The following is a 60,948-nucleotide window of genomic DNA, read 5'->3' as shown; positions in this document are numbered from 1 at the left end:
GGAAAGGTAAACTTAATGTTGAATGGTAATGAAGATAGCAAAATTCAGGTAAGAAAAGTTCTTTATATTCCTAAAATTGGCTCAAACCTCTTATCTGTCAGTGCTATGGTGAAAAATGGCTGCACAGTAAACTTCACCAATGACGGCTGTTATATTTACGACAGCGAAGGCAACCTTTTGTGTACAGGAACACATGAAAACAATTTGTTCATTTTGAATACACACCGAGAAGTTGTCTCCAACCTAACTTGTTCTGCTAACTTAAATGATGTTGTCCTGTGGCACAGACGCATGGGACATCTGAACTTTACAGATGTTAGCAAGCTGCCGGAGTGCGCCGAGGGAGTTGAACCGTTTCCTGAGAAAAGTAAGAGTCCTGTTACCTGTACTACCTGTCTCACGGGAAATCAAAAACTATTAGTTATGAAAGCAGAAGAATATGAATGGCCGTATTAGATTCATAATTGTTACATATTTGCCGTGACTAATTTTTAAAACGTGTTTTTCAATTAAAAGACACATCAAGATTGTTTACCTTTTTTCTAATGCTAAAAATAACGAACTATAGTAAGTACCATTACTTATTATTATTTATTACTATCACAGAAGTAGCCGAAAACACCTCGCGTGATTTGTGCACAACCCCTTATCTAGAGTCCTAAGCATCGACTTGAACAGACAAAGTGAGGAAAAATCTTTCCTCAGAGAACTGTCGTCGCCTACAAAGGGGCCTTGACCCCGCTCCAGATTTTCCCTGACGCACAGAATAAGCTGAATAAGTTAATAGTACTACAGTACAGACAGTGGCGTAGCTAGCATGGGTGGCACCCGGTGCGGAAATTGTGGGTGTCACCCCAAAATTCAATCAAAATTGTAAAATATATTTAAAAAGAGTAATAGTAATTTATGCTAAATAGCTCGGGATTTACTCCATCGCTTTCATTTTACATGATTTTACGAATTTTTATAGGTGGCACTACTGAGGTTCACGGTCGGGTGTCACCCCTAAATGGGTGACACACGGGGCGGACCGCCCCCGCCGCCCCCCCCCCCCCTAGCTACGCCACTGAGTACAGAAAGGACACTTCCTACAAAACCGAAGTTTGACAGCGATTCAGTGTCGGATCATGATATTCTGTACACCCTTTCTGTAATGGCACTATCCCTATTTAGGGTTGTCAAAATTCAAGTAATTATCTTATCTGTGGTCGTGCACGCAAAGGGACGTCAAGTTGTGTCAACCCTAATAATTGCTCGGAACAATGCTGAGCCGAGCAGAGTTTGCCAGCTCTATACTCTGTATCTTTAGGTATTTAAATAGAAGTAAACAAAATCTACCCTCAAATGACTCCTTAAGCCAGTTGAGGGTAGATGGAAACGTTACATGATCAAATAATGTATGTTAAAGTCAGGTCGTTCAGTGACTGATCCAGGCGGTTTTGTATTTGGTCGGTTAACCAATAAATGTTACTACTACCCGAAAATGTACAAATTGTTTGTTTACATTTTTTAATACCTAAGGGGTTGTGCACAAATCACGCGGGGTGTTTTCGGCTACTTTTTAACCCCCCTCCCCCTTGGTGATATTTGGTGAGGTGAGGGCTACCCCCCCTCCCCCCACACAACCTCACGTGTATTTTTTTGATGTTTTTTCATTCGACCTAATTTTAAGATATTTAGTATTATATATAGAAAATCTTGTTTATTTTTCTATTTTCGTTAAATAGACTCGCTATTTTGAAGTGCAGAGAGAAGATTTATGTTTAACGAAGCCGAGAAAAAGTATCTACTCATGTGGTAGGTTTTTTTTCTTAGTTTCGTTCACTGTAGAAAAATACACGTGAGGTTTCCTTATACCCCCCTCCCCCAACGTGATATTTCGTGATTTTTTCGTGACCCCCCTCCCCCTATCGAACCTCGCGTGATTTGTGCTCAAGCCCTAAAGATACAGACTATAAGTAGCCACCGTACACATCAAGCTATGTGAAAAAGACTATGAAACGTAATTTCCTTCCTTCCCATACAAAATAACCCTTTTTATTATGTATTCGTCACGATGGAAATACCCTGACCTTCGATACCTAACACTTGAAGCGGTTAATCAATAAGACTACCACGCGTCTCAGTAGTAATGTAGCATACTTACTCATAGCACTGAATAAATAATTAGAGATGCACCGGATATCCGGTTACTATCCGGTATCCGGCCTATCCGGCCATTATTTTACCATCCGGCCGGATACCAGATAGTGACCTACTATCCGGCCGGATACCGGATAGTAACATTGCTTGATTTCGGAGTAAACAAATTGCATTTAAGAAACAGACACGGACATAATCAACATGTTTATTATTTTAAAACAATTTAATCATTCCACTGACTTGCACGCGCACTCATTTCGAACCTAGAAATAATTCCGCGTGAACGTTTACTAGGAAACAGGTCAAACCTGCAGAATACGCACCTGAAAAACCGAAATGTAGGTATAGTTCCGCTGGCCGAATATTCGGCGGCCGGATACCGGATATTCAGCCGATGGTCAGGCCGAATATCCGGTATCCGGTATCCGGCCAAACAACTATCCGTTGCATCTCTATAAATAATAGTACTCCGTACAGAAAGGAAACTTTCTACAAAACCGAAGTTTGATAGCGGTTCAGGGTCGAAGCATGCCTTTTCTAATATGGCACTATCCCTTTCGGCTATTTAGGGCTGTCAAAATTCAAGTCATTATCTTATCTGTGGTCGTGCACTCAAAAGCACGTCAAGTGGTGCCAACCCTAATAATTGCTCGGAGCAATGCTGAGCCGAACAGAGCCGAGAATACCCGAAAGGAGGAGTGTCTCCCCCTGCTCATCTCATAGGTAAACCACGTCAAGGGGCTGTCAACACCCAATGACCTTGAAATTGACGTTACTTATCTCATTACCTAAAAATCCTAAAATGCAAAACGTAATTCAAGACCAAAAAAAGTAAGGCAATGTTGCCACTGCAATAATTTGTTTGTAAAATAGTAAATTCCTTTTGATAAATAACCACGCTAAGATAATTTATTTATTAGTAATTTTACTCCTACGATTTAAAAAAGTACTTTTATTTACTTATTTTTACATAAATACAAGACGCGGTAGTAAAAAGTGGCAACATTGTCTTACTTTTTCGGTCTTGAATTACGTTTTGCCGTATAGGTATTCGTGGAATACTGAGCGTTGCGAGGGGAGGGTAAGGCGCGAGCCGCGTAGGTTTGAAAAAACTTTGTTAAGTAAGTACCTTGTGAAACTCGCGATGCGCGAAGATTAGCCTATATTTTTGATGTTAGTTACTTCACAGATATATATAACTCCGTACTTATAAGATAAATAAAGTCTAAGAAAAAAACGTGCCTCGGAAATCAAGAAAAAGTCAATCTCGAATAGATGGCGCCATTACCTTTGGCCTATTCTCGGCTAGATGGCGTTGACGACACCGTTTGATATTTAACAATTTTAACACATATCAGTGAGAGAACATGGGTCAGTATGGAACAATAAAAATTAAAAATCATTCATCCGTAAACATATTTTGATTAATTTATACATTTTCAATTTTATTTTAAGTTTTAATCGTGTGTCGATAGATGGCAGTAAATGTACCGTGACTACAAAATTTACTTTGGCAATAGCCCTCTATAGGTACTATATATTCTCTTTGGTTGCATTAAACTTCATCATCATCATAAGACGTCCACTGCTGAACATAGGCCTCCATTAAACTTACTTTTATAATTTAACGAACCGGACTAAAATGTCGTTAATCCATAACCACACATTGCGAAAACTGACTAAAGGTCACAGGTGGATCATATTAATATTCTTTCGTAGCTATTTGAAAACTATTGGGAAACCTGCCTATATGAAACAATTTTTTACCACACCAGCTCGGAAAGTCTTACGTTGCACTTCAAAAACTGATAGCACAGTTGTATTTTATTCACATGTGAGGCAAAGTAGCAAACATTTGAGTTGTTTTCTTATGTTTGCTGGTAGAATTTGACTTTTACATGATGATTTTGGATGATAAATATTTTATAACATTCATTTGAATTTGATTTTGTTTGTTGTGTATACATATCACATGAGATTTACCTATTTTAGACTTTTTATCATCTTATCATAGCTTAGTAGCCAGCGATAATCGGCGCGATTCGGGAAATGAATTAGAGATTCTTTAGATATGAAATAGTAAACATATGTGACGTTCCACGGCAAAAGGTACCTTAGGGCCGCAATAATATTGGAGCGGCATTAATAATAGCGTAAGCGCCAAACGCCATAAGGTACCTTTAGCCGTGGAACGTCACATATCTTTACTATATCGTTTCTAGTTAATCTCTAATTCATTTCCCGAATCGTGCCGAATGTTTTGTTTTGGTGCTACGTCATCGTCAGTGAGGAGACACTCCTGACTTCGAGCAAACCCGGCTCCTATCGGCTCAGCATTGCTCCGAGCAATTATTAGGGTTGGCACAACTTGACGTCCTTTTGCGTGCACGACCACAGATAAGATAATAGCTTGAATTTTGACAACCCTAAATAGCCGAATGGGATAGTGCCATAAGTCCGAAAGGGATAGGTTGAGGAAATCATATGTATACATATCACAAATGAGATTTACCTGTTTTAGATTTTTTATCGTCTTATCATAGCTTTGTAGCCAGCGATAAATAAGTAATGTTTTGTTTTGGTGCTACTATTCGCGACTCACACCGCGGCCACGTGGAACATATCAATCAAATTGTCATACCAAGTTTATGTATTACATAAATACATTAAACAGTTCCGCCATAGATAAGGTGTACCCAATACACTCGTAATGCCCAATAGATGACACCCTGCTGTCACCTCTTTAACGATGACTTAAGAGCGCTCTTACAAGAAAAGTCGAAATAATGCAAAATTGATGATATTACTCGATGAAATTCAGGACTTTACGCTCATTATTATAAGCAATGTTATTTTAAGCAATTTAAATGTCAAACTTCTATGACATTGTGACGTATAAATAACACTTGCACTGTGTGTGCTATCAAATTTGTTGCAGACTTATCTTGGTCCAACTCTACTAGATTCTCATTATACGGGACCATCGACGCGATTGGGGAAATGATTTAGAGACTCACTACTAATTTTGGGGTTTGCCATAAGTCGCGCGTGGCGCTGTCTCCACCTAGCGGCCATATCTGTGCTGATCTTAACAGACGCGTTTTGTTAGAGAGTGAATCTTCTGTACCTAGTACTATTATTTATTCTGTGCTATTGCTATGACAGCTGTCGCCGTACCCAAGTTATTTTACTACTTATACTACGACCTACATAGAAAGTGAATGCCTCCACTTTTCACCCTACATCAAACTTATTATTGGCATATAGTTTTCAAACATTAGATTTCCAACTTTAATGTAATACTCATTAAGTCTATATTACAATAATTACGTTCACATTTTTGAGCGACGCGTTTTTATATGCCGACTTTCACCTGTAGTAAAAAATTGAACCTAATGCTTATAGCATTAAAGTTCACATTTCCCTTACCTATTTACTTATCACGTGTTGCGTCTCGCATTTTGACTAAATAATTATGTTTTATTGCGTAACAATATTGATGTATTACAAATATCTATTTTCAACCTTAAGTGGTCTCATTAGAGTTCATTTTGATAAATACTTTCATGCAGTTATTACATTTTGATTTACTGCATAAAGGGTCATTCCACCGTTTCGGGTGTTACACTTGAACTCATAAAATAAGGTTTTATTCGATATTGTAACAGGAACCAGGAAGTTATAACTATTGATTCATCTACTACTTTGATAATATTTTCTTTTCCTGTACACACATAATTAAAGTATAAGACCAATAACGAGAGAATCACTAAAAAGTAGCTGTTTCGGGCGTTACGCGAATTGGCCTATACCTTCTGACCATCAGTACCAAAATGCATATTTTAGCGAATTTTGTCAAGTAACCTCCAGTTTTATTTATGTCAAGTAATAATAGTTACTATAGTCTACTGAAACACTGAAGTAACACTTAGTATCACATTTTGTTTAATTTTAATAAAATAAATTACCTGTTTCGGGTGTTACTCATGGTTCGTTTCGGGTGTTACGAGTACGAAATTAAGACATATTTATACGAAATTACGGCTCATTTTATTGAAATTAGTGTCTTTTTAATGAATTCGATTAAAATCATAAGTAATAAATACTGAATTAGTATTAAATACATTAATCTTAACAATAAAAACTGTTTCTCGAAGATATCATAATTATTTTTCTTTCGATGCGATTTTTTTCGAAAATATTGACTTGATCAAAAAATGGTTGATGGTGACACCTATTCATTTTGAAAGATCTATCCAACGACACTCCACACCACAGGATTAAAGGAGAAAAAAATTAAAAAGTATTTTGTACTGGAGCTACCCTAAAAATTTTTTTTTTTGTAATTTTTGTATTACTACTTTGTTGCCATGATTGATTTTTGTATCCATGCCAAATTGCAGCTTTCTAGCACTAACCACCACGAAGAAAAGCCGGGGACGGACAGGCGGACAATCAACACGTTTCGGGTGTTACACAATTTCAAACTTTAAAACATACGACTAAAGCAGACGCTAAAACAATAATTATTACACATTTGAATAGGTTCACATTATAGCCTTTCTTTGGCAAAAAATGTTTGGCTATAGTTAATTACGGGAAAAGTTACACATACTTTTATCTCTTTTACGTTTCGGGTGTTACTTTGAGACCACAGTCTAGAATACTCTTCTAAAAACCAATTAATCCATGCTTTTTAATATTTTTAAAGACAAATTATAAAATTACGATATTTTACCTGAAATAACTGCAAGAAAGTTGTAACAGTTTACAGTTATTTTCTATTAAATTAGTCTTGCCAATATCGCTGTATAAATTTAGTTTTACGCGTATCATTTAAACGTCGCGATCAAGTACATAGAAAACATGTAAAAAATGTTTTTTTTTTCGGGTATTTTTTCTGACATGAAGGTTTGGTATGTTTTCTATGGAAATAAGTTAGTGTTGACTTCTTAAACCAATTTTCATTTTTGAACCCTTGGTAGCGTTTATTATGGAATGACCCTAAACGAAATGTCAAATTTATGTGCTGATTTGGGTTTGGGCTGAACTCAAGGTTTTTTATATCGCAGAAAAAAACATGTTATGTGGACACGGAACTACGTATTAGGTATATACATAAGTATGAAACATGTGATCTGATATTAACCATAATAAAGTAAGGTGTATTCGGGTAATACCGAATGTCGGATAATTCCGAAATTCACTTGAAAATCACCCTAAATTCCATCATAATAAAAGTCTCTTTTCGGAATTATCCGACAGTTTTCGACATTCGGAATTACCCGAGTAAACCTTACAGTCAAAATGAAACCATTTATTCCACTTTATGACTAAAATAATTAGCCTAAACTTCAATATGATAAAATGATTCCCCAAAATTAGAGTTAAAAAAAAACTGGGCATAAATATAAATAATATGGCAAAATAAACAATACAAACTAACGATATAACCTATACCTACGTACTTACACGTAATGAAAAATCCAAAAATACGAAAAATTCACAACACAACACCAATAAAGCACCTCCGGAAAGTTTAGAAAAAAGTTAAATTCAAAAAAGTAAACACTGCGGTAACACGACCGAATTCAAACGTCGCGGGAAACCAGCGGGGCCTGAGGCGGGAAGGGGCTACGCGATTCGGTCGGGTTATAATGACGAAAGACACAATCGTACGAGCGGCAGGTCAGAGACTGACTATGAAATAGAAAATGGCGGCCGGTGACGTAAAGGCTATTTGTACAATTAACGCCATGATAATACTATCTGCTTTAAGAAACGCGCTGATACTGTATTGATAAAGGCTAAAGTGTGTGCGATTTGAAGACTGCGAATAAATTAAATATTAAACAAACACTCGTACACACGCAGTTCACAAATAAAAATAATATATATGTTAAAAGAGGCATAGCTATACATATAAGTTTCAGTGTAACTCTCTGTACAATTTGTACCTACCAATATATATAGTTCGTTTTTTTTAGCATTAGAAAGAACTCCACAGAAGCAAGCGTGCAGTTTTTATCAGGCTCGTTATTTGTTAATAATTATTGAATTATCTAATGTAGCATGGTCAATACATATAATTTACTTCAAATTAATAACGCTAAAAGTGCCGGATTAGGAACCACAAGTTTACTTCTGCGAAGTTCTTTCTAATACTAAAAAAAACGGACTATAGATTAAGAAACTAGTATAAGTAACGAAACTGGGTCCTGTAACACAGGGTTTCCTAGATCAGAACACAGGGACGTGTATGTCGTTTTGGTACCAAAACTGATGCATGGAGTGAGCACTCTATTCTCACTATAGGTAGAGTAAGACCAAGAAAAGTATGCAGCGATTTTGATAGCCCATACACGCAAGTGTTATTTACACGTCATAATTTCATAGAAGTTTGACGTTTAAAATGACACTTGCACTGCGTGGGCTATCAAAATCGCTACAGACAGACAATTAACATCTGTATGTAATGAACATGATATTTTCGTTAAAATACAGGTTTATTTAATATACATACTTAAAAAAAACATAATTAAATACAAAACTTAAACTATATCTAAAAATAAATAAAACTAAACTTAAAATAAATGATTATAAAATATCCACCTGCGGCATGGTGCCGTAGATGCTGGCAGCATTTCCTCGCTGTATCGCAATACTTATTCTTTGCGCGAGGAAGCTGCCAGATCTACGGTCACCAGTGGCGTCAGCTAATCTTTTTGATAAGTCCTTAAAAAGGCTAGACGCGTTCGGACCCCACGGGCCAAGGGTCTCGACACCAAAAGGTACGAAATTGTATTCGGGGCCGAGACCCCTATATTTGGTCTTTTTTAATTTTTCGGCCGCCTGTGAACATGATTGCAATAAATAAATGAAATGAAATGAAACGACTTTTCACGGTCTAATTCTATTTCTCTATGCAAATGGTTAAACTGGTTAAAGCAATAAAAAAAAAATTAATTTTATTGTTATTTTATTTTCGTTTCATTACGTCACCAATTACCATTCGCGCTCGTCGGACCACTCATAATTCAGGTGCGGTGACCAAAGCCTAAAACAAAAGATCCAATCAGATGGGTCTCCCCAAATATATCGACGCGCATTCGGCAAAAGCCGATAGGAAAAAGCTTTATGTCCGCGCAATAAGAGCGAAGAAGCCGACGACGCGTCGCCCGGCGCCGGCCGATGCGAGCCGAGCCGAACGACGACTTATTCGCTCTTATTGCGCGGACATAAAGCTTTTTCCTATCGGCTTTTGCCGAATGCGCGTCGATATATTTGGGGAGACCCATAGAGTCCGACCAGCGAGTCGTGACACAAAATAAGTTTTTGGCAAAAATTTCACTTTTGGTACAAGCTTTTATCGCTGACTGTACTTTTCTTACGACAGACAACTAATATTCATTGAGACAATTCGAAAAACCCCTAACACAATTAGGTTGCGTTGTTTCATCACAGCCGCCGGCCACTCCAAGGGACGCATTTATGCGTTAGAGGGAGCAAGTGATATTGCTTTGCTATCTCATTCTACCGTGTATGTTGTGTTGGCCCAATACGTACAGTGGCCTATTTTATAAAGCTACAAGTTACAATTTACAAGCGGAAGTCTCGTTCTAAAACATAGGGTTAGAAAGAGACTTCCGCTTGTAAATTGTAACTTGTAGCTTTATAAAATGGGCCACAGGGGTCTATACTTCGTTTTTTTAGCATTAGAAATAAGGTAAACAATCTTGATGTGTCTTTTAATTGTAAAACACATTTTAAAAATAAGTTACGGCAAATATGTAACAATTATGAATCTAATACGATCATTTATATTCTTCTGCGTTCATAAGTGATAGTTACTGATTTTCAATTAAAAGACATGTAAAGATAGCTTACCTTCCTGCAAGTTCTTTCTAATGCTAAAAAAGACAAACTATAAAGTCGTACCAGGCGTGTCTCACTCCGCGATTTCGTCGCTTTGCTACAGGTAACTAAAAGTACATCCGTTCGGCCCCAATTTTGGGGTTTGCCATAAGCCGCGCGTGGCTCTGTGAGTCTGTGGCCACCTAGCGGCCATAATCTGTGCTGTTCGTAACAGACGCGTTTTGTTAGAGAGTGAGTCTTCTGTACTTAGTACTATTATTTATTCTGTGGTCGTACCTCAGCCGCTGCTGGGTCCTAGTGGTGGCTGGATAGCGTCCATGTTTCTTGAAATACTCCCTCGCAATCTGTATCTCCCTCTTCTTCTTTTCCATCTCCTGATCGAGCAGTTTGTGGACCTCTTCCACTTTCTGCGCGAGGTATGCTGAGGTCATAAAAACAAAAAAATTAGTGATATTGCTATCTCATTCTACCGCATGGCTGCGTCCCGTGGAGTGGCCGGCGCTGGCCCATCGTATAGAGGAGCCATGAAGTGGGACTGGGCGGGACGGGACATGTTTGCCGTATGCCGGATGACTTGTGGGCTAAAACAACAACCAATTGGGACCCACATCAAACCCGGGGTCGCGGCAAACCTCGACGGCGTTGGCGGGATGACCTTGGCGCCTTTGATAGGAACTGGTGGGAGACGGGTCAAGACCGGGATACGTGGAAAGGGAGGAGGGAGGCCTTTGCCCAGCAGTGGGACACTCTAGGCTAATATAAATAAATAAATAAATAAATTAAATTATATACAGTGTGTTTTCTGTAACAGGAGCAATAAATTAAACTGTAGGCTGTACTCCTCAAACTGACCAACATTTGCTCAGCAACTTTTGAAAATAACTCATGTTTTGATTTTTATTATACTTTAAATTTTATTTTAAGACGCAATGTATTGCAAATTTTGTTATGTTAAAAGCGTGACAAGTGAGGTCAAACATACCGATGTCAGCGTACATTGAAGGCAATATTTATTTTGTATGAAAAAGAGGAAGTCTAAAGGATTCATAATTTTTAAAAGTTGCTGAACAAATTTTGGTCAGTTTGAGGAGTACAGCCTTTAGTTTAATTTATTGCTCCTGTTACAGGAAAGCACCCTGTATAAGTAGGTATATAATATACTTGGTCAAGCAAATCTTGTCAGTAGAAAAAGGCGTGAAATTCAAATTTTCTATCGAAGGATAACCTTTCGCGCCTACATTTTATTAATTTACCGCCTTTTTCTACTGACAAGATTTGCTTGACCATCAATAATAACCTTTTGGTTTAAGGGTCTTCTCGGGTTTTCCGGTCCTTCCGCCCTTTTCTTTGTTATCCTCGGCTTTGTCTTCCTTAGGTCTGAAACAAAACGATTGTTCTTCTTGTACTTTCTATATATATATGTTGCAGTCAAAAGTGTGAACTGGTCAAAAGAACTTTTAACCAGAAATAGGTATGATTTTCATGTAAAACTACTTTTGACCAACATGCTCAGTCAAAAGCAGTTTTGCCTGTTTTTGTCTGTATTTACACTTTTGACTGCGACATATGTATGTATATTTGGTTAAGAAAATCTTTTTTTGAAAAGAAAAATCGCGGGTTAGCAACACTGTTCGAATAATTCTAAAATCGCGAGTCGTTTGTGTTTTATCTGTGGAATGTGGACGGAGTGTGACAGCCATCTTGTTTGTTAACATTCTGAAACGTTTCTATTTCAAGCGAAATATTGCTGTCGCCTTTATACTTAAATATATATATATAAGTCAAGGTGCCTGCCAGGGAAGTTGCGGATGCAGATGTTTTGACATCCGCGGATGCGGATGCGGATATTTAAAGCCTCACATCCGCGGATGCTGATGCGGATGTCAAGATTTGGTACTTAAAAAACGTCAAATATTACATTTTTAGCATTTTTTATTTAAAAAAAACCAAACGTTTAGTATTTGGGCAAGAATATAGGTGCGTTTCATTTAATAAACAGTACACAGAACAATAATCGATATAGGTCTGTGAAACAGTAACTTGGCCGACTTTTTGGGATATTAGACGATTTAGTTATAGGTAATGACGAATTTACCTAGCACTTACGCCGGCGGCGCCGCCGCTAATACGTTCCTGTTACCGACTTGGTCGACATCCGCATCAAGCGGATCTTCCGCATCGATTTTATGCGGATGCGGATGTTCCGCGGATGCGGATGCGGATGCGAATATGAACTTACATGTCAAACTTATTCCTCGGGTCGTAGGGCATAACCGAGTATTTCTTTGTGATCTCATTAAGCATATTGCACAGATGTTCGATGTCTCGGCTGTCCTGCTCTATCGAGTGCTGGAAGTGAGTCAGGTGCATCCGTGTTATGTGGTCCTTTCCATTTTTCCTGGTTACGTAATACCATAATGATTACTTGGGTCTATACAGGGTGTTTGGTACATCGTTTGCCAAATTAAAACGGCAGATATGTTGAGACATTTGCTATCTTCTCATGCCTAGAAAAACAAAATTGGCCATGGTTTTTTTTACTACTACGCAAGTAAAAATTTGAAATATACGAAAAACTGGCATAGTAGTGAAAAAAAAATAAAAATTTCTAGGCATGAGAAGATAGCAAATGACTCAACCTATCTGCCGTTTTAATTTGGCAAACGATGTACCTAACACCCTGTATAGTTTCCCAAATAGTTTTAAGTCATAATGTATTGTTTGTCCGAATTTTCGTTAGTCATAATTGCTTTTTCTCTGAAACGCGTAACTTTTCAGGATTGCCATAAAACAAACCTAACCTATCTATAGAATGACCTTACGAAATTCCTGAAAAGTTAACGGTTCCAGTTTTATGACTAACTATACGAGTATGTATAATATGACAAACAATTCATTATGACTTAAAACTTTATGGGAAACAAAGGGATTAATTTATTAATATTTAATTAATTGCTATAGTTCGTTTTTTTAGCATTAGAAATAAGGTAAACAATCTTGAAGTGTCTTATAATTGAAAAAAACATTTTAAAAATAAGTTGCGGCAAATATGTAACAATTATGAATCTAATACGATCAATTATATTCTTCCGCTTTCATAAGTAATAGTTTTTGAATTTTATAAAGCGTTTTTCAATTAAAAGACATGTCAAGATCGCTTACCTTCTTGCAAGTTCTTTCTAATGCTAAAAAAAACGAACTATAGGTACAGGGCTGCCAGATCGTAGAATAGGATACGAAATTCGTATAATCGATTTTATTCGTATCTATTACTGACGTATAGTTGGTCAATCGGTATAATTGGATAGGTACGAAGTAAAAACACCGATGTCAAACTACTGACAATGCTTCAAAAAAACAGTGTGCCAATACTGAAATACACGTCAATCCAAGTTCGAATATTGCTGGCATCTTTCTCTGTCACTCTTATTACGCCTTCATTGGAGTAAAAGAGTAAGATCCCCGCATTTTGGGGGCTTACCTCGAAAACAGTTTGCCGGTTTTGAAAAAAAAAATTAAAATTAATAGTTTTTTTTTTAATTTTGTACTCGTATAATGCAATCGAATTTCGTATAATTGCGGGCACTGGATCGTATAATCAAAATTTATGTACTGGCAACCCTGGCTAGGTAGATACCAGAAAAGTAGATTAGGTTTCTTTGATTAGATCCCCATGGAAAGAAATGAAATGAAATGAAATGACCTGAACTGAAAACTGAAATGAACTGCGACCGAAAAATTAGATTTAGGTTGGAATTAGGTTAGAATTAGGTTAGAATTAGGTTAGAATTAGGTTAGAATTTTGACCATCACAGAAAGAAACTACTGCTACAAAAAAGATTAGGTGTTGATAAAGATCATTGTCTCCGAGATATTTAATTGGTATCAAAGTTGAACAATATTCGGCCGTGGTTTTCTGGCCGTAACTTTTGTGTTTTAAAATTACAATTCTAGACACGTTTTTCGAGACGTCAAAGACAAACCCTGTAAGGTAGAAGTACTAGTGCTCGGGCACTTTATGTCAAAGTGACAAGGATTAAATTTGAATACGGAAAAATCTTCGCCGTTCAAATTTAACCGGGACTTTATTGGGACATAAAAATACAAATTCAACAATAATAAAACTAAACTTCATGCAATATAAAACTTGAAATAATCTTATAAATAAACTTATAAATAAAAAATGCTCCCCAGGTCGCTGTCATGTGTTATGGTGCCCAGTAGACTGGCAGCGTTACCTCGTTGGATGGCCAGACTTAGTCTCTGGCCAAAATAGCTGCCAGCCCTCTGGTCACCAGACGCATCTATTTAAGACGCTCGGAAATGTCTTTATATTAAAGATTTCGCACTGATATATTTACTTTGAAGCACTGGTGGCCAAGCGGTGCGAGCGTGCGATTTGCAATCTGGAGGTCGCGGGTTCAAACCCCGGCTCGTACCAATGAGTTTTTCGGAACTTATGTACGAAATATCATTTGATATTTACCAGTCGCCTTTCGGTGAAGGAAAACATCGTGAGGAAACCGGACTAATCCCAATTAAGGCCTAGTTTACCCTCTGGGTTGGAAGGTCAGATGGCAGTCGCTTTCGTAAAAGCTAGTGCCTACGTCAAATCATGGGATTAGTTGTCAAGCGGACCCCAGGCTCTCATGAGCCGTGGCGAAATGCCGGGATAACGCGAGGAAGAAGATATTACTTTGACATAAAGTGCCTATGTCGAATACTAGTGCAGTGTCGAGCACTAGTACTTCTACCTTATACGTTCTATTACTTACGTGTTTTTTCCCACTGAAATATTGATACGAGTCATACATAAACTTTAAAACAAAAAAACTGGCCAAGTGCGAGTCGGTCGCGCCCCAGGGTAGGTACGTAATCACCATAGAGGTACAATAACATAGAGATGACACGGGGGAGGGGCCAAACGACCGAGCGATATGCACTTATGGAAATTTCAGTAGGAGTAGCAGAGAAAGCGGTATTATTGCTTGTCCTTGTCACAGTCTCACTTTTTGTTAGTTCCCCACCAAAAATTTTGTATGGTTTATGGTGGGCAACAAATAACCCGACCGAATTACGTAGATTGCTTTTAGTATGTTGTCAGTAATGTTAAAACGTGTTTTTAATATTGTCGTTTTGCGTATGTTTAGTCCCTCACGGAGGCACGCGTATAGCTCATCTATTTAATACTAGGTCTATGGTAATCACATTTGGAGCATTCCACGGGCTGTCCCGTACAAACGCATTGTATTTGCTGTGTTGCGACTTTTTTCTCGGCATTTAAAGCAGGCGATTATTTTTCTGTGCATATTTTTGACCATTTGTCATAGAAAAGGCAACTCTTATACCTTTAAATCTTCAGAAACTTCGCGTTTGTACGGGACAACGGTAGACAATTTCATGGAATGCTCCATTTTTTTTAACAAAGTACGAGTATCATCATCATCATATCAGCCAGAGGATGTCCACTCCTGGACACAGGCCTCCCCCAAAGTGTGCTACAATGACCGGTCCCGCGCCACCCGCATCCAGCGGACTCGACGACACCGAATTTGTCGTTCAACTGACAGGCCGATATCGTCCGGCGGACTGGTAATCAGTGGGCACCTTTAAAACATAGTATAGGTTGTTTTCCATCGTATTAAGCCTCCTCCACACTCGTGCGCGAATCGCGGCGCGAAGCCGCGAACGCGAGTGTGGCGTCGATTTTCGCAGACAGAGAAATCGACTCCACACTCGCGTTCGCGGCTGCGCCCGCGATTCACGCGCATAGTCTGGAGGGGGCTTTAGGCGTGGCTCACTTCGCGATTTCGTCGCTTTGCTACAGGTAGCTAAAAGTACATCCGTTCGGCCCCAATTTTGGGGTTTGCCATAAGCCGCGCGTGGCGCTGTCGCCACCTAGCGGCCATATCTGTGCTGATCGTAACAGACGCGTTTTTTTAGAGTGAGTCTTCTGTACCTAGTACTATTATTTATTCTGTGGAAACGTTCGTATTTGTCATGCTACTTCAGTCAACCTCAGTACTTTTCGTGTCGAGACTGACTGAAATAGCATAACACGGTCGTACGTTTCCGTGAAAATACGATGGAAAATAATTATGCACTACATCTGTAGGTACGTACATTTTGAGTTGCAGTACTCATAAAGTTCCAACATGTTTTGATATTTTACCATTATGACATGAGTGATGTAGCCGACCTGTAAAAAGAAAATTACAAAAAATACCGGACAAGTGAGACTGGTAGTCGTCCACCGAGGTTTCCGTACTTTTTTAGTATTTGTTGTTATAGCGGCACCAGAAAATAGATCATCTGTGAAAATTTCAACTGTCTACGGTCGTGAGATACAGCCTGCTGACAGACGGACGGACGGACGGACAGCGGAGTCTTAGTAATCCCGTTTTACCCTTTGGGTACGGAACCCTAAAAAAGACAATAGATTTCGCGACGAACGGAAAGTCTTCAACAACTCTCAGATAACAGAGAATAAAAGTTCCGGTTAATCCGGTTATAATACCGGATTAACCGGAACTCTATTTACAACTCCTGCATTTAATATTAGTTTCGTCATTCGCGACAAACGCGACATCTAGTGTCGAGTAGCAGTGTTTTTCGCAGTTATCGTCTCTTACCCCCTTTCATAAAACTTTACGGGCCTGAGGGGTTACCGCGAAAACCGAAATTCGCAAATTGCGGGGATCTTTCTCTTTTACTCCAATGAAGGCGTAATTAGAGTCTTCTTCCTCGCGTTATCCCGGCATTTTGCCACGGCTCACATAGGAGCCTGGGGTCCGCTTAACAACTAATCCCATGATTTGACGTAGGCACTAGTTTTTACGAAAGCGACTGCCATCTGACCTTCCAACCCAGAGGGGAAACTAGGCCTTATTGGGATTAGTCCGGTTTCCTCACGATGTTTTCCTTCACCGAAAAGCGACTAGTAAATATCAAATGATATTTCGTACATAAGTTCCGAAAAACTCATTGGTACGAGCCAGGGTTTGAACCCGCGACCTCCGGATTGCAAGTCGCACGCTCTTACCGCCAGGCCACCAGCGCTTCGAAGGCGTAATTAGAGTGACAGAGAAAAATGCCCGCAATTTGCGAACTTCGATTTTCGCGGTTATAGCCCCTGATTTATAGTGCGATTTTTTTTAGCATTAGAAATAAGGTAGGTAAACAATCTTGATGTGTCTTTTAATCAAAAACACATTTTAAAAATAAGTTGTGGCAAATATGTAACAATTATAAATCTAATACGATCATTTATATTGATCTGCTTACATAAGTAATAGTTAGTGATTTTTAAAAAGCGTTTTTCAATTAAAAGACATGTCAAGATCGCTTACCTTCTTTCAAGTTCTTTCTAATGCTAAAAAAACGAACAAATTATTTTTTATCCGTTTCTTACAAATACATAAGTCAAAATGACAGATAAGGACAAACGATTATTATCTAATTGAGGTTTGAGGTATGAATAAGGGTGTTAGTCTATAAACAATATTACCTCAAACGCCAAATGCTTCGAATATATATCTCGCAAGTGATAGTATTTGCGAATACTTATACGTCTGAAAAAAAAACAATACGACATTCATTAATAAATTCGAGCAACACGGAAGGAGGCGGCATTCGCACTATTTCCCCTCTGCCTAGGTACAAGATCAACTGATCTATATATAGTTCGTTTTTTTTAGCATTAGAAAAAAGGTAAACAATCTTGATGTCTTTTAATTGAAACACTCATTTTAAAAATAAGTTACGGCAAATATGAATCTAATACAATCATTTATATTCTTTTGCTTTCATAAGTAATAGTTTTTGATTTTTAAAAAGCGTTTTTCAATTAAAAGACATGTCAAGATGGCTTACCTTCTTCAAAGTTCTTTCTATTGCTAAAAAAAACGAACTAATGAAACTAGTTGCGCTCAGATTTTTAACTATAACTAATGGTGTCTATGTGAGGAAAAGTAATCAAATGCAAATTTTGAGTTGTTTTCTTATGTTTGCTGGTCGTATTGACTTTTAAATGATGATATTGGATGATAAATATTCAATAACATTCATTTGTTTAGTTTAGTTTGATTTCGTTTGATATTTTACATTTAATATTTTGTTTCGAGTTGGTGTGGTGAAAAATTTTGTGTTTCACTCGGGGGCAAATTTTGTTTAACCCTCGTGCTTTGAAACCCTCGCAACGCTCAAGATTCCATTTTGGCATCTTTCGCTTGCTCGGGTATCAATATTAGCACGAGCGGTTAAACAACAACTTTGCCCCCTTGTAAAACAAATAACTATTGCCCAAGTCTCAGCTTCTTATGTTTGACAGTTTCCGACTTACGTCATTTTTAAGATTTATTAAAAATAATTATTATCTCACAAACTACTTCCAACAATATTTCTGAAATTCTTAGCCAATGTACTATAAATTAAGACTCACTTCTACAAAAATATATTAATAAGTACTATAATTAAAAAATAAATAATAAAAATAATAATGTACCCGTGAATGGGTTCCAGCAGGCGTTCTACATGACATCAAATCTCTCCAAACGGCCTCTACGTCTTCTTCCTCGCGTTATCCCGGCATTTCGCCACGGCTCATGAGAGCCTGGGGTCCGCTTGACAACTAATCCCATGATTTGACGTAGGCACTAGTTTTTACGAAAGCGACTGCCATCTGACCTTCCAACCCAGAGGGTAAACTAGGCCTTATTGGGATTAGTCCGGTTTCCTCACGATGTTTTCCTTCACCGAAAAGCGACTGGTAAATATCAAATGATATTTCGTACATAAGTTCCGAAAAACTCATTGGTACGAGCCGGGGTTTGAACCCGCGACCTCCAGATTGCAAGTCGCACGCTCTCACCGCTAGGCCACCAGCGCTTTTTTTCTCTCAAACGGCCTCTACGTGTTGGATCCATATCCCCACGCACGCCTTATAAATGACCGGGCTCGAAAGACCCGAGAGTTTTAAAACGGAGATAAAAATAATAAAAAGCGCTGGTGGCCTAGCGGTGAAAGCATGCAACTTGCAATCTGGAGATCGCGGGTTCAAACCCCGGCTCGTACCAATGAGTTTTTCGGAACTTATGTACGAAATATCATTTGATATTTATCAGTCGCTTTTCGGTGAAGGAAAACATCGTGAGGAAACCGGACTAATCACAATAAGGCCTAGTTTACCCTATGGGTTGGAAGGTCAGATGGCGGTCGCTTTTGTAAAAACTAGTGCGTACGTCAAATCATGGGATTAGTTGTCAAGCGGACCCCAGGCTCTCATGAGCCGTGGCGAAATGCCGGGATAACGCGAGGAAGAAGAAGAGAATTAAAAAATAATAATACTAATGACATCAAAGCTCTCCAAGGGCCTCTACGTGTTGGATCTATATCCCGACGCAAGCCTATCAAAAGACCGGGATGTGTAGGCCCGTGAAATCCAAAATGGAGTACAAATAATACAAAAAAAAAATCTTACCCACGTCGCCAGATGTATGAGAGGCAATAACATAAATTATAGATGATCTTGTTCCTCACGTCCCCATCATCTACGTCGCGTTTGTCGGTTACGCCAAAATTTTCCGTATACTTAGATTTCCTGGCAATGTCGTCGATTATCGACAGGTCGAAATGTTCGTACCCTGAAATGGTATAGGTCAGCGGTTCTCAAACTTTTTTGGTGACTGAACCCTTTTGGAAAGCGAAATATTTGACGGAACCCCAAATTATAAATTTTCGTTCGTCACTGTGGACAAGATATACTTATAGTATTGGATACCCCATACAGTGTATAGTGGACCTTCACCAATCTGTCTGACGGATGAAACTATGAAAATATGAAAGAAAATATGTTCCAGAACATAAATAAATAGGGTTGCCTAAAGAAATATGGTCAAGGCTATTTTTAATAAATTTTTGAAAAAAAATTTTTACCGCCAAATTTCACCGATTTGTCTGACGATCGAAATAAGTTTCAATGGAAAGTATACAACTTGTACAACATAAATCATCTAGGTTGCCTATCTTTTTCCGGTCACTATTATGTGGTTGCCGTGTTTAAAGAAGTGATTTTATATCGATATTTGCACTCATCTGTCTGACGCTTGAATTATACATCAAAATGATGGTAATTTTATTGCAAATACAATGGTATAGGGTTGCCTGCGAAAATCCGGTCACAGATAAGGGTTGCCAGGCTTTTAATTAAAATAAAAAGGGAAGACTTTTAGCGATAACTCATAGACGGCTGAACTCATCAAGTTTTATTTTATTTTATTTGATTGAGTTTTTTAAGCACTATTTTCATGATTTTTTTCATATTTTTTGGACAGATGTTTCAAAAGTTAGAAAGAAATATCTTTTTTTTTTCTTTCTAAACGATTATTTCTGAAATGATTCACTTTATCGAGAAATGTTGTTTAAAGACCCCTATTTATTTTAAAAGGCCTTTTTTTTTAACTATACTGTTGAAACTTGGTAAGTAGATGTCTTCTGTGAACCGCATTAAGATTTTCACACAGAAATAGAAAAAAAAACAATAAATTTTGGTGGTTCATCCGCGGATGTGAGGGTTCAAATATCCACATCCGCATCCGCGGATGTCAAAAAATCTGCATCCGCACCATCCCTGTGCAACATGGGTGCAACACCGTATTTCTTACAAAATCTTCCACGAAATTACGAGAGTGTATGGGACTTCAACTCAGGGAATTAACATACTTTTTGGCCACAAATTTGGATTACGTGTTTATTCCGACCAGAATGAGGAGCTCAAACTTTCAAGCTACCAACATATAAAAAAAAACCGGGCAAGTGCGAGTCGGACTCGCGCACGAAGGGTTCCGTACCGTGCAAAAACGGCAAAAAAAAACGGTCACCCATCCAAGGACTGACCCCGCCCGACGTTGCTTAACTTTGGTCAAAAATCACGTTTGTTGTATGGGAGCCCCACTTAAATCTTTATTGTATTCTGTTTTTAGTATTTGTTGTTATAGCGGCAACAGAAATACATCATCTGTGAAAATTTCAACTGTCTATAGCTACCACGGTTCGTGAGATACAGCCTGGAGACAGACGGACGGACGGACGGACGGACAGCGAGTCTTAGTAATAGGGTCCCGTTTTACCCTTTGGGTACGGAACCCTAAAAACTGATGAAAAAATCGTCAAAAAAAATTAAAAATTGCCCAAAACAGTGTATGGATATTTACGTACCTTTTTTGCTGTTTCGGGTATCCGTTATACCAGGCTTAGGCCCCTTAGGCCCCATAATAGGGCGCACAGGTTCATTAGGCCCCATACCAGGCCCTACTGGACCCGTACCAGGCCCTACTGGACCCGTACCAGGCCCTACTGGACCCGTACCAGGCCCTACTGGACCCGTACCAGGCCCCATAGGCCCAGTACCCATGGCAACATTCTCCTTCATGGAAAAGAAGGCTCCTGGCGACAGTCGGCGGTACACCTCATCATCTTCAGAAGGTGGGCCTCGGGTCGGAGTGGCCCTGGATTCCTCTTGCCCATCCGACGACGAGCAAAGAATTACTGAATATAATACAATACAATTAAATATGCAAGTTAGGGGCTGTCCATACATTACGTCATCGATTTGTGACGATTCTTGACACCCCCCCTAAAATCATCCAAAAATCATGCTTCGGATGATCCCGTTTCCTCCTACGTAATGCTACCATCATCCGATGTCCAGACCCCCCCCCCTAATTTGAAATGACGTAATTTATGAGTAGCCCCAAATGGGGCATTATCTATGAAAAGGGACCTTTTGTGTCGGGGGTTAAAACAAAACTGACTGACTTGGTGATGTCACTTTAACTTCATCAGTAACCGGAAATTTATTTAAATTATTTTATTCGCTGTACAGTCCAATAACAATTTTTTGGAACGATTTTTCACCACACCAGCTCGGAAAAGCTTACACGGCACTCCAATAACTGATAGCAAAGTTGCATTTTATTCACGTGTGAGGCAAAGTAATCAAATGCAAATTTTGAGTTGTTTTCTTATGTTTGCTCGTAGAATTGACTTTTAAATGATGATTTTGGATGATAAATATTGGTTGTTGTTGGTTGTTCACACATGTTGAATTTTATAAATAGGTACATCTAGTTAAATAGATAGAAAATGAGCAGTTTATCACAATAAAGTAATAAGTGAATCTATATTGACAGCGCTGCCATTACCTGCTCCTTCCAACCCCACGCTCCCCTACATAAAAAAAAAGAAATACAATTATAACTTACTTATACAAATTACGAAGAATAAAACAATTGTCCGCCTCATTCTGCTTCCTTTAAAAATAAGAAATATTTGTTAGCACATAAAATAATATAATACATAAATTCATTTAGACTTTTCCGATCAAGTAGGTATTATTTATTTAAGACGAGACGGAGAGATTTATTTGAGACGTCCCACGGGTAAATAGGTACCTTATGGCGGTTGGCGCTTACGCTATTATTAACGCCACTCCAATATTATTTCGGTGCTATGGGACGTAAGCGCCAGCCGCCATAAGGTACCTTTTGCCATGGAACGTCACATTTTTTTAGAGCACCGTACGAAACTTTGTTTACGGTGCTCTTATGGGATCACTTCGGTTTTGCAAATCAGTTAATTTTTACCATTAGAACCGCTGAAAGATAAAAAAATACTTAGTTGGAAATGAATCAAATACTTAATTACGTTTTTAATAACACCTTAAAATACATTGGGTTTTATAATTATTATTTGTGATTTTATTACTTAGGTATATCAATTATTTTTCCATTGGAATTGAAATTATAATTAAATGTTTATTACAAGCTTTTTATCACCTTGCAATGTAGGTACATTACATAGGTACCTATGTAACTATGTTTGTAGGTACATACCTACATACATACACACTTTTTGACATCCGCGGATGCGGTTGCGGATGTGATATTTAAAGGCTCACATCCGCGGATGCGGATGTCAAGATTAGGTACTTAGAAAACGTCAAATATTACATTTTTAGTAGCAATTTTTTTTAAATAAAGAACGAAACGTTAAGTATTTGAGCATGAATATAGGTGCGTTATATTTAAAGTAACTGGGCCGATTTTTGTCACTATTTCGTCTGATTTCGTCACTAGAAAATCGGTGGAAAACGACGAAATGCTAATTTTTGAAATACGAGCGATCGAAATTAGAAATCTATTGGTATTGACCACTCATTTCAATTCTATTAGTGGAATTTAAATGCCTAGTAGTGTAGGGTTGCCATAAGTGTGGGGGCTCAGACCGGGACATTTAACGAAAACCGGCCAAGTGCGAGTCGGACTCGCCTTCCAAGGGTTCCGTACATTACACAATTTTCAACAATTTACACATTTTGATGTGAAACGTGAGTGAAACGTTTAAAAAAGACCCGTAAGGGACGATCAAAAACTAAGTAATAAGTCCGACGCACGCTTGACTGCATATTTCTAATAGGTTTTTCTGTCATCTATAGGTAAGGAACTATTTAGTATTTTTTTTTTATTTTAGTAGTTTCGGAGATAAAGAGGGGAAGTGGTAATTTTTTGTCTATTTACTTAAATTACTTAATCTTAAAATTATTAATAAAATATATTTGAGATTCCCACAGCTCTATCACTTGATATATAACACCATATAGTTTGCAAAACTTTGCTTATTAAGTGTCTCATTTACCCCCCAATAAGTGCCCCCTATGTTTAAAATTAATTTTATTTACGTTACATGTCCGTCATCGGGTTATAGATTGACATAATATAGGTATGTGTACCAAATTTCAACTTGACTGTCACAAATAATGTAGGTACCTAAATGAAAACGCGAGCGAAGCGAGCGCGAAATTTTTTCGAGATAATAGTAGGTAGATTTTTAGGATTTCGTACTTCAAAAGGAAAAAAAACGGAGCCCAAATAGGATCACTTTGTTGACCGTCCGGCCATCTGTCTGTCTCAATGCCCCCTACTAAATAACTATGATTTATAAACCGGGACAATTTGCTTATGGGCCAGGACACCGGGACATCATGCTTCAAACCAGGACATGTCCCGGCGTACCGGGACGTATGGCAACCCTATAGTAGTGGAGTGGAGTCGATTTATGCGGATGCGGATGCAGATGCCGATGTTGAAAATATTGCGGAAGGTCCGCGGTTGCGGATGCGGATGCGAATATTCGCAACATCGCTGCTATTCCAATAGAAGAATAATTGTTTTAACAAATTGTTGTTAATCAATTTCATTTTACGATCAAAAATAATAATTATAAAACATAAAGTATTTTAATTAAAAGTGTTATAAAAATATGAATAAAAATTTTAATTGATTCCCAATTAAGTTACTTTTTTATCATAAAAGCTTTGAGATTGGTTCCAATGGGAAGAAATTTTTATTAATAGTAAAGGAAGAGAAATGAAGCCATCAGTCGTTTTTTTCTGTCTAATATGTATGTTTTATTTGTATTTCTTTAAATATTTAATTTTATTTAACTAGCATAATTTTATTATTGGGGTTTCTTGCTAGTTTGAAATTTGAATTTATATCATTGAGAGCCTATTTCTTTAGCTACTGTAGTAGCTATACTCTGTATCTTTAGATATACAGGGTGTTTGGCACATCGATTGCCATTTTAAAACGGCAGATAGGTTGAGTCATTTGCTATCTTCCCAGGCCTAGAAATTTTTAATTTTGCGGACGTTTTTTTTTCAGCTCTATGCCAGTTTTTCGTAAATTTCAAATTCTACTTGCGCAGTAGTAAAAAAAACATGGTCAATTTTTTTAGTGTTCCGTACAAAACTTTGTTTTTTCTAGGCATGAGCAGATAGCAAATGACTCAACCTATCTGCCGTTTTAATTTGGCAAACGATGTACCCTGTATAAGAAAGAGTAAACAAAATCTACCCTCAAATGGATTCTTAAGCCAGTTGAGGGTAGATGAAAACATTACATGATCAAATAATGTAGGTTAAAGTCAGGTCGTTTAGTGACAGATCCAGGCGGTTTTGTATTTGGTTGGTTAATCAATAAATGTATAATTACCCGTAAGTGCACAAATTATTTGTTCACTTTTATTTAAATACCTAAAGATACAGAGTATTAGAGGCATACGAACAGAGCGGCTACAGCGAAAACCGAAATTCGCAAATTGCGGGGATCTTTCTCTTTTACTCCAACGAAGGCGTAATTAGAGTGACAGAGAAAAATCCCCGCAATTTGCGAACTTCGATTTTCGCGGTTATAGTCCAGGGTGGGCGTGGAGGTCACGGTGTCGGTTCTAGAGGTTCTAGCAGGCGTGGCTCACTCCGCGATGTCGTCGCTTTGCTACAGGTAGCTAAAAGTACATCCGTTCCACACCAATTTTGGTGGCTAGCCATAAGCCGCGCGTGGCGCTGTCGCCACCTAGCGGCCATATCTGTCCTGATTCTAACAGACGCGTTAGAGAGCCTAGTACTATTATTATTTATTCTGTGGTTTGGTGCAAGCTCCCGCCAGTCGCTGCGAACAGCGTCGAGGTCATCCCGCGATCCCTTTTTTGGTCTGCCTCTGCCCCGGCTAGTCTGCGGTGTCCATTCAGTCACACGTAGGGTTACTAGATACAAATTTAGAATTTCCTGACAAAATTCCTGATATCCGAATATTTTTCCTGACATTCAAATAAATTTTTTTTCACGACGGGGGGGGGGGGGGGGATGTTTAGCCGTTAGAGATGGCCACCCGATTGAGCCGATAGCCGCGTTTTAATAATTAAAGTTTTATTCAAAAAAAATCCTGACATTTTCGTGTTCCGTCCCCATTCCTGACAAAAGGCCAAAATTCCTGACATTTCAGGAAAATTCCTGTCATCTGGTAACCCTAGTCACAGGGCGAACACGCCATCCTTAAAAATCATTTGTGTTTACATGTGTGCGCGGCACGTCTGTACACGCGTCATTGTGTATGTGTGGTAAGTCGCTTTACTAAGAGGACGCCAGAAGTCCGCCAGATTCATGTCGCGGCCAGTCGCGGGGCGAGGTAATGCGAGTCGGGGCGGGGCGGTGCGTGGCCGTTCTGTATGATAATACTATTACTTATTTTGTAATTAGTAGCCAGTTTACACCATTTTATTTGGGGAAATTCGGCTATACGTGTTGTTAAAACTGTGATTGTGTTGTACAAGGCAAGAACATTACAAATCGGATCCAGAAGCGGTATCATGGTCGCAATTTATCACTCGTCATGCCATTCGTCACTTTCGCACGTAAAATATTAGAACGTGACAGGAATTGTGACAAATGATAAAGAGCCACCATCTTAGCCCTACACGGAGTTGGAAAGAAAAAGTAAGCCATATCCATTTTACTTTTTCATTGTTGCTTTCTTATAGCAAATACAGGGTGTGTCTGACCATGGGGCTTTAAATCTAGGGCTCGATTCTACTCGCTAAACTGAGCTACTTTTATTATGGCACCAAACCCGAAATCCCGAAAAAATTTTAAAGGCCCACTAATTACTAGTTTGCCGGACAATATCATAATACTGTCAGTTAAACGCAAAATTTGACAGCTCCGAACAACTGACAGGCTGATATCGGCCGGCGAACTGGTAATCTGTGGGCACCTTAAAGGCCCACTGATTACTAATTCGCCGGACAATATCATAATACTGTCAGTTAAACGCAAAATTTGACAGCTCCGAACAACTGACAGGCCGATATCGGCCGGCGAACTGGTAATCTGTGGGCCCCTTAAAGGCCCACTGATTACTACTAGTAGTTCGCCGGACAATATCATAATACTGTCAGTTAAACGCAAAATTTGACCGCTCCGAACAACTGACAGGCCGATATCGGCCGGCGAACTGGTAATCTGTGCTGTGGCCCGCTTTATTTCTTTTTTTTAAGAAAATTTATAATTTATTTACATACAATATATATACAGTGGTAGGTGCTACTAAACGAAATTAATAACTAGCTAACATCATTTATTTACATACATACAATATATATACAGTGGTACAACTAAACGAAATTAATAACTAGCTTAAATCTAAAATAGGCCCCTGAGGCATTGTACCAACGATGCTGGCGGCACGGCATTTCCCCGCTGTATCGCAATGCTGATACGTTGTGCGAGGTAGCCGCCAGCCCTTCGGTCACCGGTCACATTTCTTATTACGTGTATATATATAATATGGTGTGATGAATGTGATGATACAAGAAAGTCGGAGCACATAATGGCTTACTTTTTCTTGATGCTCTACTTATATTTTATTTTATATATTTATTATTTTAACGCACCTTTTTTGTTTTCGTCGCGCGTTTTTTTTTTGCTACTGAGGTATTTATTAGCTTATTATTTCAGACACGGTTACAACGTTATATATCGAAGAGGAGCCGGCAGTACTGTATATGATATCGGCAACGATGGACGCATTGCAGCACACACATATAGAACTGTGGAAGTTGGCGCTGCAAAGGCAGATGCTCCGCGGTAACGCGCCGTATGAAATCGGCTTCCTTATCAGAACTAGCGAGGTACGTAGATTTATAGTATGTCCCCCTTATTCATGTATATGATATCGGCAATGATGGACACCCTGCAGCACACACATATAGAACTGTGGAAGCCGACGCCGTATGAGATAGGCTTCCTTATCAGAACTAGCGAGGTACGTAGATTTATCGTCTGTCCCCCTTGTTCATGTATGTATATGATATCGGCAACGATGGACACACTGCAGCACACACATATAGAACTGTGGAAGCTGACGCCGTACGAGATAGGCGTCCTTATCAGAACTAGCGAGGTACGTAGATTTCTAGTCTGTCCCTCTTATTCATGTATATGATATCGGCAACGATGGGCGTCAGCACACACATATAGAACTGTGGAAGCTGACGCCGTATGAGATAGGCTTCCTTATCAGAACTAGCGAGGTACGTAGATCGTCTGTCCCTCTTATTCATGTATATGATATCGGTAACGATGGACGCACTGCAGCACACACATATAGAACTGTGGAAGTTGGCGCTGCAAAGGCAGATGCTCATGAGATAGGCTTCCTTATCAGAACTAGCGTGAAACGTAGATTTATACTGCCGTATTCGAACTTAAAGATATTCATAAGAGACGACACGTACTAGATCCATTCTAGATACGTTATAGTTTAGATATCAACTAGTTCTCTTTTGCAGCGCGATTCGGGCAACCAATGTCACTTTTACGTTAGATAGAGTAAGATCTATTAGACGTGAATTGGATCTCTAAGTCATATCCTGTGGAAATCGTTAAAAAGTATCTCCAGAATCGTGCAAATGTCAAATTTGACAGGTCAGATCTTAAACATATCGTTATCGTATCTTGGTGGTGTCTAAAAGATATCTAATAGAGATCTATTTCAAAATCCGTAGTAAAAGTAGGCGCGAAGGGATATCGTCTCATAGAAAATTTGAATTTTGCGCCTTTTCCTACTGACAAGATTTGCTTGACCGGATATATAATCAGATTGGCGAAAAGCTGTCCCCGTCTGGACAGGCCTTAACATTGTCCCCAATTTTTTAGGGTTCCTTACCCAAAGGGTAAAACGGGACCCTATTACTAAGACTCCGCTGTCCGTCCGTCCGTCCGTCCGTCCGTCTGTCACCATGCAGTATCTCACGAACCGTGATAGCTAGACAGTAGAAATTTTCACAGATGATCTATTTCTGTTGCCGCTATAACAACAAATACTAATAATTTTTAAGAAAAAAAAACCGACTTCCATGGGGGCCGATGAAAGATTATTGTAGATGGTACACTATGTAGAAAAGTAGGTAAAACCACCCACTTTTCTACTAGCATTTCGCTTCTGTATAATGGCTCCTCTACAGGATGGGCCAACGCCGGCCACTCCAAGGGACGCAGCCATGCGGTAGAATGAGATAGCAATATCACTTGCTCCCTCTAACGCATAAATGCGTCCCTTGGAGTGGCCGGCGTTGGCCCATCGTGAAGAGGAGCCATGAGGGTCGTAGTTCTAGCCTAACCTAACCCACTCCTCAGATAGCAGTTCGGTTCTGTGCGGATCGCAGTTCGAACCTAATCAAACCCACTTTTCAAGTAGCATTTCGTTTCTGTAAGGCTCGCATTTCTAACCTAACCTAATCCTTGTTCGGTTCTGTGAGGATCGCAGTTCAAACCTAACCTAACCCACTTAATGGCGCATGCCGTGCGGTGTACGGGGGTTTAAGAGGGAGGGGCTAGTAAGATTGGCATCATCGTACTTTATACCTACATTAATTTTATGATAGGTAATCATAGTTGATTATTTAGTTAAGGTATCATAGTGGTTTTCTGGGTCAAGGTCCGGGTCCGAGTCCGGGTCCGGGTCCGAGTCTGGGTCCGAGTCCGGGTCCGAGTCCGGGTCCGAGTCCGGGTCCGAGTCCGGGTCCGAGTCCGGGTCCGTGTCCGGGTCCGCGACCGGGTCCGAGTCCGGATCCGAGTCCGGGTCCGAGTCCGGTTCCGAGTCCGGGTCCGAATCCGGATCCGAGTCCGGGTCCAAACCGGATCCGGGTCCGAACCGGATCCGGGTATGAGTCCGAGTCCGGGTCCCAGTCCAAGTCAAAATCGAAATTCGTAATCACCAAACGTGTACCATGCGTCATTGAAGAGTTCTGTTCTGGTCATCATCAGCAGTTCCACTTCATCAAATGCGACAGTTTTTAATGTAAATGCTTGATTTTATGATGAAAATACAAAAAAAATCTATACGTATGCCTTTAATATTTGAGGAGTTCCCTCGATTCCTTATGGATCCCATCATCAGAACTCGAGCTTGACAAAAATGTGGCTTAAAAACTTAACTTGCTTAACGAACATAACGAAAAGGAAAAATCGCCAAACGTGAACTATGCGTCGTTTAAGAGTTCTGTTCTGATCATCATCAGCAGTTCCACTTCATCAAATGCAACAGTTTTTAATGAAACTGCTTGATTCTTTTATGTAAATACAAAAATCTCTATACGCATGCCTTTAAGATTTGAGGAGATCCCTTGATTCCTCATGGATCCTATCATAAGAACTCGAGCTTGACAAAAATGTGGCTTAAAAACTTAACTTGCTTAACAAACATAACGACGAGGACAAATCGCCAACCGTGAACTATGCGTCGTTGAAGAGTTCTGTTCTGATCATCATCAGCAGTTCCACTTCATCAAATGCAACAGTTTTTAATGAAACTGCTTGATTCTTTTATGTAAATACAAAAATCTCTATACGCATGCCTTTAAGATTTGAGGAGATCCCTTGATTCCTCATGGATCCTATCATAAGAACTCGAGCTTGACAAAAATGTGGCTTAAAAACTTAACTTGCTTAACAAACATAACGACGAGGACAAATCGCCAACCGTGAACTATGCGTCGTTGAAGAGTTCCGTTCTGATCATCATCAGCAGTTCCACTTCATCAAATGTTACTTTTTTGGGTGTATATGCTTGATTTGTTGATAAAAACCCAAAAATCACTATATGTATGCCTTTAAGATTTGAGGAGTTCCCTCGATTCCTCATGGATCCCATCATCAGAACTGGGTTTTGACAAAAACGGGACCAATCTGTATGCATATACATTCAATCAAAAAAAGAATTTTCAAAATCGATCTAGTAATGACGGAGATATGGAGTAACAAACATAAAAAAAAAATAAAAAAAATAAAAAAAAACATACAACCGAATTGATAACCTCCTTCTTTGAGATTTGGAAGTCGGTTAAAAATAGAATAAAAGATTACTTCCATACAGCAAACGTGATTTTTGACCAAAGTTAAGCAACGTCGGGCATGGTCAGTGCCCATCGGTGACCGTTTTCTTTTTGCATTTTTTTCCGTTTTTTTTTTGCTTTATTGTACGGAACCCTTCGTGCGCGAGTCCGACTCGCACTTGCCCGGTTTTTATTTAAATCGTAGGAGTAAAATTACTAATAAATAAATTATCTTAGCGTGTTTAATTATCAAAAGGAATTTACTATTTCTTCATTTACTTTTTTTTTCTTCTTTCAGGAGCGCTACCGTAAGATGGTAGACTTATACAATTCAAGTGTATTGATGGCGCAGGGCCTACGCACTAGGGACCAGATTCTGCATCTGCAAAAGATCGAGAAGCTTCACTGGGACGTTATGTACCTAACCAACATGCTGCATGAGGTCGAGAAGAAATATAAAATTAAACGTAAGTACCTTTAAAAGGACAAGTGCGAGTCGGACTCGCCCACCGAGGGTTCCGTACTACTTTGTTATAGCGGCAACAGATATACATCATCTGTGAAAATTTCAACTGTTTAGCTATCACGGATTCACGGTTCGTGAGATACAGGCTGGTGACGGACGGACGGACAGCGGAGTCTTAGTAATAGGGTCCCGTTTTACCCTTTGGGTACGGAACCTTAAAAATCCTAACCTATAAGTAACCAAAAATTAGGAGATCCGTAGACGAACTAAAGTCACCGGCATAGCCCACCGGATTAACAAGCTGAAGTGGCAATGGGCAGGCCACATTGCACGCAGAGAAGATGACCGATGGGGTTGAAAAGTGCTCGATGGTCTAAGATTAGGTCGACCTTCAGCAATCTATCTGACGGATGAAACTATGAGAATATGAAAGAAAATATGTTCCAGAACATAAATAAATAGGGATGCCTAAAGAAATATGGTCAAGGCTATTTTTAATAAATTTTTGAAAAAAAAATTTGTTTCGGCAAATATCACCGATTTGTCTGACTAACGAAATAAGTTTCAATGGAAAGTATACAACTTGTAAAACATAAATCAACTAGGTTGCCTATCTTTTTCCAGTCACTATTATGTGGTTTCCATGTTTAAAGAGGTGTTCCGACACGCACTTGGCCGCTTTTTAATTTCTACTCTGTTTTTGGTCAAAATGTACCATTACGCAAGAAACGGCTAAAAATCACGTTTATCGGAGTTACCCGCTTAAATATTTATTTTATTCTGATTAAGAATTAATTCTTGAAACCCTATTTAGGGTTCCGTACCCAATGGGTAAAAACGGGACCCTATTACCGTAAAATGGGGTGAGTAGGGTTAAAATTGAAATTGAAACATCGATAAATTTTATTTTTACATATGAAAACTGAATGGTGTATATAATAAGTGTTCCGGACGTTTGTATTTTAGTTTTTATTTTATTTTGGGTAGTTCCATTTCATAACTTTGACGATAAAGAGGAAAACCCACTCACCCCGTAGTGCCTCGTATTTGGGGTGAGAAGGGTTATCATATAAAGGTAATTTTGAAAGATTGTTGGATCGATTTTTTTGATTTTGCGTATTACTTTAGCTCCATTTTAAATTGGAATACATTATTTTTGTAGCAGTAGCCTTAAAATCCCTTCTCACCCCCCTCTCAAAGCTTCTCTCCCCATTCATAACCCACCTCTCCCCGCGTAACCTACTCACCCCGTTTTACGGTACTGCATATATCGACCTAGACTCTATATACATACGTATATAGATAAACATATACTTATATACATAGGAAACACCCATGACAACAAGTCAGGAACATTTGTGTTCATCACACAAATAAATGCCCTTACCGGGATTCGAACCCGGGACCCGCTTCATAGGCACGGTCACCCACTAGACTAGGCCATCGGTCGTCCAAAAAAGTCGTTATTAAACAGTTAAAAGTTTTGTTTTCACCACACCAGCTCAGAAAGGCTTACTTTGCACTTCATAAACTGATCTTAGCAAAGTTGCATTTTATTCACATGTGAGGCAAAGTAATCAAATGCAAATTTTGAGTTGTTTTCTTATTTTTGCTGATAGAATTGACTTTTAAATGATGATTTTGGATAATAAATATTGAACAACATTCATTTGGATTTCATTTGTTTTGATTTTGTTTGATATTTTACATTTAATATTTGCTTCGGGTTGGTGTGGTGAAAAATTTTGTGTTTCACTCGGGGGCAAATTTTGTTTAACCCGTCGTGCTTTGAAACCCTCGCAACGCTCAAGATTCCATTTATCGAAGCACTCGCTACGCAATTTAGGAATCTTTCGCTTGCTCGGGTATCAATATTAACACGAGCGGTTAAACAACAGCTTTGCCCCCTTGTAAAACAAATAACTATAGCGGCGATGTGCACTGAGGAGGGGAAAAAATGTTAAATTCGAGACAGCGTAACGCGTAAGGCGCTTGCGTGACGTCATGTGTGACGGACAATGTCATTGTTAGGGTTCCGTACCCAAAGGGTAAAACGGGACCCTATTACTAAGACTTCGCTGTCCGTCCGTCCGTCTGTCTGTCACCAGGCTGTATCTCACGAACCGTGATAGCTACAGTTGAAATTTTCACAGATGATGTATTTCTGTTGCCGCTATAACAACAAATACTAAAAAAAGAATAAAATAAAGATTTTAGTGGGGCTCCCATACAGCAAACGTGATTTTTGACCAAAGTTAAGCAACGTCGGGCGTGGTCAGTACTTGGATGGGTGACCGACTTTTTTTTTGCATTTTTTTCCGTTTTTTTTTTCATTATGGTACGGAACCGACTCGCACTTGCCCGGTTTTTTATTTAAATGCCATCTAGTGAGTTTCCCTCAAACTGGTATTAATATGAGTGTAACAAATAACTGTTTTCAGCCCAAGTAATGGACAACCGGGAGTTTAAACCGTTCGGTGTCGAAACTGTCGAACCGACGACCACGGAGGCTCCGGACAAGGACTCCCAGTCAGCGGAGCCTCAGGCTTCGGGCGATTAAAACGCATACTCAATACCAACTGAATTTTATTCAATCTACCCTTGAAACTAGAGATACACCTAGGGTTGCCATACGTCCGGATTTGTCCGGATTTTGGTTTTAATTAATATGGATTTCCGCAAAGTAACGCCTGATTCTATTCACTATTTGTCCGGACATGTCAGGATTTTTGACCCTTTGTCCGGATTGCGGCCGGATAGGAACGACCTTATAAAAAAATGTTTAAATATATATTTATTACAAAGTTAACACAGTTTTCAATGTTTTCATGAATGAAAGGATACATAAAAGTATTAGTAAGTAATCAACGAAAACAATAATATTTATTTCAACGATACAGGCCGCGTAGCCAAGACGCCAATCGCTTACGCTTCGTAGCGATCGAAACGCAACTGTCACTGTCACACTAATATGGAAGAGTGATAGAGAGACATAATGCTTTTCGTTGTCGAAGCGATAGCGATTGTAACCTTGGCTAGGCCGGCAGTACACCGCAGAGAGCAGCGCGCCGCTGGGGCGTCGTTCAAGCTACGCCAAATCTCTGTTTCAAGAAATGTCCGGATTTTTAGGGTGATGTCAGGATTTTTATCAGGACATTTCATTCTTCCATATGGCAGCCTTAGATGCACCGGATATTCGATTACTATCCGGTATCCGGCCTATCTAGGGTTGCCAACTTTTTTTGGTGGAATATAGTATTTTCCAGAATAAGGCATCAAAAATATAGTACGTTTCAAAAAAAATATAGTAGGTACTTTTAGATAAAATACTAAACATGAATGTAATATACGTTTAATCGGAAATATAATATTTTAACGAACTATATATTTTGCCAAAAGTATATAGTAAAGAGAGCCAAAATGTAATACAATACTATATATATTACGGTTGGCAAACCTAGGCCTATCCGGCCATTATTTTACCATCCGGCGGGATACCGAATAGTGACCTACTATCCGGCCGGATACCGGATAGTAACATTGCTTGATTTCGGAGTAATCAAAATTGGAATAAGAAACAGTCATGGTTATCATCGTACTTACTACTTAAATAAAAAAATAAAAAACGAATCAGGTCTAAAGCTTAATGCGCACCTGAAAAACCGAAATGTAAGTATAGTTCCTGCGGCCGAATATTCGGCGGCCGGATACCGAATATTCGGCCGATGGTCAGGCCGAATATCCGGCCAAACTATCCATTGCATCTCTACTTGAAACTCTAGGTCCATGGGGTCCCAGCGCGCATAAGTTGTTCGCATAAATCGCAAAGCGTCTGGTTGACGTAATTGGTGACCGAAGAGCTGGCGGCTACGCATAACGTATCAGCATTGCGATACAGCGAGGAAATGCCGCCAGCATCCTTGGTACAATGCCTCAAGGGCCTATTTTAGATTTAAGCTAGTTATTAATTTCGTTTAGTGGGACCACTGTATAAAAATTTAGCCTTAATATCTAGTGTTATCTACCCGCTAGTTGCCATCAGATATATCGGAGCGGCCAAGGTGTTCACAATATCTGAACACGCACTCTAACAATAGAGGCGTGTTCCGTTATCGCGAACATACAAACACACAGACGCGGCGGGGGACTTTGTTTTATGAGTATTAAGGTGTAGTCATAGAATAAATAAAAGTACTAGGTACAGAAGACTCACTCTCTAACAATACGCGTCTGTTACAATCAGCACAGATATGGCCGGTAGGTGGCGACAGCGCCACGCGCGGCTTATGGCAAACCCCAAAATTGGGGTGGAACGGATGTACTTTTATGTAGCTACCTGTAGCAAAGCGACGAAATCGCAGAGTGAGCCACGCCTGGTGATGATTACAGCGAATTTAAGGAATCGCGTCGGAATTTAAAGCTGAAACAATGAAATCATATCGGGGTAGACCCGTTCGTAATTTCTGTATCTTTAGGTATTAGAGTAAACAAAATCCACCCTCAAATGGCTTCTTAACCCCTCGACCCTCGTATGCTTGAAAACGGATCCGTGTGTGTGAATTTAAATCTATAATACAAACTAAACAGTAATAAAACTAATTACCGGTAGCTTGGGCCCTGCCCCGCTGCTGGCGGCACCCTAGGTTAGGTTTTTCAATAAAACTAATTACCGGTAGCTTGGGCCTTGCCCCGCTGCTGGCGGCACCCTAGGTTAGGTTTTTTAATAAAACTAATTACCGGTAGCTTAGGCCTTGCCCCGCTGCTGGCGGCACCCTAGGTTAGGTTTTTTAATAAAACTAATTACCGGTAGCTTGGGCCTTGCCCCGCTGCTGGCGGCACCCTAGGTTAGGTTTTTTAATAAAACTAATTACCGGTAGCTTGGGCCTTGCCCCGTTGCTGGCGGCACCCTAGGTTAGGTTTTTTAATAAAACTAATTACCGGTAGCTTGGGCCTTGCCCCGCTGCTGGCGGCACCCTAGGTTAGGTTTTTTAATAAAACTAATTACCGGTAGCTTGGGCCTTGCCCCGCTGCTGGCGGCACCCTAGGTTAGGTTTTTTAATAAAACTAATTACCGGTAGCATGGGCCCCCGCTGCCGGCGGCACCCTAGGTTAGGTTTTTTATAATGTGTTTAATATGTATTTTTTATTGTTTTGTGTTTTTATATTTTACTTTTATATTTATATTATAAAAACCTAGCCTAAGAAGAATGGTGAATAAAGGAAAACTAATTAAGGTGGTTCGCCTAGGTTACTCAAAACTTAACTCTCGCTAGATGGCACCACTTCTGCAAAATTTCAGATTTTATTTTTTTGTGAAATGGTCTTGGTATTTGTATACTTAAAAGTATGTTTCGCGCACTCTTTAAGTAAATATTGAACTATTAAATAAAACATTGAATACTTCATTGTGCAAAAACCACCTTTTTAATTTGACGGAGTGTTGCTGTCACGCTTTTTCCTACTATTACTCACACATGCAAGCAGTGTTTCCGTGATCCTTGTAGTAGACAATTTCACACAACGTAAGTATGTTGCAATAGCGTAACGGTATGTTCGTGGAAATACGTGCAAGAGGATTGGGGTTCAAGACTGGTGCGAGTAGGTAATTTCTTTTTGTTTCTCCTTTGTGTTATCTTACCTTTAAACGAGCAATTATTAGATATATAATTATTTATTTATATATTTGGATGGTATCAGAAACGGCTCTAACGATTTCGATGAAATTTGCTATAAGGGGTTTGATCTCTTAGCTAGGTCTTTGAGAAAACGCGCATTTTTGAGTTTTTATGTTTTGTAAGCTTTGGTCGGTCTCCCAGATATTCAATCTCCGCTTGGCAACTAATCCCAGAATTGGCATGCGCACTAGTTTTTACGAAAGCGACTGCCCTGACCTTCCAACCCAGAGAGTAAACTTATTTGGATTAGTCCGGTTTCCTCACATTGTTTTCTTTCACCGAAAAATAGGTATCGGTGTATAAATAGGTAGGTATCAAATGCTATTTCAAAAATCATTGGTACGAGCCGGGGTTAGAACCCGCGACCTCCGAATTGCTTTCCGCTAGGCCAGCAGCGCTTCCCCCACATACTCAGTGTTATCAGGTTTTTCAAAATCAAAAACGATTACTTATGAAAGCAGAAGAATATAAATGATCGTATTAGATTTATAATTGTTACATATTTGCCGTAACTTATTTTTAAAATGTGTTTTTCAATTAAAAGACACGTCAAGATTGTTTACCTTATTTCTAATGCTAAAAAAAACAAACTATAGTAATAATTGTGTTTTTCATTTATAGACAAAATCCATTATTTTTAACCACAGGAAATTTTATACACTTCTTTTTAGGGTTTCGTACCCAAAGGGTAAAACGGGACCCTATTACTAAGACTTCGCTGTCCGGCCGTCCGTCCGTCCGTCTGTCTGTCACCAGGCTGTATCTCACGAACCGTAATAGCTAGACAGTTGAAATTTTCACAGATGATGTATTTCTGTTGCCGCTATAACAACAAATACTAAAAACAGAATAAAATAAAGATTTGAATGGGGCTCCCGTGATACAACAAACGTGATTTTTGACCAAAGTTAAGCAACGTCGGGAGTGGTCAGTACTTGGATGGGTGACCGTTTTTTTTTTTGCTTTTTTTGTTTTTTTTTTGCATTATGGCACGGAACCCTTCGTGCGCGAGTCCGACTCGCACTTGCCCGGTTTTTATTGCAGTGAGGATGTCCTGATTGTAAAAATCAGAGAGATTAGGAAGAGTATAATTTCTAATTATCTTTGTAAAAATTAAAGAATACGTGTAGCCTATACACACCGTGTATAATCGATTTATGATAATAAGAAAAATTAAATAAAAATAAAAAACAATACGAAATGTAGGTGTAACAAAAATACAAAAAGTTATGTTCCAGCATACAATGACTGGGGATCGAACCGGGAATCTTCCGTTTGCAAGCAAAAAAGCGACTGTTTGCATAACACGCCATGATAGTTCTTAGCTAAGCTGACGAACTTCTCGCTTAGGTCAATTAACTACCTGTCAAATATCAGTGTCAACAAAATTGCACTAAACATGACGGCACTCCAAATTCGAGCCGTGGTCAGCCCGGCAACGTCGGAAATGGTATGGCAACGTCGCAAATGTATCTGTACACGACATTTGTGACACACACATACGTAAAATTGATGAAAAGTTAACTATGATTTTTGCATGATTTCTGTATGAAACATTGTTTTCCTGTTAATTTCGCGCAAACGAATATTCGAAAGAAGATAAATGCGGAAATATTTGTGTACTAATACTGTGTAGTTACTTAATGAGATTTGATTGAATTTTGTATGAAAAGCGAACCACCTTAAACTACATGGAAATATAAAACTTGAAATAATCTTATAAATAAAAAATGCTCCCTAGGTCGCTATCATGTGTTGTTTTAAATGTCAAGGTCACTTTTTCAATGATAAAATTTGACAAGCAGACGAGGGGTAAGCCAGTTGAGGGTAGATGAAAACATTACATGATCAAATAATGTAGGTTAAAGTCAGGTCGTTCAGTGACTGATCCAAGCGGTTTTGTATTTGGTTGGTTAACCAATACCTAAATGTTATAACTACCCGAAAATTTGCAATTTGTTTGTTTTCTTTTATTTATATAGATAGGTACCTAAAGATACAGAGTATAAATATGAACATCGGCTCATATATTTAAACGAGCGATTCTTGTTTATTTATTTATATGTATATATATTTCGGGGATCTCGGAAACGGCTCTAACGATTTCGACGAAATTGCTGTATGGGGGTTTTCGGGGGCGATAAATCGATCTCTTACCTCTGGGAAAACGCGAATTTATTCGTTTTTAAATTATATTTCTGAGCAAAGCTCGGTCTCCCAGATATTACGCTACGTCTTACGTAGGCGAACAACGCGCGAACGCGGCGCGGCGCGGCGCGGCGAAAGCGGCCGCCGCCGCGCCGCGCCGCGCCGCGCCGCCTGACATTCGCGTGCAAATCGCGCCGCACCGCGTTCGCAACGAGATCGCTTACGTAGGACACTTCTATGGGCATCAAAGGATTGATTTCGCCGCGCCGCGCCGCGCCGCGTTCGCGCGTTGTTCGCCTACGTAAGACGTAGCGTTAGTTAATTAGTTGCTGTGTCGCAACGACCCGAAGTGGATCTTGGCCTCCGACACCGAAGACCGCCATGCTACTCTGTCCAAAGCCGTTTCTGTCCAGCCGACGACACCGAGTTCGCTAAGGTCTTTCTGCACTTCGTCTCTCCAGCGGTACCTAGGATATTAATAAATATCCCAGATATTAATGAATATTAATAATAATATACAAAAATTGTAGTATACTTAGTACTCTTAGTAGAGACTGTAGGGTAGCATGCACTTTGTTAATTTAGCTGTTAGTAGTGAATTCTTTAGCACCTAATGTAATCAATCAAAACTGGCAAACTAGAAAAAGTGCCATCCTGCGAGACAGGCATAGCCTAGTGCAGGTGTCACGGGCAATTTTCATATCTTGTAACAATTTTAGCAGTGTTAAACTAGAATAAGTTTACCTAACCTTGTTTAATCATGTTTCACTGTATCAATAAACTATTTAGATTTTTTTTTATATGTGTTTTGTCCAGTTGTTGTGTGCCAGTGTTTTGGATTGGACCCAGATGTCCAGAAGATCATGTCCGAGCTGAGCTGGGCCACCAAGCCCATGTTCCTGGATTACATCAGCGTCGCCAAGCCTGAGAGCTTAAACAAGTATGTTGTTTATTATATTTACTAGAGATGCACCGGATATCCGGTTACTATCCGGTATCCGGCCTATCCGGCCATTATTTTACTATCCGGCCGGATACCGGATAGTAACATTGCTTGATTTCGGAGTAAACAAATTGGATTTAAGAAACAGACACGGTCATAATCGTACTTGTGTATTATTTTAAAACAATTTAATCATTCCACTGACTTGCACGCGCACTCATTCGAACCTAGAAATGAGTCCGCGCGAACGTTTACTAGGAACAGGTCAAACCTGCAGAATGCGCACCTGAAACACCGAAATGTAGGTATAGTACCGCTGGCCGAATATTCGGCGGCCGGCCGGATACCGGATATTCGGCCTATGGTCAAGCCGTATATCCGGTAGGTGTAACGCCTGGCTAATAGCAATCATTCAATTCGCGCATTGCTTACTTCAATTATTAGGCAATTAATTAACTCTTTCATTTCCACCCCCCTTTGCATTCTCTTCAGGGATGATTTCCGACATAAAAACCATCCCATGTCCTTCCCCGGGACTCAAACTACTGATGAACAGACCGAATATCCGGTATCCGGCCAAACAACTATCCGTTGCATCTCTACTTTGTTTCAGTTTGACAGCATCGCTTCGACAACTATTCGGTGTGAGAAAGCCGAGGTCTGTTCCGGAGTTCCCGAGGGGTCTAGAAAGGAGTGGGTCCCTTGCAAAGATGAATGATGAACTCTTTAGGTAAGTAAGTAAATACCAGTGGCGGCGCGTCAAACATATATCCATAGACTAGGAATCCTCTAGACCGAGTTTAGAGCAATTATTTCATGCAACCGATGAGAAAAATGCGCGGTGCGCGGGACGAGGTGAGCGAAGTCCCGTGCCGTGATTGTTCCGTTCAAAGACAAAGACAATTCTAGTGTCCGACCGAAACATGTTTTTTTGCCGAAACCGAAACCGAAACCGAATGTTCGGCTTTGGCTCTAGTTTCGGCCGAAACCGAAACCGAAACCGAAACTTTTGTGGACTTGCTAAAATCGTTGAAAAAATGTCATAAAACCCCTTTTATACTCATATTATGGGGCTGTCAACACCCAATATCCTTGAGATCTTTTCCAGCAGTTTTTTAAGCTCAAGATAATTCTGCAAAGATTTTGATAACACACGCAGTGCAAGTGTTATTTTAAACGTCAAAACTTCTATGAAATTATGACGTATAAATAACATTTGCACTAGTTGCACTGCATATGCTATCAAAATCATTGCAGAATTTTCTTGGTCTAACTCTATTCATTCACCAGTCAAGTTAACATTTAGACACAGGGTCAACCAAAAAACCAACCAAAAACGCGAGCGCGAAATTTTTTGTTGACAATATCGCAAGGCCGGGTACCAATCTTCACCTGGGCCTAAAAGTCGGAAGTGCCCCAGTGAGGCGAACTTTCATGCGAAGTCAAAGCCGTGCTTCAGGCTTCAGGATAAGTAGTTGAGCACAGACTCCAACCAATGTCCATTGTATTAAAAAGCGAGACCGGAGGCCGAGCATGGCGCAGCGAGGCCAAAGGCTAAGCTGAAGTAGAGGACATGTGGAACACAAACCAATAGTAAATTGAGGTAAAATCACTCATTCACTCCGAAACAATTAGACAGTGTGTGCGTTATAAGTATTGACAGCATCTTAAGACTGCGACGACCGTCCAGTGGCGCCCTCATTAGTGGAATTCTGTTTTATAATAAATAAACCAGTTAATTTCCGTACCTATACATGAATCAGTATAATATGTAGGTAGGTATTAATATTGTTGTCCTACTTATTCCCCAACTTTTGGTCTTATTCCGAAGTACCATTTCGTAAGTTTCGGCCCGGCCGAAAGGTTCGGCCGTTTTTTGGCCGAAACCGAAACTACAGCCGAAACATGATTTTTTGGCCGAAACTGGCCGAAACCGAAACCGAAACCGAACCTTCGGTCGGACACTAACAATTTCACACAAAAACACTTTCGACTCGAACATGGAGTAAAATTACCGTATGCGTGGCAGAGGGGGTAGCGCGACTATGCTCAGTCTGGAGGATGTTTTGTCTGTGCATATATATCCATAGGCCATAGGCAAGCCGGTGTGCTAATTTGGCTTACATATTTCATTTACGACTCTGCTCAAACGTCCAAAAACAGGCAAGCCGGTGGGAATCTGCGTTTATGGACGCGCCCCCACTGGTAAATACACATTGCACCACAAAGAAAAATACAATAACAGATTTACAATGTAAATAATGGTAGCAACGGGCGGTCTTATCGCTGTGTTGTAAGGTAAAACCTGTAGGCCAAGCATGATTGGCGTGACAGTATCTCGCCGCGAGATAGACTACCCGTCTTTTTACAAGCTTTTATTTACTTTCACTTCACCTGACCGTTGTCTGTAATCAAATCTTGCAAGTTAAATTTGATCCACTTCCCGGTTTTCGATTGAGCTGAAATTTTGCATACATACGTAGGCTGTTCCATAAGTCTTGCAATGGAAGGAATCTAACAAGCTTTGACATGTATGAGTATGACTGAGCGTATATGGTTATCTGCCACTGATTACAAGTTCTTACATGATGTGTTTGTTGAGCCTGCCAGCAGTGATAGTTGGTAAATAGATCGAAACAATTGTGAAAAGGGTAACCGCGAGTACAGAGTGATTTTCTATTATAATTTCAAACGTGGATTATCTTACCAAGAGTGCGACGTACGTGCTTACGAGGAAATGTTCGGTGCCTTTGGTAAAGAGTGCCCTTCCCTTTCTACTGTATTCAGGTGGTACAAGGAATTTCGAATAGGAAACTATAATTTAGACGACGACGAAAGACCGGGCCGACCCTTTCCAAGCAGGACCCAAGAAAACATAGACGCTGTTAGAAAACTGATAAGAATTCATAGGCGAATTACGTGCAGGCAGATTGAGGAGATTCTCTACATTAGTGCATCAACACTTAATTCAATTTTACAAAAAGACCTAAAAGTTAAAAAGTTATGTTCTCTCTGGGTACCTCATCTGGGCAGTTGGCACTTCCACCATGATAACGCTCCTGCTCATCGTGCGATCAGAACTCGGGAGTTTTTGGAGCAATCGGGGCTTACTGAGCTGTACCATCCGTCTTATAGCCAACCGACCTTGCACCGTGCGATTTTGGTCTCTTCCCGCTGATCAAGAGCCAAGTAAGTAAGTAAAGTAAGTAAGTAAATACTCTTTATTGCACCACAAAGAAAAATAAAATAACAGATTTACAGTGTAAATAATGGTAGCAACAGGCGGTCTTATCGCTGTAAGCGATCTCTTCCAGACAACCTTGGGGTAGCAGGATATAAAGAATAGAAAACTTTTAAAAACAGGTAGTGCACGAAATAAGTTACAGGAATAAGAAGATTACACATTCGGTCATATACAATTATATAAATATGTACCAATAGGTACAAACAAATAGTTTAATATATATAAAACATACATATACATATATATAAACACATACAAAAATACAAACACAATATATATATATATATATATATATATATATATATAATATATACACAGGGGCACATTAAGGAAGAGATAAGTAATGATTCTTTAGAAGGTTTTTAAAGCTTTGGAGAGTTTTAGCACACCTAATGTCTAACGGCAGACTGTTCCACAGACGAACAGCTCGAAACGTAAAGGAGTCATTATAAAATTTCGTAGAAGAAGGAGGGGGAACAAGTTGATATTTCCGTGAAGGCCTGGCGGAGGAGAGATAACTAAAACGTTCTTTAAGGTATGAAGGAGTAGCGGGGTTGAAAAGAATGCTATAGAGAAGAGCTAAGATATGAGAATTACGTCGAAGACGTATAGGGAGCCACTTGAGCTGGGCACGAAAGTTGGAAATATGGTCAAATTTACGCAGGCCAAATATAAATCTGATACAAAGATTTATAAGGCGTTCAAGTTACCAATTAAAAGCCCCAATTAAAAGGACGACGGTTTGCGACTGATGACGAGCTTTTGAGTGCATGGGATCAAGCCAGCGCCACTGTCACAAAGGAGCGGTGGAAGATCATGTTTGATACATGGTTGGAACGCATGCATAAGGGCCATTTGCACCAGCCCACTAACCAGGGGTTAAGCGGTTAAACCGTTAACCCAATGTCAATTTGTACTGGTAACCATGGTAACTCCAGGTTTATCCGGTTAACCCGGGTTAGTGGAAAGGTGCAAGTGGTGCTTAGTGTATTAACAGTGATGGTTTTTATTTTGAAAAAGCTTAATAAGAAGTTACACTTTTGCAAGACTTATGGAACAACCTACGTACGTAAGTCGGGTGGCAATGCAATATTATGGTGTCATCGAGCTGATCTGATGATGGAGACCGGAGGTGGCCATAGGAGCTCTGTGATACAACAACGAAACCTAATTGTGTTTGGGGTTTTTAGAATTGTCTCGATGAGTATTAGTTGCCTGTGGAAAGAAAAGTACAGTCAGCGATAAAAGCTTGTACCAAAAATGAAATTTTTGCCAAAAACCTATTCTAACTGTATTAATTAAAGATGGGCGGGTAGTCATTTTTATTACTTACATCTCTGTTTAGCCCTATGGTTGACTGTTAGAGAATGCCTTTAGGCATTAAGTCCGCCCTTTGTACATTTTATTTGTATTTTGTGCAATAAAGTTTAAATAAATAGTCTATCTCGCGGCGAGATACTGTCGCGCCAATCATGTGCTAGCCCGGCTGTGAGGTAAAATAGGATTTGACTGTATTTAATAGTTATTTGTTTTATAAGGGGGCAAAGTTTTTGTTTACCCCTCGTGCTAATATTGATTTGACCCGAGCAGGCGAAAGATTCCAAAATTGTTACATACCTATTGCCCGTAACTTATTTTAAAAATGCGTTTTTCAATTAAAAGACACATATTCAAGACATTTTGTCTCACTCAGTGAGCAAAATCGCATTTTGCTCACTTAGTGAGACAGTATGAGTGAGCAAAATCGCATTTTGCTCACTGAGTGAGACAAAATGTCATTCAAGTGACTTTTATAGTCAAATGTCATTTCAACATGCGGGGTTTGATACAAGTTCGATATACTTGGGTTCTATTATCTCTGTCCCTCTAGGTATGTTCTCACTGCTTAGGGTGAAAAATTTTGTGTACTACACGAGATCAAAGTTATTTACATCTCGTGCGCTTTTGAATCCCTTACTACGCTCAAGATTCTAGAGATCTATTATAGAATCTTTCGCTTGCACGGGACTCAAAATAAGCACTCGAAGAAATATCAAACTTTGATCTCTTGTTGTACAAATAACTATTACCTTATTACCTTAAAAAAAACGAACTATAACCCCGGAGTGCAAACATCAACTTTGCTCATTGTTCCAGTTCCCCCACAAAGCACATTCGCAAAGCGCGCTCGCTCGCCATGACGCTCCTGAGAACCCGAGAGTTCAACGAATCCCTCTTCGGAATCAGCAAGGATGATGATGACGTCATGAAGATGAAGCTGTTCCGACTCATGTACGAGTCGGTGAAGGATAGCGACTTGAAGATCAAGAGGGCAGAGCTGGTGAAGGCGGATTACGAGAACTCCACGGCCTTTGATATAGGGTACTTATAATTTTTGATTATATTATATTATATTGATTTTTAGGGTTCCGTACCCAGAGGGTAAAACGGGACCCTATTACTAAGACTTCGCTGTCCGTCCGTCCGTCCGTCCGTCCGTCCGTCTGTCACCAGGCTGTATCTCACGAACCGTGATAGCTAGACAGTTGAAAATTTTCACAGATGATGTATTTCTGTTGCCGCTATAACAACAAATACTAAAAACAGAATAAAATAAAGATTTAAAAGGGGCTCCCATACAACAAACGTGATTTTTGACCAAAGTTAAGCAACGTCAGGAGTGGTCAGTACTTGGATGGGTGACCGTTTTTTTTTTTATTTTTTTGTTTCTTTTTTTGCATTATGGTACGGAACCCTTCGTGCGCGAGTCCGACTCGCACTTGCCCGGCTTTTTTATCTTTTAACAACAACAACAACAAATATTATAAGACATTTTTTACACGAATTGAGTAAGCTCAAGAAGGCTTGTGTTGTGGGTACTCAGACAACGATATATATAATATATAAATACTTAAATACATAGAAAACAAACATGACTCAGGAACAAATATCTGTATCATCATACAAATAAATGCCCTTACCAGGATTCGAACCCGGGACCATCGTGCATCGGCTTCACAGACAGGGTCACTCTACCCACTAGGCCAGACCAGACCGGTCGTCTTTTCTTAGGCCCACTTGCACCATCCCACTAACCCGGGGTTAACCGTCAACCCAGTGTCAAATTGTGCTGGTAACCATGTTAACGCCAGGTTTAACCGGTTAACCCCGGGTTAGAGGAATGGTGCAAGTGGGCCTTAGCGAAGCGCAGTTTGTTGCGCAGAGTGAGCAAAATAAAATTTTGCTCATTTCACATTGCGTAAAATTGAACCCACTCCCACTGCCATCACCACATTCACCACGTTTTATTTATAAATATAAATAAATAAATAAATATTAGGGGACATTTTACACAGATCAACCTAGCCCCAAACTAAGCAAAGCTTTTACTCTGGGTGCTAAGCGACGATATACATACTTATATAGATACATACATACATAGAAAACACCCATGACTCGGGAACAAATACTTGTGATCATCACACAAATAAATGCCCTTACCAGGATTCGAACCCAGGACCATCGGCTTCACAGACAGGGTCACTCCACAGTAGACCAGACCGGTCGATAGATTTATGATCTCCTGAGATGATGATGTTATGCTACGCGAGACCAAACTTATTTGCACCACAGGTCTCTCGAGTCCTTCGCTACGCTCAAGATTCGTAATACCGAGCAACTTTATTAAATGACTTAGCGGTAAGAGCGTGGGACTTGTAACGGCCTGTGGCCTATTTTATAAAGCTACAACTTACAATTTACAAGCGGAAGTCTCGCTCTATCACATAGGGTTAGAAAGAGACTTCCGCTTGTAAATTGTAACTTGTAGCTTTATAAAATAGGCCACTGATTTGATAGGACAATTTAATCAGATTGGCGATAAATTGTCGCCGTCTAGACAGACCTTATTAAGTGTTTTGTCAGTGGGGAGACACTCCCGACTTCGGTCGAACTCGGCTCCGTTCGGCTCAGCATTGCTCCGAGCAATTATTAAGGTTGGCACCACTTGACTTCCTTTTGCGTGCACGACCACAGATAAGGTAATCACTTGAATTTTGACAACCCTAAATAGCCGAAACGGATAGTGCCATATGTTAGAAAGGGATAGCATGATTCGACCCTGAACCGCTGTCAAACTTCGGGTTTGTAGGAAGTGTCCTGGGCCCCTATTCGACAAGCGACGTTTGACGTATCGTGTTGATCTCCCGTTGATGTGGGAAAAATCATAAGTTCTCGAATACGTACAATGTCAAAATTTGACATTAACAATCCACAGTTAGGGTGACAAGCAAACCAAACCGAACCACCCTTAGTTTAGAGTTGAGTTTTGGCTGTACCAAGTGATATTATCCACCGTTGATGGAATCAACACTCAGTATGCGATAAAATCAACTGTTGATTTGACGTGGATGCGAAATCTGACAGTTGCACATGTCGAATTTGGCCTCTGTCTGTACGGTAGTACTATTATTTCTTCTGTGGTTTGGTCGTCTAGATACGTGTTTGGTGACGCGTCAGATAAGCTAAACGTGATGATAGATATATCGAAGACCCTGAAGAGGATGTACGACGTATGGAGACCGGTGGAGCACGTCAACGCCTATGAACAGATCGCAAATCTGGCTATAGAGGTGAGCAAGGCTCGGAACCGGTTTTTTATGCATACTAAAAAATACCGGTATTTTTAAGTTCCTTTTCGTTCTTTGGTTTATTATTTAATTTTTAATGGGACAATCTAATAAGAAGTTGTTAACTAAATATATGATGCAGGCAGTCCTACGTAAAGAGCATAAAATAATTTAAAATATTGAGCTATTTCGGGTTTTACAAAAAACCGGTTCCGAGCCCTGGAGGTGAGAGATGTACTTAGTGGGAGACTAAAAAGTTTTTGGCAAAAATTTCATTTTTGGTACAAGCTTTTATCGCTGACTGTACTTTTCTCACGACAGACAACTAATACTCATCGAGACAATTCTAAAAACCCCTAAGGCTACGTTCACACGGCGTAATTTTTCTCGTATACCGTACACGAGATTTTATCGAATATCGTAGTGACAGCAAAATTTGTATGGTAACCTGAAAATCGTTCACACGGCGTCTATACGAGAAAATCTCGTTATCGAGACATATTTTTTACCGTATACCGTAGGGTAACACAATTAAGTTGCGTTGTTTCATCACAGAGTTCCTATGGCCACCTCCCGTCTCAGATCAGATCAGCTCGATGGATATTGCATTGTCATCCGATTTACACATGCATGCAAAATTTCAGCTCAATCGGAAACCGGGAAGCGGATCAAATTTAACTTGCAAGATTTGATTACACACAGACAGACAGACAGACAACGGTCAGGTGAAAGTAAAAGCTTGTAATAAAAAAGCTTTATTATTTAGGCCCCACCGTGTCCCACTGCTGGGCAAAGGCCTCCCCCTCTTCTTCCACTCGTCTCTGTTTGGTGCTATATCTCGCCAGCCTCTCAAGAAGGGAGTCCAAGTTATCCCGCCATCGCCGACGAGGCCTGCCGGCTCCCCGGTTAGACTCGTGGGGCTCCCACTCTGTGGTTAACTTGGCCCACAAGTCGTGCGGCATTCGGCAGACATGACCAGCCCAGTCCCATTTTAACTTAGCCGCTTTCCTAGCTACGTCAATTATTAAAAGCTTATTTTATTTATTTAAAACCATATTATTATGCAAGTAGCTACATTCCAGGGTATACAGGGTGGCTAAAAAATAAGTGCATTCCCGTTGCCAGGGAGGTTTTGGGATTATACTGAGCATCTTTTACTATGACCACGAAATCCCAGTAAAAATTTTAGTGGGGCTCCCATACAACCAACGTGATTTTCTAGCCGTTATTTGCGTAATGATACGGAACCCTTCGCGCGCGAGTCTGACTCGCACTTGTCCAGTTTTATTTTTTGCTTAGTTTTTTTTGCCTTTGCAGGTAACTCATCTAGCTGACATGGTCCGCACAATCGCCGGACCATCGACCACGACCACGAATCGCTTTTGATATGATATAAAATAAATTGATGATTCATGAAACGATGAAATATTACTTATTCTCGGGGTAGACCGGTCCGAGGCCGGGCCGGAGCTTCCGACGCTTCGTTTTTAGGGTTCCGTACCCAAAGGGTAAAACGGGACCCTGTTACTAAGACTTCTTTGTTATTTTCAAAATAACAACAACAAATTAAATATCAAATTAAATTAAATTCATAAGGTACCTTAAATAAGTAGTAAGTCGGCGGCATATCGTAAAATCGTAATCCTAGGCGTATCATGAAACGCCACCATTTCCTGATCTAATATTAACCCAGGCATATCACGATCTTCCTTATGAAAGAGACCGCAGATCCATCAGAGCAATGCATTCTTTGATATTCCTAGCTTCATAGCGGGCGCGTTGTAAAATAATTGATCGAGAAATCATATATTTTCAATGATTTTGTAAATGACTACAGTTATGACTACGGTTATTAGAAATCAATTATAGTATGTTTAATATTCTTTCTAATGGTATGCATCACCAATTGCAATTGATCAGTAACATAGAACCCGAAAAATAATGATCAGTTGAGGTCGGTCGCCCGCCATTTACGTGACGGAACAAAATTCATCTGTTATATAATATCATACAGCAATAAAACTTATGTTTTCGGAAAGCTAATGAAATTTTTCGTATATTTTATAATAACATTAATTGCGGTAAAGTTATAATTTATTGAGTTAGACGCATGTTTTGTCAGTAGGTACTTATGCCATCCATGCACGGTAAAAAATCATATATTTTAAATATTTTGTAAATGACTACAGTTATGACTACGGTTATTATAAAACAATAATTGCACGTTTAATACTCTTTCAAACGACATCTCACACGAACCGATCGGTCCCATAGGACTAAAGACGTGAACAAATATCAATGCTGGTTGGCCCCCCACTTTTTCCTTCCTTTTTTTCGAAACGTTCCCCATTTTATGGAGGGGGGGGGGGAGGCTCCATAAAATAAAAACCGGTCTATTCATATTCTGGAGGCCACGAGGAACACGTCCATACCAGTTTTAGGTATTTAGAAGAGATGTCGACGAAAATCGTGAAGGAGACGACTTTTGTTTAATTTGCCTATAGACTATAGGAATATCAGAATATCACACCTTGAGGTTTGCACAAAATGGCTGGTGTTCGCTAGGCAGATCATGAAATGTCGGCGTTTCATTATATTCCTAGGAATATCTCGATACGCCCGATTTTACGATGTCTATATGCAGGGCCGGATTAAGGATGTCGGGGCCCCTAGGCAGTGCGAAGCTCGGGGCCCCCTACAGTCAATTCTGCACACAGCACATTCAGTACAGGGAAATAAAAGTTTGCGTTTTTAATTTCAATCTTCAGGCGTCGGCCGAGCCGATCCTAATCGAACGATGTCTTTTTCGCTCTTATTGCGTGGACATAAAGCTTTATTCTATCGGTTTTTGCCGATTCCGCGTCGCGTCAAGTGTAGGGAGAGCCCTTTAGGTTTAAGGCCAATTCCCAGTGGAATACCAAAGATGAGAGCTTCAGCGTCACTTTCTTATCTGCCTCTAATGGCCAATTTTAAGCGAAGCTAAAAGCTAAGCTCACTAGTGCCGCAAAGTTGATTTTCTCAATAGTTAATATTTTGAGAGGCTGAACAGCCATTGGCCGACCATAAGCCTGCAATAATATTGATAGCACTCGCAGTGCAAGTGTTATGTTAAACGTCAAAACTTCTATGAAATTATGACGTATAAAATAACTCTTGCACTGCGTATGCTATCAAAATCATTGCAGACTTTTCTTAGTCTAGGTACCTCTATTAATTCATCAATCAAGCTAACAGATACAGAGTCAATTAAAGAATCAAAAATAAATGCGAGCGCAGCGAGCGCGAAAATTTTTCGAGGTTTCGTACTCCTCTTTTTCCTCCTCCAAAACTTAACCAATCGTAACCAAATTTGGAAATCTAAATGATTATGAAATTATCTGTGTCGGACCGTTTTGCTTTTTTGGCTAATTGATATCAGTTTTGAATACCACGCCCCTCATTGCGGCATAGTCAATTAGGCCATTTTGGCCATTTTTGAAGGGCTCTAGCGCCTTAAAATACAAAAATATCACAAAAAGCAAAACGGTCCGACACAGATACTGACAATATTAATCTGTGTTGAAAAAATCATTGCTCTAGCTTCAAAAACCACGGAGGAAAACGAGGAGTACGTTTGTATGGAGGAATGACCACTCCTGTTGGCTCATAACATATCATGTCGCGAATTTATGTGCGCAACGCCACTTACTTCCGAAAAAATGACCCTAGGAAGAAATGCTAAGGGCTCCTAATGTAAATTATGGATTGCAGAGAGCTGTGCCCCTGACGGCGTCAAAAATAAGGCCAAAATAGAAAAAAAAGCATCCATCTTCTGAAAATAAAGAGACGCTGGAATCGACTGACTTAAATGAATAAGACGAAGAAATCTTGATATTAAAAGGAATCTTTTATTAAATACAAATAAGAACAGAAATTTACAAACTTATAACTAGGTAAATATAAAAATTCAGGGTATTACATGCTATTATATAGGCCATAGGTACCCGGCTAAATGTACCTAACACGCTGCTGGCGTTTCCCCTTTGCACGGCTAGCGAAATACGCTGGATTAAAAATGCGCCAGACCTGGGGTCGCCGCTTTTGGCGTTGACCTAATTTTCTAATATTTTTTTAGCATCAGCACACCAAGGCCCGGAAGAAATTATCTGTGATTATTTTAAGTATTTTAACCCTACCCTAGGGATCGTTTTACCCATACATAGGTATAAAATGATCCTTTACTAGGCTATTAGTAGGTAAACATAATATAAATTAATAAACTACATGCAAAATATAAGAAATGAGTATGCAATTGCTTAGATCAGCAGTTCTCAAACTTTTTTGGTGACGGAACCCTTTCGGCAAGCGAAATATTTGACGGAACCCCAAATTAAAAATTTTCGTTCATCACTGTGGACCAGATACTATAGAAAAGCTAGTTTTTTTCTTATTATTACAAGTATATTTTCGCGGAACCCCAACAGAGGCTTTGCGGAACCCTAGGGTTCCCCGGAACACACTTTGATCTCTTTAACTTTGAATACAGTAAAGTTTTTCTCTTAAAGGCTTATGCACACCGACTCTCGTGACGTGGACCTGCGCGTGCGCTAAAATATTGGAGCTGCGCGCACACACACGTCACGCAAGCGGTGTGCCGTCTCTCATAAGGATCTGTATACTACAACGCCGCAAGTCACGCACACGCACCCGGTGCGCACAGGCCTTAAGGGGATCATTATACACGCATCTACTTTATGTACAGTCGACGTCAAAGATATGTTTACATTTTTCGCCTTATTGCAATTACTACAAAGAATTAAGGTGCAAAAGTGTAAAAATTTGACGTCAACTGTGTACAGAGACTGTAGTCTCCTGCAATAATATGTTACTCTTCGAAGGCCGCAAAATTATGGGACACGCTCTTAGGGCCCCTCCACATCTATACTGCAAAACGTAATTCAAGACCAAAAAAAAGTAAGAAATGTTGCCACTTTTTTACTAGCGCGTCTTGTATTTATGTACAAATAAATAAATAAAAGTACTTTTTTAAATAGTAGGAGTAAAATTACTAATGAATAAATTATCTTAGCGTGATTATTTATCAAAAGGAATTTACAATTTTACAAACAAATTATTGCAATGGCAACAATGTCTCACTTTTTTTGGTCTTGAATTACGTTTTACAGTATAGCGTCTTTCGAGCGTCGGCGTCTGTCGGCGTCTGGTCAGCGCTATGGAAAATGACGTCGCTGATGCGCAGTTGCGTCGACGTTGCGTCGAGCAGCGGCCATAGAGTTGTAGACGCCGACGCTCGAAAGACGCTAGATGTGGGGGGGCCCTTATGGCTCTACAAATAAGATCGTGTCAGATATTTTTGCGGCCTTCGTTGTGTACCACATTATTGCAGGTGACTGTACCTACCTCTTATCAAAATGTAACCATTTACGAATTTAATGCATTATACTTAACTATTAATAAGCATTAAAATGCAACATGAATAAATAATTGAAAACAAGAAATAAAGTACCTATCTATTAAAAAAACACTAAGTTTTTCCTACTCCCTAAACTCCATAATAAAACCGAAGCATAATAAGCTTAAAATATAAAAAAATACAATTAAAAAAGGCAGAATTCAAATTAATTATTATATTATTATTATTATATATTTTGTATTAGTATACCTAATTTTATTTTATTTTATTTGGTTATTAGTTTTTAGTTTTAGTTTAGTTTTATTTTATAGATATTATTAAAGTCAGTTTATTTTTATTTTTAATTTTTGTATCTACCTTATATTATAAATAAATATATGTACCTATCTCTAAAAAACTATATTAGGTATTTATATCATAATAATATAAGAGTTAATTTAAATTCTGCCTCTTAACTCTTATATTAACTAAATAGAAATGAAATTTCTAACACTGGGACTACTTTTACGTAAGTAAGCACAGGAATTATAAAAAAAAACCGGCCAAAAACCGGCCAATTAAGTGCGAGTCGGACTCGCGTTTCTAGGGTTCCGTACATAAGTCTGACTCACGCTTGACTGCACATTTCTAATAGGTTTTCCTGTCACCTTATAGGTTTAGAACTATTTTGTGTTTCGGAGACCCAGCAGTTTCGGAGATAAATGGTCATTTTTTGGATATTTTTTTAAATAACTTCGGTCCTATGTAACTATGTGGGTCAAACAGATCACTGTGTTACGTTCTTTCCTGTGGACATACACAAAGTTAAGGGCTATAAAGATTAATTTTCTTATTTAACCCTTATCCACGTAAAAAGGTCCTCCTTTTATTTACAGAACTATGATAAAATCATTACTTACATGCCCACAAGCTGTTAACTAGCGTGTTCGCGCGAACTGTACATTTTTCTCCCCTGTGGGCAATAGTTAACAGCTTGTGGGCATGTAAGTAATGATTTTATCATAGTTCTGTAAATAAAAGGAGGACCTTTTTACGTGGGTTAGGGTTAAATAAGAAAATTAACCTTTATAGCCCTTAACTTTGTGTATGTCCACAGGAAAGAACGTAACACAGTGATCTGTTTGACCCATGTATTTTAAAATTATAAAAAAAACATGTCCATCTTGGGGTCACTAATTTACATATGTGCATCAAATTTCAATTTATTTGGTCCAGTAGTTTCCGAGAAAATAGGCTGTGACAGACGGACAAACAGACAGACGCACGAGTGATGCTATAAGGGTTCCGTTTTTTCCTTTTGAGGTACACGGAACCCTAAAAACCCAACGCAATGAAATTGATGCTTTTGATAAAATATGTGTTCTAAAAGTCATCATCTTCCTCGCGTTGTTCCGGCATTTTGCCACGGCTCATGGGAGCCTGGGGTCCGCTTGGCAACTAATCTCAGGAATTGGCGTGGGCACTTAGTTATTACAAAGCGACTGGCATCTGACCTTCCAACCCAGAGGCAGGCGTGGCTCACTCCGCGATTTCGTCGCTTTGCTACAGGTAGCTAAAAGTACATCCGTTCGACCCCAATTTTGGGGTTTGCCATAAGCCGCGCGTGGCGCTGTCGCCACCTAGCGGCCATATCTGTGCTAATCGTGACAGACGCGTTTTGTTAGAGAGTGAGTCTTCTGTACCTAGTACTATTGTTTATTCTGTGCTATGACATTGATGCATCAAGACGGTTTGTTTACAGGTGACCTGCCGCGAAACGCGAAAATCGAAATTTCTTCATCTGCCTCTCTATCGATCGAATAAGCAGGAGTGATAGAGAGGCAGAAACCGAACTTTCTATTGTCGTGTTTCACGGTAGGCCATATGTAATATTGGCCTAGTGACGCCCTCTACTCAGAGTTACTTGGTAATACTCCCTACAGCGTGTCAGTGGTCAGTGGGGAGACACTCCTGACTTCGGGCAAACTCGGCTCCGCTCGGCTCAGCATTGCTCCGAGCAATTATTAAGGTTGGCACCACTTGACTTCCTTTTGCGTGCACGACCACAGATAAGATTATCACTTGAATTTTGACAACCCTAAATAGCCGTAAGGGATAGTGCCCTATATTAGAAAGGGATAGCATGATTCGACCCTGAACCGCTGTCAAACTTCGGGTTTGTAGGAAGTGTCCTTTCTGTACGGTAGCACAGAATAAATAATAGTACTACGTACAGAAGACTCACTCTCTAACAAAACGCGTCTGTCACGATCAGCACAGATATGGCCGCTAGGTGGCGACAGTGCCACGCGCGGCTTATGGCAAACCCCAAAATTGGGGTCGAACGGATATACTTTTAGCTACCTGTAGCAAAGCGACGAAATCGCGGAGTGAGCCACGCCTGACGGTAGTAGGAACTATTATTTCTTCTGTGACAGTGTGTGGGGCGCCGCTGACCGCCCCCGGAGCACCCGACAAGCCCGCGCTCCGGCAGAAGCCTGAGAGTAAAGACTGGATCCGCAAGGAGGTCGGCGCAGTCATCCAGATGACCTTGGAGTTTGTCAAAGGTCAACTCGCATTCATACTAGAGATGCACCGTATATCCGGTTACTATCCGGTATCCGGCCTATCCGGCCATTATTTTACTATCCGGCCGGTTACCGGATAGTGACCTACTATCCGGCCGGATACCGGATAGTAACATTGCTTGATTTCGGAGCAAACAAATTGGATTTAAGAAACAGACACGGTCATAATCGTACTTGTTTATTATTTTAAATCAATTTAATAATTCCACTGACTTGCACGCGCACTCATTTCGAACCTAGAAATGAGTCCGCTCGAACGTTCACTAGGAAACAGGTCAAATCTGCAGAATGCGCACCTGAAAAACCGAAATGTAGCTATAGTTCCGCTGGCCGAATATCCGGCAGCCGAATACCGGATATTCGGCTGATGGTCAGGCCGAATATCCGGTATCCGGCCAAACAACTATCCGTTGCATTTCTAATTCATACCCTCCTTAGTAGGGTTGCCATATGGAAGAATTAAATGTCCTGATAAAAATCCTGACATCACCCTCAAAATACTGACATTTCTTGTAACAGAGATTTGGCGTAGCTTGAACGATGTCGCGGCGCGCTGCGCTCTGCGGTGTCCTGTATCGTGGATCTACCTTTCCCTTTCCCTTCGCCCGACCCCGTAGCCTCCCCGGGCTTTTTTTATGAGGTCATTCCTAAAAATCCTGACACTTGAAAAGTCCGGCCGCAATCCGGACAAAGGGTCAAAAATCCTGACATGTCCGGACAAATCCTGATGGCTCCTCTACACGATGGGCCAACGCCGGCCACTCCAAGGGACGCATTAATGCGTTAGAGGGAGCAAGTGATATTGCTATCTCATTCTACCGCATGGCTGCGTCCCTTAGGTTGAGTGAACCAATGTACCCGGCTATTTTATTACAAGTAGAGATGCAACGGATAGTTGTTTGGCCGGATACCGGATATTCGGCCTGACCATAGGCTGAATATCCGGTATCCGGCCGACGAATATGCGGCCAGCGGAACTATACCTACATTTCGGTTTTACAGGTGCGTATTCTGCAAGTTTGATCTGTTTCCTATAACTAAGTACAGTAGAGTCCGGTTATAACGACACTCAAGGGACCGCTGATATTACGTCGTACTAACCGGACGTCGTACAAAACGAGCCGCCAATTTTAATATATTTTTTAATCAAAATAATTACATCATTTTGTATTTATCAATACTTATGCGACAATCAAAGAAATAAAACATTTTTTTTAAATATATATTTACGTTAGTATTACGTTTAGCAGAAGCCACTTTTCATCAAGGTACGCGTACTCACTCGTCATCCGCAAATTACTCGAATCCCGTAAAATAAAAAGTCGTAATTCTTGGGGATTTAATCAAGATGACGTTGTTTTATCACAGAGTTCCTGTGGCCACCTCCTGTGTCCATCGACAGATCGGCTCGAAGGTACCTACCAAAATATTGCATTGTCACCCAACTTACATAATTATATCTTATTTATCTTTTTTTTTTATTATGTGTGTGAAGTTTAAGCTCAATCGAATAATGGGAATTGTTTTATTTAGTTTGCAAGATTACGAAAAGTCGCATGACTATCTATTTCATCTTGCTCCCTATATGCAAAAGGGAGAGGAGAGTTGGGTGCGCGGGACGGAGAAAGCTTCTTACCAACAATTTATTTGTAAAAACTACGTCGCTTGTCGTTGTAACCGGACTTGACGGACGGATTTTGAATCAATTTCCGTCGTTAAAAGCGATCGGTCGTTATAAGCGGAGTCGTTATAAACGGTTGTGCTTTCATAGTAGCTTGTACTAAAACCAAACAAGTGCCTATACTTACGTCGCTATAAGCGGTTGGTTGTTATATGCGGAGTCGTACTAACCGGACTCTACTGTAGTTCGTTTTTTTAGCATTAGAAAGAACTTGCAAGAAGGTAAGCGATCTTGACATGTCTTTTAATTAAAAAACGCTTTTTAAAAATCAAAAACTATTACTTATGAAAGCAGAGGAATATAAATTATCGTATTAGATTCATAATTGTTACATATTTGCTGTAACTTATTTTTAAAATGTGTTTTTCAATTAAAAGACACATCAAGATTGTTAACCTTATTTCTAATGCTAAAAAAAGCGGCCAAGTGCGAGTCGGACTCGCCCATGAAGGGTTCCGTAACAGCAAGTAACATAATAAAATTGCGGTTTACGGTTTATGACGTATTAAAAAAAAACTACTTACCAAATCTTGTTCAAACCAATTTTCGTTGGAAGTTTGCATGGTAATGTACATCATATATTTGTTTTAGTTTTATAATACTCTTATTTTAGAAGTTACAGGGGGGGGGGGACACACATTTTACCACTTTGGAAGTGCCTCTCGCGCAAACTATTCAGTTTAGAAGAAAATGATATTAGAAACCTCAATATCATTTTTAAAGACCTATCCATAGATACCCCACACGTATGGGTTTGATGAAAAAAATTTTTTTGAGTTTCAGTTCTATGTATGCGGAACCCTAAAAATTTATTGTTTTTTTTTCTATTTTTGTATGAAAATCTTAATGCGGTTCACAGAATACATCTACTTACCAAGTTTCAACAGTATAGTGCTTATAGTTTCGGAACAAAGTGGCTGTGACATACGGACGGACAGACAGACAGACAGACAAACAGACAGACAGACAGACATGACGAATCTATAAGGGTTCCGTTTTTTGCCATTTGGCTACGGAACCCTAAAAACGAACTATAGGTTCGAAGTGAGTGCGCGTGCAAGTCGGTGGATTATGACAAGTACGATTATGATCAGGACTGTTTCTTAAATCCAATTACAGTGAAACCTGGATAAGTGAGATCTCAAGGGACGAGCAAATTTGTCTCACTTAAAGAGGTTTTCCACTTACCCAGGCTCCCAGTTAGCCAGGTACAGATAAATTTCTGTCTCATTTACAGAGGTTTCCATTAATAGAGATGAGAAGAGAGTATATTTCAGTTATAGAGGTGGTTAATAAGGTATTTAACCCTTATCTTGGCATCGTAACACTCGTGATACATGGAACTTAAAAAAATCTAGCAGGTTCACTTTATTACCTAACAGAATAATTCTGCCATCAATATGTCGAGCTACCCTCCTTACTTATAGAAAAAAATAATTGACACGAGTGTCATTGTAAATTAATTAGTAATAATCAACATGGCGCCGCGGAAACAATAGATTTCGGTTCGTACTGGAAGTTTTGCATTTATTTCTTATGTTAGTATATATTTTTCCATAATCTACATTTTGATATCTTTATTGTCTATTAGTGCATACATATTTACAATGCCTTCAAATTTAAAAACATTTAATACACAGAACCTTACATGAAACTGTTATGTATTATATTTGATACACTGCCAATAACTCAGAAATATACATATCGAAAGGATTGTATTACATTTAATACATTGCCAAGTTATCGTCAAAATAGTTTTACATGATTTTTTATTTTTTTTATATTTGTGGGGTTACAAAACATGCTTCAATTATTTAATATTAGTTGTCGTATTATTTATTTATTAAACTTTGTTTTTTTTAAAGTACTAGATGTTATTTAACTATATATTCGTACGCTGTAGCATTAGTGCTACGCCGTAGCCCGTAGCACGGAAAAATATGTGTATGGCAAAAAATGGTCCCAAAGTAAAGAAAATGTATTTTTTTTACTTTTAATTATTTGTTTACTTTTCATATTTTACTCAACTTTTTGTTGACGACTTTTTTGAAACTTTACGGGATCAAATTTTCCGCCCATGCGATCAGGTATTCGTAGATATAATTTATATTTACAGGTTTAATAGTCATCTGATGCTTTAGATTGCGTTTAATTAGCAGTAAATGCTAATTTCTGTTGCATTACATGTTTTATTTTTATTAAAATCTTCATTTTTCTTCTAAAAAGTAGGTAACTATTTTGTCGAGTTATTGGCATTGTATCAAATATGATACATATGATTTTCCGAAACTGGAAAATCCTGGATTTTTTTCCTTATTTTTTAATAGTCTAGTATGGTCAATAGGTGACAAAAAACTAAAAAAATGTTTATATTTAAGATATTTTGAGCCTTGCCAAGATAAGGGTTAATTTAGTTTTAAAGATATACTAAATTAATATCTTTAAAACTAAATAAGGTAAAATAATCCTTGACCCAAAATATGTTTTAAGCCTGTTTAAATATTTCTTGAATTTATTTTAAATGATTCTCCAATGGATAGATATATCAAAATTAAATTAAATTTGATACGGACTTCATTGCGTATTAGAAATTTAATAAATGAAAATTAATTTTTTCTTGTTACTTATCAAAATTTCAGCTTTCGTTTCGGTAGTTTTAGCTACTTAGATAAATTAACTAAATCAAAGTTTGAAGTTGTTTAGACACAATTAGGCAAATGCGGAATTTGTGGATAGACTAAAAGTTAGTAAGAATACGGAAATCGTTCAATGAAGTCCAAGTTAGAGAGGTCATAGATTGACGTTATCTCAGATACAGAAGTCAATTCCCTATAAAATTCTAAAAAATAATTAGGAAAATGTAATCTTATAAATATAGTCTCAGTAAAAGAGGTAAAATACACTCTCCGTCTCACTTATAGAGGTAAATGTGACTATAAAATCACAACAACGAATCCCAGTTAAAGAGGTTCGTTTTTTCTCAGTAACAGAGGTAATTCAGTGCTAAAGTGTCGGGACCGCACCATGAGTCCCAGCTATAGAGGTTTCTCACTTATCCAGGTCCCACTTAACCAGGTTTCACTGTAGTTTACTCCGAAATCAAGTAATTTTACTATCCAGTATCCGGCCGGATAATACGTCACTATCCGGTATCCGGCAGGATATTAAAATCATGGCCGGATATTAATACCGGATAGTAACCGAATATCCGGTGCATCTCTAATTGCAAGCTTTTATTTAGTTTCACGTGACCGTTGTCTGTCTGTCGGTCTGTAATCAAATCTTGCAAGTTAAATTTGACCCACTTCCCGGTTTCCGATTGTGCTGAAATTTGGCATGCATGTATAAATCGGATGACATTGCATTATATGGTACCATCGAGCTGATCTGATGATGGAGACAGGAGGTAGCCATAGAAACTCTGTGATGAAACAACGCAACCTAATTGTGTTAGGGGTTT

At 39.4% G+C, this 60,948-nt stretch overlaps 2 protein-coding genes across 2 annotated transcripts; one reads left to right on the top strand and one right to left on the bottom strand.

The window, feature by feature from the left end:
* Positions 1-11,303: 11,303 nt before the first annotated feature.
* Positions 11,304-21,319, bottom strand: LOC134677315 (uncharacterized). The gene is made up of 6 exons (XM_063535751.1): positions 21,232-21,319; positions 19,496-19,658; positions 17,525-17,588; positions 16,137-16,216; positions 12,257-12,415; positions 11,304-11,394 (listed from the first exon to the last, which is right to left on the bottom strand). Exons 1-6 carry the CDS (start codon positions 21,314-21,316, stop codon positions 11,304-11,306), a joined length of 642 nt encoding a protein of 213 aa, XP_063391821.1. The 5' UTR covers positions 21,317-21,319.
* A 3,051-nt stretch (positions 21,320-24,370) lies between these two features.
* Positions 24,371-49,213, top strand: LOC134677314 (uncharacterized). Its single transcript, XM_063535750.1, has 6 exons — positions 24,371-24,474; positions 39,850-39,973; positions 40,590-40,706; positions 45,357-45,581; positions 47,695-47,830; positions 49,145-49,213. The coding sequence occupies exons 1-6, from the start codon at positions 24,441-24,443 to the stop codon at positions 49,211-49,213; spliced, it is 705 nt and encodes a 234-aa protein (XP_063391820.1). The 5' UTR covers positions 24,371-24,440.
* The last annotated feature ends 11,735 nt before the right edge of the window (positions 49,214-60,948 follow it).

This window comes from Cydia fagiglandana, chromosome 26 (genome assembly GCF_963556715.1).
Source record: "Cydia fagiglandana chromosome 26, ilCydFagi1.1, whole genome shotgun sequence".
NCBI lineage: Eukaryota > Metazoa > Arthropoda > Insecta > Lepidoptera > Tortricidae > Cydia > Cydia fagiglandana.
The sequence above is the reverse complement of the archived record's forward strand: the minus strand, read 5'-3'. Positions and strand labels throughout refer to the sequence as shown.

Coding starts and splice junctions, on each gene's coding strand:
- LOC134677315 (XM_063535751.1), bottom strand. CDS start 21,316: ATGGGGCCTAATGAACCTGTGCGCCCTATTATGGGGCCTAAGGGGCCT. Junction 17,589..19,495: donor TCATACATCTGGCGACGTGG/GTAAGATTTTTT, acceptor TTTTTTTTTCAG/ACGTATAAGTATTCGCAAAT. Junction 12,416..16,136: donor TACTGCAACTCAAAATGTAC/GTACCTACAGAT, acceptor TTACGTAACCAG/GAAAAATGGAAAGGACCACA.
- LOC134677314 (XM_063535750.1), top strand. CDS start 24,441: ATGAAGCCATCAGTCGTTTTTTTCTGTCTAATAT. Junction 24,475..39,849: donor CGTTTTTTTCTGTCTAATAT/GTATGTTTTATT, acceptor TGTTTTGTCCAG/TTGTTGTGTGCCAGTGTTTT. Junction 47,831..49,144: donor TCGCAAATCTGGCTATAGAG/GTGAGCAAGGCT, acceptor TTGCCTTTGCAG/GTAACTCATCTAGCTGACAT.